Source organism: Lutra lutra, chromosome 9 (genome assembly GCF_902655055.1).
Source record: "Lutra lutra chromosome 9, mLutLut1.2, whole genome shotgun sequence".
Classification (NCBI taxonomy): Eukaryota; Metazoa; Chordata; class Mammalia; order Carnivora; family Mustelidae; genus Lutra; species Lutra lutra.
In genome coordinates, this window is record NC_062286.1 from 16,220,877 (window position 1) to 16,292,965 (window position 72,089).

The following is a 72,089-nucleotide window of genomic DNA, read 5'->3' on the forward strand; positions in this document are numbered from 1 at the left end:
TGGCAAGGATTAGTTGGCTATACAGTTGAGGGTCCATTTCTGGGTTCTGTATTCTGTTCCATTGATCTCTGTGTCTGTTTTTGGGCCAGTACCATACTATCTTGATGATTACAGCTTTGTAACACAGCTTGCAGTCTGGAATTGTGATACCTCCAGCTTTGGTTTTCTTTTTCAACATTCCTTTGGATATTTGGCAGCTTTTTTGGTTCCATATAAATTTTAGGATTGTTTTTTCCAGCTCTGTGGAAAATGCTGGTGGTGTTTTGATAGGGATTGCATTTAATGTGTAGATTGCTTAACCTATTCTGTAGCTTTAAGGTAGTCTAGTTTTCTTTCTCGATGCAATTTCTACAACTGCAAAATGAGTTTTGGCTCATGGTTGAAAAGGATTGTTAAGTTATATTAGCTATAAGGTTCATTCTATCTACCTCTGTTGTATAAACACAGGACTTCAGTAAGATACACTTTAAACATGCAAAAATGCATGTTTGAGTATAATAAACACACATTGGCTAACATTAAAAATTGTCATTTTTGCCTCTGATTTCAAATAAAACATTTTCCATGAAGTTGAAGGTTATCGGGTACCAAAACTAATCCCATTCTGCATTTTCTTTTCCTACTTTTCCTATAGTAATTACTATTGAATTTTGTGTTTAATATGACTGCACTTGGTTTCAGAGTTTTCAACATAAGTATATGTCCATAAAAATATATAGGATTGTTTTTAATATTATAAAACTTTATACAAATGACACAATATTGACATGCCAGACTGCAACTTGTTTTTTTGTTCCTTACTGTGTTTTTACATGTACTTTGATATTTTGTGAATTTCATTCATGTACTTTAAGTGTTGTATTACTCCATTATATAAATATACCATAATGTATATAATCATTGTCTTACTAATGCACATTTGCATTATTTTTAACTTTTTTACCACTCTACAAGCAACATTACAATAAACATTCTTCTGTAAACTTGTGTCCTAGTGAATATAAGTATTTCTCAAGTAGATAAACTTAGAAATGGAAATTGCATCATAGGTCATGTATATCATCAACTTTACCAGATACTGCCTAGCACTCAAAGTAGATAGTCACTGAAATTCCGACGAATAGTAATGAGAGTTCTAATGGCTTCATTTCATTGCCAACATTGACTCATTTTAGAAGTTTTGTCAATCTGATGTCTTTGAAGTGGTTTCTCTATATTTCTCACATTACTATTACTAAGGTTGAACAGATTTTCCAATTTTTATTGGTATTGGTTTCCTGTTCTGAAGGAATTCTATTTGTATTTTTTACTATTTTTTACTACATTGCATTTGAATTTTAACATTTATATGGGCTCTTTGTATGTTGTGGATATATACTTTACAGTATCATGTGTTGAAATCTTTACCAATCATCCATGCCCGATTAAAACGCTTCAGAGTATAGGGATAGAGGGAACGCTCCTCAACTTCATAAAGTCTATCTATGAAAAGCCCATAGCAAATATCATTCTTTTTTTTTTAATTTTTTTATTTTTTTTTTCAGCATAACAGTATTCATTATTTTTGCACCACACCCAGTGCTCCATGCAATCCGTGCCCTCTACAATACCCACCACCTGGTGCCCCCAACCTCCCACCCCCCACCCCTTCAAAATTCTCAGATCGTTTTTCAGAGTCCATAGTCTCTCATGGTTCACCTCCCCTTCCAATTTCCCTCAACTCCCTTCTCCTCTCCATCTCCCCTTGTCCTCCATGCTATTTGTTATGCTCCACAAATAAGTGAAACCATATGATAATTGACTCTCTCTGCTTGACTTATTTCACTCAGCATAATCTCTTCCAGTCCCGTCCATGTTGCTACAAAACTTGGGTATTCATCCTTTCTTTTTTCTTTTTCTTTTTTTTTTTTTTTACAGCTTTATAAACATATATTTTTATCCCCAGGGGTACAGGTCTGCGATTCACCAGGTTTACACACTTCACAGCACTCACCATACCACATACCCTCCCCAATATCCATAACCCCACCCCCCTCTCCCAACCCCCTCCCCCCATCAACCCTCAGTTTGTTTTGTGAGATTAAGAGTCACTTATGGTTTGTCTCCCTCCCAATCCCATCTTGTTTCATTTATTCTTCTCCTACCCCCTCAACCCCCCATGTTGCATCTCCTCTCCCTCATATCAGGGAGATCATATGATAGTTGTCTTTCTCCGATTGACTTATTTCGCTAAGCATGATACCCTCTAGTTCCATCCACATCGTCGCAAATGGCAAGAGTTCATTTCTTTTGATGGCTGCATAGTATTCCATTGTGTATATATACCACATCTTCTTTAACCATTCGTCTATTGATGGACATCTAGGTTCTTTCCATAGTTTGGCTATTGTAGACATTGCTGCTATAAACATTCGGGTGCACGTGTCCCTACGGATCACTACGTTTGTATCTTTAGGGTAAATACCCAGCAGTGCAATTGCTGGGTCATAGGGTAGTTCTATTTTCAACATTTTGAGGAACCTCCATGCTGTTTTGCAGAGTAGTTGCACGAGCTTGCATTCCCACCAACAGTGTAGGAGGGTTCCCCTTTCTCCGCATCCTCGCCAGCATCTGTCATTTCCTGACTTGTTAATTTTAGCCATTCTGACTGGTGTGAGGTGATATCTCATGGTGGTTTTGATTTGTATTTCCCTGATGCCGAGTGATATGGAGCACTTTTTCATGTGTCTGTTGGCGATCTGGATGTCTTCTTTGCAGAAATGTCTGTTCATGTCCTCTGCCCATTTCTTGATTGGATTATTTGTTCTTTGGGTGTTGAGTTTGCTAAGTTCTTTATAGATTTTGGACACTAGCCCTTTATCTGATATGTCATTTGCAAATATCTTCTCCCATTCTGTCAGTTGTCTTTTGGTTTTGTTAACTGTTTCCTTTGCCGTGCAAAAGCTTTTGATCTTGATAAAATCCCAAAAGTTCATTTTTGCCCTTGCTTCCCTTGCCTTTGGTGATGTTCCTAGGAAGATGTTGCTGCGGCTGAGGTCGAAGAGGTTGCTGCCTGTGTTCTCCTCGAGGATTTTGATGGATTCCTTTCTCACGTTGAGATCCTTCATCCATTTTGAGTCTATTTTCGTGTGTGGTGTAAGGAAATGATCCAATTTCATTTTTCTGCATGTGGCTGTCCAATTTTCCCAACACCATTTATTGAAGAGGCTGTCTTTTTTCCATTGGACATTCTTTCCTGCTTTGTCGAAGATGAGTTGACCATAGAGTTGAGGGTCCATTTCTGGGCTCTCTATTCTGTTCCATTGATCTATGTGTCTGTTTTTGTGCCAGTACCATGCTGTCTTGATGATGACAGCTTTTTAATAGAGCTTGAAGTCCGGAATTGTGATGCCACCAACTTTGGCTTTCTTTTTCAATATTCCTTTGGCTATTCGAGGTCTTTTCTGGTTCCATATAAATTTTAGGATTATTTGTTCCATTTCTTTGAAAAAAAAATGGATGGTACTTTAGCAAATATCATTGTTAATGGCAAAAAGCTCACAGCCTTCCCTTTGAGATCAGGAACACAACAAGGATGCCCACTCTCACCTCTTGTTCAATATAGTATTAGAAGTCCTAGCAATAGCAATCAGACAACAAAGAGAAATAAAAGGTATTCAAATTGGCAATGAAGAAGTCAAGCTCTCTCTCTTTGCAGATGATGTGATAATTTATATGGAAAACCCAAAATACTCCACCCCCAAACTACTAGAACTCATACAGCAATTCAGTAATGTGGAAGGATACAAAGTCAATATTCATATTCATATTCATTCAGTAATGTGGCAGGATACAAGTCCAGAAATCAGTTGCTTTCTTATACACTAACAGTGAAAATACAGAAAGGGAAATTACAGAATCGATTCCATTTACTATAGCACCAAGAACCATAAGATACTTGGGAATGAGCCTAACCAAGAGGTAAAGGATCTGTACTCAAGGAACTACAAAACACTCATAAAAGAAATTGAAGACACAAAAAGATGGAAGACCATTCCATGCTCATGGATTGGAAAAATAAACATTGTTAAAATGTCTATACTGCCTAGAGCAATCTATACTTTCAATGCCATTCCGATCAAAATTCCACCGACATTTTTCGAAGAGCTGGAGCAAACAATCCTAAAATTAGTATGGAATCAGAAGAGACCCCGAATTGCTAAGGAAATGTTAAAAAAGAAAAACAAAACTGGGGACATCACCTTGCCTTATTTCAAGCTTTACTGTAAGCTTGATCACCAAGACAGTAAGTGGTACTGGCACAAAAAGAGAAGCATAGACCAGTGGAACAGAGTAGAGAGCCCAGATATGGACTCTCAACTCTATGGTCAAATAATCTTCGACAAAGCAGGAAAAAATATACAGTGGGAAAAAGTCTCTTCAATAAATGGTGCTGGGAAAACTGGACAGCTATATGTAGAAGAATGAAACTCGACCATTCTCTTACACCGTACACAAAGATAAACTCGAAATTGTTAAAAGACCTCAATGTGAGGCAGGAATCCATCAGAATCATAGAGGAGAACATAGGCAGTAACCTCTTTGATATCAGCAACTTCTTTCAAGACATGTGTCCAAAGGCAAAGGAAACGAAAGTGAAAATGAATTTTTGGGACTTCATCAAGATCAAAAGCTTCTGCACAGCAAAGGAAACAGTTGACAAAACAAAGAGGCAACCTACAGAATGCGAGAAGATATTTGCAAATGACAGTACAGATGAAAGGCTGATATCCAGGATCTATAAAGAACTTCTCAAACTCAACACACAAAAAACAGATAATCATGTCAAAAAATGGGTAGAAGACATGAACAGACACTTCTCCAATGAAGACATACAAATGGCTATCAGACACTTGAAAAAATGTTCATCATCACTAGCCATCAGGGAGATTAAAATCAAAACCACATTGAGATACCACCTTACACCAGTTAGAATGGCCAAAATTAACAAGACATTAAACAATGTGTGTTGGAGAGGATGTGGAGAAAGGGGAACCCTCTTACACTGTTGGTGGGAATGTAAGTTGGTGCAGCCACTTTGGGAAACAGTGTGGAGATTCCTCAAGAAATTACAAATAGAGCTTTCCTATGATCCTGCAATTGTACTACTGGGTAATCTGTAACTTTTTAAAAAATTCTGTGCTTTTTTTTTAAAGTTTTTATTTAAATTCCAGTTCACATGCAGTGAATATTAGTTTCAGGCATATAATATAGTGATTCAGCACTTGTATTTTCCAAAGAAACAGCCACAATGTATGTCTTGTTTAACATGCTCTTCTAGAACTTTGTTACTCCCTCAATTGAGGGACGGAATCAATGTCACTTGCACTTAAAACTGGGAGGGACTTCATGACTGCCTTGACATGAGATTTGGCAGAACTGATATTATTTGACTTAAAAGACAAGTTTCAAAAATGTAATTCATTTCTGCTAGGTTATCTTGGGATGCTTTCTCTTGGAGTCCAGCCATCATATTGTAAAGAAATACAAGCAGACCTTAGAGAGGCTCACAAGGTGAAGAACCAAGATCCCTGGCCCCCAGTCCTGATTAACCTCCCAGTTGACAACTCCCAGCCATGTGGGTAACCCATCTTGAAAGTGGGTCCTTTACATTTTGTGCAGCTTTATTCAGGCATAATTGACAGCAAAAATTGTGTATATTTAAGGTATACAGTGTGATGTTCAAAGTGTGTATACATTGTGAAGTGATTACCACAACCAAGCTAATTAACTTCTCTATCACTGTCAGGGATGTTTGCATTCCCATGTTCATTGTAGCATTATTCACAATAGTCAAGTTATATGAAAAACCCAAGTGCCCTTTGGTGGATGAATGGATAAAGAAAATACAATATATGTGATGTATGTGTAATATACACAAATGGAAAATATATGTACACACACATGCATACATACAAAGTGGAATATTCAGTTTTAAGGAAGGAAATCTTGCCATTTCTGACAACATGGGTGGACCTAGAAGACATTATGTTAAATGAAATAAGCCAGACACAGAAAGACAAATACTGCATTATCTCACTCATTTGTGATCTAAAAAAGTCAGATTCAGTATGCCTGGGTGCCTCAGTCAGTTAAGTGTTGGACTTTTGATTTTGGCTCAGGTCATGACTATGAGCCCTGTGTTGGGGTCTGCACTGGGTGTGGAGATTGCTGAAGATTCTCTCTCTCCCTCTTCCTCTGCCCATCCCCACCCCACTCCTTTTCTCTCTCTCTCTCTCTCTCTCTCTCTCTGACCCTACCCCTGAATAAAACAAAAATAAAGTCAAACTCATAAAACCAGAGAGTAGAATAGTGGCTTTCAAGAACTGGCAGCTAGGGATAAGGGAGATATTGATCAAAATGGTACAGAATTTTAGTTTTGCAGAGTGAATAAATTCTACAGATCTAATGTACAGCATGGTGACTATAGGTAATAATACTGGATTATAAACTTAAAATTTGCTAAGAGGGTTAATTAAGTTCTCACCATACACACAGGCAAAATCAAAAGTGGGTCCTTTACTTTTGGTCATGGAACACCAGATGTAGAAAAGAGAGAAGACATCCCCACCAAGGCTTACATAAATTATGGGTTTGTGAGTGTAATGAACCATTAAGTTTTGGGGATAGTTTGTTAAGCAGTAAAAAATACACGACATAATCAAGTGTATCATTCTTTTCCTTCACTGTGCATGTGCATTCTTAAGTTATTTCCTACATCAAAACCATAAAGGTATGGATCTATTTTTTAATCTATAAGCTTTAAAGTTCTGCTGTTATCTTTGGTTTATCTATCTATGATAGTATAAATTGGACCCCCACTTGATATAATAATATATATAGTCAAGTGGGGCTCTAATTTTGTTTAATTATATGAAGAGTATTTCTAACACAGTTTATTGGCCTCTATCCTATATATATTCCCATATACTTGTGATTCTATTTCTGAGTTCCTTATATTTTTCTCTGGTTGGTTTGCTTATTTCTATGCCACTGTCACATTGTCTTATTCAATGTAGCCTTAGAGTCCGTATTCACATCTGTCAGAACATATTTTCCTATTTGGTTTTTTTATTTATAATTGTCATGACAATTTTTGGCCCTCGTTCTTTAGTATAAATTTTAATATTAGCTTGTCAAGTCCTATAAAATACTTTTTTGATATTATTTGTAGGTTATTTTATAAATTAAATTGTTATAAATTACATAATTAAGAAATTAAAATGGCAAATGGATAGACATATAGGTTTATAGAATACAGAATTCAGATTTATTCACAAATATGTAAAATTACATGTTTTAATTGTTGGTATAAAGGAGCACATGTGTCATTTTTGGAATGATTCATGTACAATAAAATATACCAATTTTAAGGGTGCAGTAACACACACATTAATTAGGACATTACCTTCATCTCAGAAAGTATCCTCATGCCTCCTTCTAAACAATTCTTTCCCACCCAAAGGGTGGAAAACTGTTCTTGTATCTGTCACCATAGAGTAGATAATTTTCTCCTAATCTTCATGTAAAGGAAATAATTAAATATGTATTTATTTGAATCCAGTTTTTTTGGTTATTATAGCATCTGTGAGACTCATCCATGTTGCTGCAGATGACAGTGCATTTTTTCATTTAATTACTGAGAAATAATGCATGCCATAAATATACCATAGTTCACCCATTCTCTTGTTGATGGGCATTTGGATTTTTTCCAATTTTTGACTATTATAAGTTACTAAGAATATTCTTGTACAATTTTTTTTTTAAGAGAGAGTGAGGGGGAGAGGGAGAGAAAGAATCTTTTTTTTTTTTTTTAAAGATTTTATTTATTTATTTGACAGAGAGAGATCACAAGCAGGCAGAGAGGCAGGCAGAGAGACAGGAGGAAGCAGGCTCCCCGCTGAGCAGAGAGCCCAATGCGGGACTCGATCCCAGGACTCCGGGATCATGACCTGAGCCGAAGGCAGCGGCTTAACCCACTGAGCCACCCAGGCGCCCGAGAGAAAGAATCTTAAGCAGGCTTTACACTCAGCATGGAGTCCAGCACAGGACTTGATCTTATGATCCTGAGATCATGTCCTGAGCCAAAATCAAGAATTGGATGCTTAACCAACTGAGCCATCCACCTGCCTCTCTTGTACAATTCTTTATGTGGACATGTTTTCATTTATCTTGAGTAAATACTTGGAGTGAAATTGCTGGATCACAGGGTAGGTGTTAATTTCAATTTTTAAGAAACTGCTAAACTGGTTTCCAGGATGGTTTTAGTGTTTAAATTCCCAACAGCAATGCATTAGAGTTTTAGTTGCTCCATATCCTCACTAACACTTGTGTTATTAATCTTAATTTTTACTACTCTAGTGATATGTGGTGGTATCTAATTATGGTTTTAATTTTTATTTTTTTTTTACTAGTTATGTCAATGTCTTTTCATGTGATTTTTCACTATTCAGAGATCTTGTTATATTAAGTGTCTCTTCCACTGTTTATCCATTTTTAAGCTTTGGGTTGTTTGTCTTCTTCCCAAATTGTAGGATCCTTAAAAATATATTCTGGACATCATTTATGACAATGATTTTACATTTTTTGATGGTGTCTTTCAAAGAACAAATACTATACAGTTGATGAAACCAATTTATCATTTTTTCCTTTATGAACTTTGGCATGCTATGTAGGGAAGTTTTTTTTTTAAATAGATTTTATTTTTTAGAGCAATTTTAAGTTCACAGCAAAAATGAAAGTCAGGTACAGAGAGTTCCTATGTAACCTATGCCCCCATACATGTGTAGGCTCCCCTATTATTAATATCCCCCACCAGAGAGGTACAGTTGTTAAAATTGTTGAACCTACATGGACACATCATAATTTTACAAAGTCCATGGTTTACATTAGGGTTCACACATTGTGTTGTACATTCTTTGGGTTTGGACAAATGTATCATGACATGTATCCATCATTGTCATGTCATACAGAGTAGTCTCCCTGCATCTAAGGAACCATTGCCTCCCCCAAAATTTTGAATATTTTTCCATCTATTCAGTTAAAGTACCTGATTTCAAGCTTTACTACAAAGCTGTGATCACCAAGACAGCATGGTACTGGCATAAAAAGACACATAGACCAGTGGAACAGAGTAGAGAGTCCAGATATGGACTCTCAACTCTATGGTCAGTTAATCTTGGACAAAACAGGAAAAAATATACTGTGGAAAAAAGACAGTCTCTTCAATAAATGGTGCTGGGAAAACTGGACAGCTATATGTAGAAGAATGAAACTCAACCATTCTCTTACACCATACACAAAGATAAACTCAAAATGGATAAAAGACCTCAATGTGAGACAGAAATCCATCAGAATCCTAGAAGAGAACATAGGCAGTAATCTCTTTGATATCAGCCACAGGAACTTCTTTCAAGATATGTCTCCAAAGGCAAAGGAAACAAAAGCCAAAATAAACTTTTGGGACTTCATCAAAATCAAAAGCTTCTGCACAGCAAAGGAAACAGTCAAGAAAACAAAGAGGCAACCCACGGAATGGGAGAAGGTATTTGCAAATGACAGTACAGACAAAAGGTTGATATCCAGGATCTATAAAGAACTCCTCAAACTCAACACACACAAAACAGATAATCATATCAAAAAATGGGCAGAAAGGGGCACCTGGGTGGCTCAGTGGGTTGGGGCCTCTGCCTCCGGCTCAGGGCATGATCCCAGGATCCTGGGATTGAGCCCCACATCGGGCTCTCTGCTCAGCAGGGAGCCTGCTTCCTCCTCTCTCTCTGCCTCTCTTTCTGCCTGCCTCTCTGCCTACTTGCGATCTCTGTCAAATAAATAAATCTTAAAAAAAATGGGCAGAAGATATGAAGAGACACTTCTCCAATGAAGACATACAAATGGCTATCAGACACATGAAAAAATGTTCATCATCACTAGCCATCAGGGAGATTCAAATTAAAACCACATTGAGATATCACCTTACACCAGTTAGAATGACCAAAATTAGCAAGACAGGAAACAACATGTGTTGGAGGGGATGTGGAGAAAGGGGAACCCTCTTACACTGTTGGTGGGAATGCAAGTTGGTGCAGCCTCTTTGGAGAACAGTGTGGAGATTCCTCAAGAAATTAAAAATAGAACTTCCCTATGACCTTGCAATTGCACTACTGGGTATTTACCCCAAAGATACAGATGTAGTGAAAAGAAGGGCCATCTGTACCCCAATGTTTATAGCAGCAATGGCCACGGTCGCCAAACTGTGGAAAGAACCAAGATGCCCTTCAACGGACGAATGGATAAGGAAGATGTGGTCCCTATACACTATGGAGTATTATGCCTCCATCAGAAAGGATGAATACCCAACTTTTGTAGCAACATGGATGGGACTGGAAGAGATGATGCTGAGTGAAATAAGTCAAGCAGAGAGAGTCAATTATCATATGGTTTCACTTATTTGTGGAGCATAACAAATAGCATGGAGGACATGGGGAGTTAGGAGAAGGGAGTTGGGGGAAATTGGAAAGGGAGGTGAATGAGAGACTATGGACTCTGAAAAACAATCTGAAGGGTTTGAAGAGGTGGTGGGGGTGGGAGGTTGGGGAAACCAGGTGGTGGGTATTAGAGAGGGCACGGATTGCATGAAGCACTGGTGTGGTACAAAAACAATGAATACTGTTATGCTGTAAATAAATAAAAAAATGTTTATTAAAAAAAAGTACTAGTCTTTATATTTAGGTTTGTGATCCATTTCAACTTTATTGGTTATGTACTGAAGCAAGAGTCAAGGTTCATATTTGTTCCAAGTGAATATGCAGGTTTTCCAGCACAATTGAAAAGATTCTCCTTTCAGATTGGATTACCTTGACACCTTTGGCAAAAAAACCCAATTGAGTATATGTGTGAATATATGGCTGGACTCTGTGTGCTAGTCTGAAGATCCTTATGTCACTATCACACTTTCTTGATTCTTGTAATTTTATGATGAGTCTTGATGAAAGATAGTGTCAGTCTTCCAGCTTTGTTCTTCTTAAAAATTATTTTGGCGAGTCTAGGTCCTTTGTATTTTCATGTAGATTTAAAATCAGCTTGGCAGGGGCGCCTGGGTGGCTCAGGGGGTTAAAGCCTCTGCCTTTGGCTCAGGTCATGATCTCAGGGTCCTGGGATCTAGCCCCACATTGGGCTCTCTGCTGAGCGGGGAGCCTGTTTCCTCCTCCTCTCTCTCTCTGCCTGCCTCTCTGCCTGCTTGTGATTTCTCTCTCTGTGTGTCAAATAAATAAAATCTTAAAAAAAAAATAAAATCAGCTTGGCAATATCTTCTCTGACCTAAAATCTGAAACCAAATATTTCATACGTTTGTCTAGTTTTTTTTTTTTTTGTCATTTGTTTGTTTGATTATAGTGAGAGTAAAACCTCTGTGCCATTTCCAAAATGAAGTTTTTAAGGGTTAAATTTATTTGTCAACTCGGATAGGCTGTTGTGCCCAGCTGTTTGGTGTCACATTCATTTAGATATTGCTCTGAAGGTATTTTGAAGATGTGACTAACACCTAGAGTCTGTTGACTTTAGTAAAGGAGATTGCCCTCAATAACATAGGTGGGCCTTATTCAGTTAGTTGAATGCTTTAAAAGCAAAAACTACAATTTCCTGAAGGAGAAATTCTGCCTCAGGATTAAATTGTATACTTGAAACTAGCATTACACTGTATGTTAGCTAACTGAGATTGAAATAAAAACTTAAAAAAAAAAAAAGGAAAAGGGTTTTCATGTAGAAATAATGTCTGAATTCTACTCTACCAGTTTGTCTTACAGATTTCAGACTGTAGAACCTTAACTGATACAGAAGGGCAAAAGATGTCATTTTTTATATATTTATATATTTATTTTTTTAGTCAATCACATCTCATAGTGAATTTTTACATTGAATTACTATTATGTGTGGCATCAATCTGAGAGGAAATGAAATGATAATCTTTTATAAAGGAGAAAAGTAAGAAAATTTCATGGAAACTCCCCAGAAAGGACAGTTCCTTAGGGTAGGAAGCTGAGTTTGGAATGACTGGGAACATGCATCCTGTCAGCAGTGTCCCTTCTTCTAAGCATTTCACACAACTAATTGTGCCTCATTTTTATGCACCAATACCACCTCTGAGAGAGTCCCTGGTGCTTTGCATACAGATGTCCTCAACTTACAGTTTAGTGAGACAGTCACATAAACAGCACAAATGGAATGCTATGGCAGGTTACTGTGAGGACACGTTTGGAGGCATGGACTGTCCTTTAATCAAGCATACGAAGTGTATTACCAGTGATGGGAGATATGCAAGACAGCAGGGAGCTAAGAAAATAGCAGGAAGCCTCAACTTATACCCTGCCCATGACTGACAGGACCAGGCCTTGTACATGCCACAGAGCTCTCTGGAGGGCAAGCCATGTGTCGGGGAACCTTCTACATCCTTGCTTCCCAGTGTAGAGTTTCCTTGGCTGTGAAGTGTTGCACAGGGAAAATGTCCCATGGGATTTATTTCCTTGGAGAAATACCCCTTGCTTATGTATAGATACACACAAAAGCCCGTACTTACAGACATATGCAGAACTGATCTGCCACAGCCAGGAAATTCTACTGAGAAAAATCTCATGATTAGGATCTCTCCATCTGCATCTTACCCTGGAAGCCATTCCCCATAGGTGAATAACTGGGCTTTGGAGTATATATCCCTGTGTTTCAGGGATGCAGTGTATGCTCTGAAAGCTGTGCTGGTGCATGAATTATTATTCACAGGAAGTGGAAACTCAAGACAGGTGTTGTGTTCCTAAGATCTTTGAATCAATTTCAAATTTATCATCCTTGATGTTAAGATGATACCTATCCTTAACAAGAATTTTACAAGAAGAAGTAGGTTTTCACTGGTCCTCTTGTGACACAGTTTCTGAATTTCTCATTTTTTGAATTAGTGAGAAGTGGCAATGAGGAGCCTAAAGGATATCTATTACTTCCATGTCCAGATTTGTGAAGGGTGTGAGAAAGTAAATAGCCATCATGTAAGTGGACTGTAGGGGAATGACGTGCCTTTCTGAGGCAAAATAGAGCAAGAAGACATAGCATTTGAAGATACATGTATGCCTGTGAAACTATTACCATTACTTAGGTATACAGGCAAACTCACAACATTGTAAGCATTAAATACCTACAGCTTTTTGCATCAGTCCTCTCTCAACAAAGGGGTTTAAAAACAAAAACAAAGAAAAATCAAGACATAGGTAACAGTTACTGAAAGGATTGAGGATATCAGGGATTTTGTTGATGATGGACCATGATTTCCAGAGGTCTTGGTGAAAGGAAGTTGAGGATGAGTGAAAGATGGGGTCAGATGAGGGGACTTGAAGAGCCATAGAGAGGGGATGACATGAAAGATTTTGCCATTTACCCAGATTCTCAGGCCAAGTCTTGTTAACATCCTCTCTAGCAGCGAAGAGGGAAATCCTACCTCTTTTCACTTCCACTGCTACTAACTACTCTAAGCCTTGCCTCCCCCCACCTCCCTTGGCTAGACTTATAACTGGCCTCTCTCCTTCTGCTTTTGCTTCCCTCTTTTGTTTTTCTCCACACAACAACCAAAGTCGTGTGTTAGGAAGCATATTCAGATGGTATCATTCTCTTGCTCAGAAGCCTCTGGGGTATTCCCATCATGTTTGGAACAAATGCAAACCCTTACCAAGACTTATACAGACTTCTATACTCTAGCTCATAGCACTTACCCTTCCTAGCCTTATTTCTTACTGTCTATTCATGTCATACTACAGGTAACCACACCAGACACTGTGCATGTTCTTGTCTTAGGGGCTTTGCTTTTCCTATTCCCTTTGCTTGGAATGCTTTTCTCTAGATATTCACGTGGCTCATTCCCTCATTTCTTTAAATTTGTTCAAATGCCATCTTACCTGGGTGGCCATCCATGACCACCTTGCCTAAAAAACACCTTGTTAGCATTCTCTGTCTCTTTGTCCTGCTTTTCCTTCATAGTACTTAACATAATACTATGTTTATGTTTGCCTACTACCCTGATTCTCCCCCTACTGCATGAATGTTCTATGCAGAGATTGACCACTGCTAAATGAATTCTCTTGCAATAAATATTTCTTGAATAAAAGAATGAATGATTGAATGAAATGAATTTACATTTTGTAATGTTTCTTAAAATTTATATTTTAATTCCATTTGCTGCTTCTCTCATGTCAGGGAGCTCTCTGTGGAGTCACTTCTTTGCTTGAGAGACTATTTTTTCTTTTCTTTCTTTTTTTTTTTTTAACTGTGATTCAAGTCCATCTATGATTTGACATCACCCTATACATATATCCTCCAACCAGAAGCTACTGCTCCCACATTTGTCTTTTATTTTTTGTCACTAGATATTTGCGTATCTGTGTCCCTACTTGTCCCTTCTGAGAGCTGTGTAGAGCTTGAAACCTATCCCATAAAACTTGCCACTTGGTCATGTACTTTCCCTTATATTTTACAGATAAAACCTAGGTAATAAGGAGATTACTGGATACTTCAGGAAAATCTTAAGGTGAAGAATGTCACATGCCTCTCAACTCTAGTGCCCAAGATTTGTCTCTCCAGTAGGATTTGTAACTAAATGGGGAATAGATTTTTTCATATGATAGGTTTTTCTAGAGTCAAAATCATCTGCTTTCTATCTATATTTTAGAGACTTTCTCCATTTTGCTCAATATTCGGGTACCTATTATTCAGGGGAGGAATAAAAGGACTGCATGGTGTGTTTAACTTTGGGCCTTAGAGAACTGCCAAGAACCCTAATGTTTTTTCCCTTAGTTATTAGAAAAACTTACCATAAGCCTCATTTTTCTAGAAAAACTGAATTAGCTAATCAGATCTTACTCTAATTTTTCTCTCCTTTAAATCTGCAAGAATTCTGTATTCTTAGCTATCATTCCTTACTATGATAATCAGTATCTGAAAGTATAAATCCCACCATGACCCCATTCTGGTGGGGAAGATTCTATCCATTATGGGGGTAACAAATATTTTAATTAACAGAAGACCTATTTTCAGTCAGGTGTCATATTTTAACAAAGCTGTCATCCAGTAACATGGAACAAATGTCAATGCAGAATTAATTTGTTTTATAATTAATGTTAAATCTTTGGTGTCAAATGGGCATAATAATTTAATGGTAATAATTAGATTTTATTGTAATTAGCTTAAAATGAAGAATACATTCAGAGGCATGCAGAGTAATGCTGGAGTTGATTTTTTATGTATGTATTCTCTATAGCAGAAGACTACCATAAAGATGTCAGTCAGTTCTGACCAAAATAGTCTATAAATTTAATGCTGATTTGAAACAAATTGGAAGCTTAAAAATATTGACAAATTGATTCTTGCTTTCATCTGGAAGAAAAAATGACTAATTAATGGCCAGGAAATTTGGGAGGAAACACTGGGGGGATATTCTCTATTAGATATCAAAGTATGCTATGATGTGCATGTAATGGGATTAATGTATGGCAAAAGAATAGGTAGATAAATCAAACAGAAGAGAAAATTCATAAACAGAGTCAAGTTTATGTTAGTGTTTTATGTATGAAGGAATCAGCACTTTTAATCAGTGAGAAAATCTTGATTATTTAGTCAATGATCTTGAAATAATTTAATTGAATTAGCAATAAATTTAAGGAAGTCCAGCAGAATTAAAGATAAGAATGGGCTTTTAGAAAAATCTCATGTATTATTAGAAGAAAATTTTCTTCGAATCTTTTAATGGAAAGATTGGCAGCATGGCAAGAAACTACAAAGGAAAACAACACAAATTTGACTTCATAGAGTCTAGAATTTCTGTATGACAAATTATGACATTCATCCATTATTTCAGTTAACAAAATTTATTGTGTAGCTACTACATGCAAGGCACAAATGTGAACAATATATCTATAGTTAATACAAATACAACAAGGTAACATTTTGAATATATAAAGAATTTTATATATCAGTCGAAAAAAGATGAACAACCTGAGAGAAAATGGGAGAAATACATGTAATTTATCAAAATTCCCAAAACCAATAAACAAATGAAAGAAGAAGCTCTATAATCAAAGATATAATTTAAAATAGCAATGAGATACAACTTTTCATTTACTGTATTAATAAAGATTTAAAAGCTTGATAGTAAGTAAGGGTATAAACAAATAGGCGTCTTGACTTCTCTTGTGGAAATATAAATCATACAATTTTTGGAGGGCAATCTGGCAATATTTAATAATGCTTAAACTGTGCATAACTTTTCATCAGCAATTCTGTTTCTAGAAATGAATGCTAAAGAAATAACTGCACAAGTGTGCAGGGACTCTTATGCAAAAATTTTTCATTTGTAGCAATGCTTATATTAAAAGTGAAAAAGTCACCTAAACATCAATCCATAGGGTTTAATAAATTGGTTAAATAAATTGCGTTATATCCATACAAGGAAATTCTGTAAAACTGTCCAAAAATAAGGTAATTATTTATATAACTACATGGAAACATGCCCACCATATGTTATACTGAGAATCAGTTTTACAGTATTTAAAGAATGCCTCTACTTTTAAAGTGTATATGCATAGGTATAAAAACCTACATGTACAATATAATAGGTAGAAGTAGCATGAAAAATGTTAATGATAATTATCTAGGAGATACGGGATTTCAGATACTAAGATTCAGAAAGATGACTAGGACAATCCTATGCATCTTGAGATCTTAAAACATGGTAAGTTTGATATAGGAAGAAGAACTTTTAGCTGGAGAAGACTGATGAGTTCACCAACAATAGCACTTATATGGTACTTAAGAAATGTGTTTGACATGAAAAAATGTTCATCATCATTAGCCATCAGGGAGATTCAAATCAAAACCACATTGAGATACCACCTTACACCAGTTAGAATGGCCAAAATAAACAAGACAGTAAACAAGTGTTGGAGAGGATGTGGGGTAAGGGGAACCTTCTTACACTGTCGGTGGGAATGCAAGTTGGTGCAGCCACTTTGGAAAACAGTGTGGAGATTCCTTAAGAAATTAAAAATAGAGCTACCCTATGACCCTGCAATTGCACTATTGGGTATTTACCCCAAAGATACTGATGTAGTGAAAAGAAGGGCCGTCTGTACCCCAGTGTTAATAGTGACAATGGCCACAGTCACAAAACTGTGGAAAGAGCCAAGATGCCCTTCAACCGATGAATGGATATATATATATATATATATATATATATATATATATGCACAATGGAATATTAAGCCTCCATCAGAAAGGATGAATATCTAACTTTTGTATCAACATGGATGGGACTGGAGAGGAGATTATGCTGAGTAAAATAAGTCAAGCAGAAAGAATTATCATATGGTTTCACTTACTTGTGGAGCATAAGGAATAATGCAGAGGACATTGGGAGAGGGAGAGGAGAGGAGAAGTGATTTGGGGGAAATTGGAGGGGGAGACAAACCATGAGAGACTGTGGACTCTGAAAAACAAACTGAGGGTTTTGGAGGGGAGGGGAGTGGGGGATCGGGTGAGCCTGGTGATGGGTATTAAGGAGGGCACGTATTGCATGGAGCACTGGGTGTGATGCATAAACAATGAATCTTGGAACACTGAAAAAATAAAGTTAAAAAAAAGAAACAAATGTGTTTGAGGGCATCCCAAAAATTCATAATAAAAAGTTTACAACATTGGCTTCTGAGTTTAGCTCATTGCCTATTTTTGGCCATTCTGCCCCCAAAGTACTTTCTTCTTTCACAGAATGGACCAGAGTTAGGTGACATTTCCCTAAATGAACTGATAGCCTAGTGACTCTATTAGATACGTTTGTTCAGGTCAGTCCTGAAATCCCCACTGCTGGTATCACTTCATTTTTTGGCTCCCCAATTATTTATTTATTTAATTTTTTATTGCGTTATGTTAGTCACCATACAGTACATCATAATTTTTGGGGTAGTGTTCCATGATTCATTGTTTGCATATAATATCCAGTCCCCCATTCTTTAAGAAATGAAGAGTTGCCTTAAAAACACTGGACAGTGGCAAGCCAGTACTTTTGGCCTGTAGCAAAGAGGACAACATGTCTAAACATAATTTTCCTAAGGGTTGGGTTAGTTTCACTCCTGAGTAGAGTTGACAGAGTTTTGGTTCTTGAACCGATGCTACCAACCCCACTTATTATAATTCCTCTGGGCTCAGAAACTCTCTTGTCTTTCTTCCTTTATTGGATTACATAAAGTTCACCTGACTTCCTGTGACAAGCAGATCCTATCATGCTAGTTTGTTATCGTCTAAGATACAGGCCTGGCATTATTTTTTAACTCACAGAGGTAAGAGTACAAATGTGTCAACCCAGAGATATGATTATACATGGGCTCTGTTATTTTGGTGTTCTCCCCATATCCTGTGGAAATGAGAGGTTAAGCCATTCCACAGATAACTCAGTGTGCTATACAGAATGTGAAGAGCAAACGGGACTATACAGGCTCAGAGAAAGGAGAGTTACCTCCCATTAGAGGGCATAGGATGCTTAAAGGAACAGGAAGCATAGGGAATGTGTAAGATTTCAATGAACAGAAGTGATAAGCAAAATGTAAAAAAAATGTCCTGGATCTCTTCTTCTTATAGAGGTCAGGTGACCTCGAGGATGCAAGGTCTGCATGCTTGGGGTACTTGAAGGTACCTGAAAATGTATGATTATTCTGTAAATTCTTATTTTAGCAGAGAAACATGAAAGGGGGATAAACAGAACCAGAGAAGTATATATCACTAGGGTCTGAAAGATAAGTAGGTATAATAATGCCAAGAATAATAAGAAAAGAGAATGCTGTAGGACTTTCAAGGACCTTCAACAGAAATCAGAAACAACAGGTTCCCTGCTTGAGAAGTCTGAGATTCTGACTGAATCTTGTCACACACGCATAAAATATTTTTTCTCAAACCATGACCTCTTTCTAGAATATCTTTCACTGTCTCTGTTTGTATCCTGTCCATTCTTCAGGGTTCAAAGTGTGTCTTTCATGGTGTCTTAATTAATAACCCACAGTAGTGGTGTGTTCATTCTATGAGCTTCTGTGGCTTATAATACCTCTTTTATGTACAGCATCAATTGTGTACTTCCTTGTTGCTTCTTTATGATTATATATGCTCCATGTACCCTAAAGAATGTAAGATCTGTGTTCCTATCACTTAGCTAGCACCATGCTGGAAACATATTAACTGCAATTTGTTGAGTAGATGATGAATTTCAGATAGATTTTTGTTTAGATTAGTGGATGTATTACTACCTCCTAAGGGGTGTTTTGGAAATTTGTGGGGAACATTTTTGGTTATAATGCTTAGGGGGAATCACTGACATTTGGTGGACATGAGCTAGGTATGCTGGATATCCTGTAATATATGGTATACTCCCATATAATGAATGATCCCATGTCACATATGATTTTTGAATGACCCACCAAATATTCAGGTAGGTGAAAAACATTTTCATAATTATTTGAGTCTAGAAGCAAACAACAAGAAAGTGTGTGTGTGTGTGTGTGTGTATACACAAAGTTTATACTTGTACCATTTTATTGTACACCGAATTTTGCAGGAATGCAAGCACTATGTAAATTGAGAGATAATTATATATTTTTGTTTTGTTTTTTGCTTAGAATTTTACCAAGTGTTGGTTCACTATTTTGGAAAATCCTATCATTGAAAGCATCGCAGCTTATAGTAACCGAATCACCAGTACAATACCCTTGTGTAGATTTGTATTTGTAGGGGTTTCATTCATGGGGTAACCATCAGACTGTTTTATGTGTTCTTCAGTAGGCATGCCCAAGAATTCATTTATTAAAATACATGCTATTTTATTATAAATTCATTTTTATTTCTCTTTTAGATTACTGATGTTGTATTTTAAAATTGTGCACAGGAAGGTATGTTGTCTTTGAATTTTATCTCAGGATACTAAATGGGGTGTTAGGTCTGATAAGGTTGAAAACTGTTCTTATAGATTATAAGGTTTTCTATTTATTAACCATGGAAAGTTCAGGTGCCTTGCTGTAGTTCCAGAAGAGTTGTCTAAGGTCTTCTCAATGAAAATAAACCCTATTCACACAATGGCTTCAGTTATAAGCTGATATTTCAAAATAGCCTGATGGATATCTAGGGGGTTGTTTACAGTATAATCACTGGAAGTCACATGATAAGTTAAAAATTTTCTAAGTGTTAAGATGATCAAATCTTCTAATCTGAGCACAATCCACACTTTAAGCCTTACCCACTCTCATTTTCAGGGCATCCCTCATGATTATAACAGAACTGGAAAGTTTATCATCTATTAAGACCGTGGTTCTTAGATTTTGTTATTAACTGGTTTATATAATTAGCTGCTCCCAAGTTAGGGGCATAGATATTTAAAATTGTTAGATCTTCTTGTTGGAGAATCCCTTTAAGTATGATATAGTGTCCTTCCTCATTTCTATATAAGACAATATTATAGTCTTTGGCTTAAAATCTAATTTGTCTGATATAAGGATTGCCACCCCAGCTTTCCTTTGATGTCCGTTAGCATGGTAAATTGTTTTTTCCACCCCCTCACTTTAAATCTGAAGGTGTCTTTGGATCTAAAATGAGTTTCTTCAGGGCACCATATCAATGGGTCTTTTTTTTTTTTTTTTAATCATTCTGATACCCTGTGTCTTTTGATTGGGGCATTTAGCCCATTTATATTCAGGGTAACTATTGACAGATATGAATTTAGTGCCATTGTATTGCCTGTAAGGTGACTGTTACTGTATATTGTCTTTATTCCTTTCTGGTCTATGTTACTTTTAGGCTCTCTCTTTGCTTAGAAGACCCTTTTCAGTATTTCCTGTAGGGCTGGTTTGGTGTTTGCAAATTCTTTTAGTTTTTGTTTGTCCTGGAAGCTTTTTATCTTTCCTTCTATTTTCAGTGACAGCCTAGCTGGATATAGTATTCTTGGCTGCACATTTTCTAATTTAGTGCTTGAATATATCATGCCAATACTTTCTGGCCTGCCAGGTCTCTGTGGCTAAGTTTGCTGCCAATCTACTATTTCTACCATTTCATGTTACAGACCTCTTGTCCTGAGCTGCTTTCAGGATTTTCTCTTTGTCACTAAGACTTGTAAGTTTTACTATTAAATGATGGGGTGTGGACCTATTTTATTGATTATGAGGGGGATTCTCTGAGCCTCCTGGATTTTGATGCTTGTTCCCTTTGCCATATTAGGGAAATTCTCTACTATAATTTGCTCCAATATACCTTCTGTCCCTCTCTCTCTTTCTTCTTCTTTTGGGATCCCAGTTATTCTAATATTGTTTCATCTTATGGTATCACTTATATCTCGAATTTTCCCCTCATGGTCCAGTAGTTGTTTGTCTCTCTTTTGGTCAGCTTCTTTGTTCTATGTCATTTGGTCTTCTATATCTCTAATTTTCTCTTCTGCTTCATTTATCCTAGCAGTAAGGGCCTCCATTTTTGATTGACCCTCATTAATAGCTTTTTTAATTTCAACTTGATTAGATTTTAGTTCTTTTATTTTTCCAGAAAGGAATTTTATTTCTCCAGACAGTGTTTCTCTAATATCTTCCATGCCTTTCTCAAGCCCAGATAGTACCTTGAGATTTGTCATTCTGAAATCTAGTTCTGACATGTTACCAATGTCCATATTGATTAGGTCCCTAGCAGTCAGTATTGCCTCTTGTTCTTCTTTTTCTGGTGAGTTTTTCCACCTTGTCATTTTAACCAGACAAGAATAGATGAATGAGGGAATGAAATACTAAAAGGGTAGTGGCGACCCCAGAAAAATATACATTAACCAAATCAGAAAAGACCTGAAACCAGGGGTAGAAGAATAAAGGGGAGGGGGAAGAAAAAAATGTATATATTAGACTGATGAATAGAACAGAGCCCCACATTTGATTTTGGGTATATTTTGGTCTGTTAGAAGAAACTACCTCCCAAGATTTTAAAGAAAGAAAGACATATATATACAAAAATAAGGGTAAACACGATGAAGGGATGGACTATGACTGTAAAGATGAAAATTAAAAAAGACTCCAAAAAAGGAATTGTTAAGATAAGAAGTTGGTAGAAAAAAAAAGGAGGAAAGAATATGATCAGCCTGGAGACTAGAGCAAAGCTGTGTGCTAGATTTAGGGTATATTTGGATCTATTAGAAGAAATTGTATCCCAAAATTTTAAAGAAAAAAAAAACTATATGTATACAAAAAATAAGATTAAATACAATGAGGGGATAAAATATGACTATAACAATGAAAATTAGAAAAGATTTTTAAAAAGGTATTGATAGGATAAAATAGTCAAGAAAAGTTAAAATAGGAAAGAAGAAAAATTAAAAAAAATAGAATAAGAAAAAAATAAAATAAAAAAAAGTTAACTTTGAAAAACTAAAGGATCATGGGAAAAAAGCCATGAATTCTATGTGTTGCTTTCCCCTTGCTCTGGAGTTCTGCACTTCTCGTTGATCAGTGAACTTGGTCTTGGCTGGATGTACTCGCTGGTCTTCTGGGGAGGGCGGGGGGCTGTTGTAGTGATTATCAAATGTTTTTGCCTGAGGCAGAATTGCACTGCCCTTGTGGGGGGCCAGGCTAAGTAATATAGTTGGGTTAGCTTTCAGTAGCTTTTGTTCCCTGAATGCTTTCCATACAGCTTTGGAGGACAGGAATGAGGATGGCAGCCTCCCAATCTCTGGCTGGTAGGAGCCAAGAGCTTGGGGTTCCACTCCTCAGTGCACCCTCAGAGAAAAGCAGTCAATCCCTCCCATCTCCCTGGTCTCTGGCCGCACTCCCTGCTCACCCAGTCTGTGACTGAGCATTTCTGTCTCTGGCGCACAGTCCCATTTCGTCTCCAATCCTGGCAGATTCCTGCTGCGAGCTCCTGTGCAGCTCCTCCCAAAGGAGGAAGGAGGGGGTCTTTCCAGATCTGCCACATGTGGGGACCCTTCTCAAAGAGCAGTGGTTCAACTATGCCTTGGATCATGGTTTAAAATAATCCCAAGCAGAGAACCTACTTCTCGGCTCTGTCTCTGTAACCAGCTTCCCTGTTCCAATACCTGGGAGCTCTGCCATCCTCAGACACCCCTGGTCATTTTGTGTCCCTGTGGGTCCTGAGACCACACTCTCCCCATGAGGGCTCCACCCCCCCCCCCACTCTCCCCATCACCCCTCTGGAATGACATCCCTCTGTGGAGCAGACTTCTAAAAGTTCCAATTTTGGACCCACTGCTCTATCACTTGCCAGGAGCCGGCACCTTCCCCCGCAGTCTATCTTCCTGTATGTTGCTTCAGATTCACTTCTTTGCATGTCCTACCTTCCAGAAAGTGTTTGGTTTTCTGTTCTTAGAATTGCTGCTCTTCTTCTCTTCTATCTCCTGTTGAGTTTGTAGCTGTTCAGAATGGTTTGATAACTATTTAGCTGAACTTCTGGGACCTGATGATATATCGGTCTCCTACTCCTCCGCCATCTTGGTCCTCCCTTTCTGATTGATTCTTTTTTTATGTTTCTGTCTCTTTGTTGAGGGTCTAATTGGGATCCTTGACTCTTTCCTTGAGTCCAGTGAGTATCATCACTACTATTACTTTAAATTCTCTATCAGGCATAGTGCTTCCATTTTGTTTAGTTCTCTTATTGTGAATTTGTTCTGTTCTTCATTTGGGACATAGTCATCTGTTTCCTCATTTTGTCTAACTCTCTGTGTCTGTTTTTATGTGTTAGGAAAGTCAGCTCTGTCTCCTATTCTTGAAGATAGTGGCCTTATGAAGAAGAGTCTGTAATGCCCTACAGAGCGATGCCCCCTGTTCACCAGAACCGGGCCCTTTAGGGGTTTATCCTATATGTGTTGTATGTGCCCTGCCATTGTCCTGAGCCACCTTTGTCTTCAATCCAGTCATCTACCAATAACTCTTGCCTATTATGGGGAGGATTTGGTCCCTGTCCTTTTACTGAGACTGCTTTGGGCTTGATTTGGGTCAGACCTGGAATTTGCCAGAGCTGTGGTGCACTCAACTGCACGGAACTTTCCCTTTGTTTTCCTTTGAGAAGCTTTTGTTGGTGAGTAGGTCCTGCAGTCAGATCAGATGTCTGATCACCAGCCCACTGCTGGTGCCAAGGTAGAACTTGTTTGTGTGGTTATCTTCCCTTCTCCCTGGGGCAGGAGTCATTTTGGAGTGGTGCTGACCCATATCCAGGCTGCTTGTATACTTCCATGCTTGTGATGCTACTTTGGATGGATTCCTGTCGAGGTCAGGTTCGAGAGGTAGGTTTACAGGAGGACATAGGGGCAGGGTACCAGTGTTTGCAAAATATGATCAGTTCTGCTGTGGGAGGGGACCTATAGTCATTGTTTGCAGCTGAGCTGGTTCTTGCAGCTATCAGTATATATAGGCTGGAGGGAAATGGCACTCACCAGCTCTTTTATTCTTGGAGAAATTGTTCAAAGATTCCTGCCCCTTCAGCATATTCTCTGGGGTTAGTAAACATGTTCCTCCTGTATAGTGTAGGAGTTTTTCGAATTGGTGCCATGGTGTGTCTCAGCAGGGCTGTTTGTTATGCTGTCTTTTTAAAGGTGGGGACTCAGTTTCCTGTTGCCCTCTGCCTCTCCCAGAACTGTGCTTGACAGTTTATAAATTTCCATGTGTTAAACCACATTGATTGTAAGAATTTAAGAAGTTAAACCTTTCTGTTTTTGAAAACCAAATGTTATGGGGAATTCATCTTCCCAGCAATGGTTCTGTGTGTCTGGGGTGCCTAGTGTGGGGTTTGATTCTCTTCCCTCTCCATGCCCACAGAATCCATCCCGCTTGGGGATAGGACCCTCAGGCTATTCCTGACCCAATCTCCACATTTCCTTCCCTCTTTGATATGGCCTCTTCTCAACATTTAGCTGTGGAGAGAATATTCTGCCAGTCTTCCCATAATTATCTAGGTTATTTACACTGATGTGGGTGTTATCTAGATTTATGTGTGGGATGAGGTAAATCTAGGATCTTGTCCCATCACAGCTTCTCTAATTCAGTATTTTTGAGGTGGAGCTTGAGATCTTACAATTTTAACAGGTTCTCAGGTGATGCTGCTGCTGCTGTCCAGGAGCCCACATGCTGAGAACTGCTTAAGAGATGCTAGAAATTAATATATATTTGTCCCTGCCTTGGTCCAGTGTGGGCTTAAAGTAGATAATATGTATATTCTTCAAGGAAGAGAAGAAAGAAGAAAATCATGGAACTGGCAATGAGTCAAATACAAAAGTTCAAATTCAAGGATCTGATATATTTTCTGGGGTGGGGGATGGTATAGTGGCAGGTGTTTCAAATTTCTCTACTGCCAGAAATGTTGCATATTTTAAAAATAGAATCACCTATGGCATCTTGAAAAGAACCACTAACTATTCAGAACTTTTGTTTGGGACAGAATTTTCATGGTTAGCCTGAGGAGTGGGCAGTCTGATGCATTATTATAAATATATTTTAAAAAAGATAAATACATAAGCATGTGCTATACACACATGTGCACACACATGGGATGGATTGAGTAACAGATCCACCATGTGCTTCATTTTAGACAGTTGTGTCATAGCCATTTAATTTTAGGTAAATTACTCTAATTAAATAAAAGCCTTACTCAAGCTTTGCTTGTTCTATCAAGGTATTTTTCACCTGCAGATACTAAACTGGAAAACAAACTGGATGGTAAGTGGACGAAATTGCCATCTTAAACTTTCTTCCCAAAGGAACAGGGCAAAATTCAATTTTATTTATTGTCCTTTATATAAATCAGGTCTAATAGTCACAATGAATCCTTCACACATGACCAAGTTATTTTTTGTTTCTGATTGTCTCCTACAGCGTTTATCTTAATGTTCTTCCATGTGTATAATTTCCCAGAAAATTTAGTACTTAATATTCTGATGGTTTTCAGTACATATTTGTCTCCCCACTGAGATTCAAGGGCAAAGTCTATGCCTTACACCATTTCTTTATCTTCCAGTGCTGAGCCCACATGAGGTGCTTAGTAGCTATAGCAGTAGTTCTTTATGTGGGGTAGAGGTGAGAGAACGCATCAGAATCACATGGGGAACTTTAAAAAAATACATGTATCAGAAAGACCCATATAATTCTTAAGGTGCAAGATTTTAATTTTTTATTCATATTGTTGGTATTTCTAGTGATAATTTCAACCTGCTTTTTTCAAAATCTAGTACCTTCAATGTGGGAACTTGGCTTATGATTAAGTCAGCATCACAAAACCAATAGGTAAGTGATGGGTCATTTTGTAGCAAATAATAGGAATACTAGTTCACTTATTTGGAGGGGAAAAAAAGCTGAATCCTTTCTTTGAATCACATAAAAATTTATTCTTTCATTTACTTAGCTGAATATCCTACATATGCCAACCACTTTTCTAGATTTTGAGGAAACAGGAACAAGCAAAACATACAGTGGGCTGCTGGTCTAGAGAAACTTTCATTGTAGTGGTCCATGGAAACTTTCATTTTATGGACCATTAACATACATGTTTACAAATATATATACATACACATTTATATACAGGCACACATTGGATTTTAGTTTTTCCTAGTCAAAGTGCTATAAACAAAACAAGGCAAGATAAAGAAATGGGGGGGGGGGAGCAGGGGATATAAGGAATAGGGAAAGCCTTTTTGATAAGGTGATAACTGGTCAGAAATTTTAACAAGGGGAGAATAGGGCATTCTGAGTGGAGGGAACAAGTGACTGCAAAAGTCTTCAGGAAGAAAGGAGCTTGTTTGGGTCTTTGATGTACAACATAGAGGCCAGTGAAATGGAGCTGAATGGGTGGGTAAGTTGGAAGGTATTAGGAAGGTGGTGGGGGGAGTCTGTGTCTTTGTCCTTAATGGTTGAGAGTAGGAATTGAAGAGTGAGCTGGAGAAAGCTGAAGGGCTAAAAAAAATCCAGCAGTAGAGACATAGGCTTTTCCAAATATGTGAGTGACACATCCATCACTCCTTCTATAGGAAGTACTACTGGACTCTACTCAGAAGATGTTAATTCCCATGCCTCAGATGTTAAGCTGAGTGACATATATAACATTATTGAGCAGGATGTGATAAATGCCACCAAACACAAGGAGATCTTGGTGTCTGTCTTTGGGGCTGTGACAAAATAACACAGACTGGGTAATTTATAAACAACAGAAATTTATTTCTCATGGTTCTAGAGGCTAACAATCTTATAACAGGGTGCCAGTATGGTCTGGTGAGAGCTCTCTTTCGGGTTGTTCTTTTTTAGGTGTCTCATTGAATCCTCATGTGGGGAAAGGGATGGGGAGCTCTGTAGGATTTTCTAAGTGCACTAATCCCATTCATGAGGGCTCCACTCTCCTAACCTAATCACCCGCCAAAGGCCCCATGACTAATACCACTATCTTTGGGAGTTCAGGTTTCAGCATATGAATTTTGGGGGGAAACATTCAGATCATAGCTGTGTCCAAAATAGAGAAGCAAGGAACACGTTTTTACATTGGGCACTATGTGAGCTAGAAGGGCCTTAGGGAAACCCCTCTGGATGTGGTAGAAATGGCCTCATTTGTGGATCAGAGTGCTGCCCAGGACTTTCTCTCTGCACAGAAGTATGGATCATACACTTGGGGCAAGTTCCACTCAGAGGAGTGTGGAAGGATAGGTTTCATTCCCCTCAATACCTTTTGTTCTTTCCTCTATTCTATCTGGGATGGATTCCTTTCATTATTATAAAAAATGAGAATTATTCTTGGATTGGCATCATATATAAACAAGATTTTAGACACCTGGAAGATGTAAGTCTACTTAGATGCTATAGATCTGCTCCTACCCTTCTAGGAATTGGCTCATTTGATTGTATGGGCTGGCAAGTAAGAAATCTGTAGAGCAGTTTGGCAGGCTAGAAATTCAGGTAAGAGTTAATGTTGCAAGTCTTGAGTTGGAGTTCCATAGCGCAGCAGGCTGGAAACTCAGGCAGGGTACTATGTTCCATTCTTTTATTTATTTTAAAAATTCTCTATCTACATATCTTTAGCATTTATGGTTATTTTTCCCCAGGTTTAATGAGGTATATTTGATGAATAAATTGTATATATTTAAAGTACAGAATTTGATGGTGTGTGTGTGTGTATATGTGTGTGTGTATATATATATATTTATCTACCTTTAAACTCAGTGGTTACCAATCCCCCCATCCCAGTGATAAGAATGCTTAAGATCTATTCTCCCAGTGAATTTCAGGTATACAGTGCAGTCTGTGTTAAGGAGAATTCCTTCTTCTTTGAGGAATCTCAGTCTGCTCTTAAGGCCTTTGCTGTCTAAAGATTTATTTATTTATTTAACAGAGAAATAGCACAAGTAGACAGAGCGGCAGGCAGAGGGAGAGGGAGAAACAGGCTCTCCCCTGAGCAGGGAGCCCAATGAGGGATCCTGGGATCATGATCTGAGCCGAAGGCAGCTGCTTAACTGACTGAGTCACCCAGGTGCCCCAGTCTTTGCTGCTTAGAGGAGGCCCACCAACATTATGAAGGTTAATCTGATAATTTACTCACTCCAAGTCTACTGACTACTTATTTACCAATTTATTTACTTGTTATTTATTTACTTTTTATTTATTCACTGATTTACTGATTTTCTTACTCAAAGTCTATGTCTAAAAAATACTTTTACACCAACAACTAGACTAGTGTTTCACCAACAACTGGGGCACTATAGGCTAGGCTAAGTTGACACATTAAGTTAACCATCACAGGGCACTAAACTGTCTTATATATTAAATGACCAGTGTTCCTTGGATGGAGAGACTGTTCTTTGGATATGCAGTATAAGAAAGTAGTTCAAACTATGATCTCTGGAATCAGACTCTTGAATATGAATTGTAATCTGCACCACGTATCAGTTCTCTAAACCCTGGATAATTTACTTAATCTATTTTTGCTTTAACTTCCTCATCTGTAAAATATGAATACAATATTATTCATTGTTTAGGATATTACAATGATTAAATTACTTAATATAGAGAAGAACAGTGTTATATGGAAGTGTTCAGTAAATACTAGTTTTAGTTATAGACATGAGTATCTTTGTTAAATGGTTTTGGAGACAGGGACTGGGGTCCCAGGAAATAGGCAAAGATAAGTCAGTAGGAGGAACTCTGGTGTGAGCAAGGGCAGACCTCAGCAAGAGGGTGAGGGTTAAGGAGGGAAAGGGTTAGTAAAGATGTGGAATGGGTTACAGCTAGTAGATTTTAGGAGTTCTTAAGTTTTATTTTTCAGTACCATAATTTCTCATGACCTCCTCAAGTGTTAAAAAGTTGGCTAAGTCCTACATTCTGTGTCAGTCATGGTTTGTGGTTGGGGACTAGAAACAACCATGTGTTTACATTCCCAAAGAAGTGGTATGATAGGGAAATGAAATATGGATCTGATGATTTTATTTTAATATTAAAGGAAAAAATGACTCAAGAATTGCAATGCTCAAGGACATTTCAATAATACACACATGTGTCATTACTTTTCCTCTGACATCTTAGTCATCAACCATGCTTATTGCTTACTGTCTTCCATGTTGGCCTATCCTTTTCTATTTCTTGGTTTTTGTGTATATAACAATATTGCCTTTAGATATTTTGGGGGGGGATGTTTTTTACTTTCCTTAGAATATAGACAGGAATAATTAAAGAGGGAGAGTTGCTAAAAATAAAATACTTGGGATACTGTCTTATAGCTCTGGTCAGGCTGAAGTTGGTACAGAGAGATGGTTATGAAAAATGGCTAAATGACCTCGGGCATGTAGTGATGAGGGCCTGGAGCAAAGCAGGTAAAACTTTGATTGCTTCCCTTAATTGCCCACCCTATCCTGAACCATGGATTCCAGGCTTAGCCTTACGACTCGAAAAGGCCAATTTGAGATTGGTCAGACTTGAGCACCTCGTGAACAGTATCACAAGCCAAGTCACTGGTGCCCTGCAAAGAAATTAGCATTTATCACATTTCAGTAAAAATGATGTGGCCCAGTTAAATTAGATTTCCTTTCATTTACAATAGACTTAAAATCCTATTTAGCTATAATCCAGCTATCGTAAAATTGGTTACAAGGATCCTAATTTTCTGAGATATTGAAGCCTCCACATTCTATCAGAGCATCTTGATTTTATCCATTTTCATCCATCGTTAAATTTCTTATGGCTGAGAATGCCAGAGGCAGCCTACCTTTCCAATCCGCTGCTGCATTCAGCAGTAACTGGATTGAGATCAGAAACATTTATTTTATTCAATGCCTTATCTGCTCTTTTCCACTATTTTAAGCACTACTGAGGGTCAGACTGAAAATCCGTCTCTGATTCTAACTGTAATCAAGTAGGAAACGGTTTTATTTTATTTTAAACTAACACCAAGCCTAAGAAGACAATATCATTTCATACAATGGGATTGAATGGCCCACTCTGCCATTGCTGAAAATTTAGTTTGCATATCTTACCACAAAACCCATGCTTGCATTGGTGTTTCACACTTAACATTCTTTCAGTCTTCTACTTGCATTGATGTGTCTCTTATTTGGGAACCGGTTCAGGTTTGCCATCTTTAGGGACTTAAAGTTGCAGTTGATCATACTCCTTCATGTGAATTCATGCTGTCTGAAGTTCTGTGCTACCTACACAGTCTGTTCATCCGTAGTATGATGTCCTTACATCCATGTGAATCTTGACTTCCCACCCAAATAGGGCACTTTGGGAATACCGAGACTATGGCTCAAACAGCTTCACTTAGTTGGAAGAGAATACATGCTGATGGATTAATTTCAACAAAAGGAAGCCTTATGTGTGCAAGGGTCTGTATTTTCTGGGTTCCTGACATTAGGGTCCTTAAAATGTTGGTTAGATAGTCCTTTGAGGACTCTAGTTTTCTCTAGGCCTTAATGCTTTCCATGTCAGTGGGCTCAACAGCTCAAGGTATGAGGTACACTGTGGTCTGAGAGGTAGGGATGGGATGGAGTGGGAGAGTTGTGTCTCATTGTCCATGCTGAGCTCATTGATTTCCCAGGCACTGCAGTTTCTATTCCTGAAGAGAAGGGATTGACTCTGTCATGAATTGTCATCATTCTTTCTCCCTGCCCTGCCTGCATAGTGGATACCTATGGCTTTCCCTTGGAGCCATCTACAAAGAGATGAGAAAGATAGGATTGGAACATAGTAGGAAATTTGGGTTGCTTTGGTTTAGAGCAGAAGACAGGACAGGAGTAGCATTTGTGATCCTGATCTTGTGCTCAGTATTCTCAGGTGAGCCAGAGAGCTGGCGCACACCAAAGCATATCACCACCAGTGCATATCACTGAGACAAAGGGTGACTGAGCACAGTCTTTGAGTCCTGCTCTGTTGGAGATGCTAGGGTTTGGGTTGCAGAGACTTGGTATGATAGGGTACCTGCATTTGAGTTGCTGAACCCTCTATCTGGGAGCCTAGTACTAGGCTACATGTCTTCTGAGTTCTAAAACTCAAAGCAGAGGAAATCTCAGAGGCAGGTAGTGGGGTTGGAATAGAGACACATAGGAGGAGAATAGAGACAAGGATAGGAGGATAAGAGAAAATGAAACTTTGTTATTCAAAAACCTGATGAGCTTTCCATAAGCCAGATGTATAAAACTGAAAATGGTTTCTGGGAGGGAGAAGAAGCAAGGAGCAATAACACTATGGTGTGACTTGAGCTGTGTTTTGGAGAGCATGGAAGGTGTGTGAGCCCCAGCCAGAAGCACTTGACCAGTCAAGGCTTCTTGCAACTGAAGAAGCAGAAGGCATGGAAAAGACAGACAAAATGCCTTTCTTTTTCAAACTTATTAAGAAGAATCAACAGGGTACCAGCAGAAAGAAGTGTTCATTGTTCCAGAAAGTTTAGGTCAAATGTTTTTATCTCCTTTATTTTATTAATTTTTTTTTAAATAGCCCATTATGACAACATGAAGAAGGGATCTTCTGGGGCTTTCTCTGGCCTCAGTTATGCTTTATCTCAGAAAATACACTAGAGGAGGGGTTAGATGGGAGCCTAGGTTGCCCCCAGTACCTTCCTCAATTACATGGGGGCTGGGAATCTCTGATTACAGCCCTTTGCCAAAGAGACTTCCCTCATGCTGGACCAATTATGGTTCCCTTCCTTCCTTTCACACATTTTTGTCCTACTAGATGGCATGTAGGATATGGAATGCGCCAGGAAGAGGGGACCATCCTCTAGAGATAGCCCTGACCTAGCTTGGGATCTGGCTCACCTTTTTTTTTTTTTTTTTTTTTAAAGATTTTGTTTATTTGACAGAGAGAGACAGTGAGAGAGGGAACACAAACTTTAGCAGTGGGAGAGGGAGAAGGAGGCTCCACACTGAGCACGGAGCCTGACATGGAACTCAATCTCAGGACCCTGGGATCATGGCCTGACCTGAAGGCAGATGCTTAACAACTGAGCCACCCAGGTGCTCCCTGGCTCACCTTTTTGTTCTCCTTGCCTACTTAGGAGCTCGTGGGTCTTTCTCAGGAAGACTTGTCATCTCACCTTCCATCAACAACCAGCCCCATTCTCCAACATTGGTTAAAAATGTGATGTTGGCAGGGTTAACATCGGAGGGCAGAGTCAGTGGCCTCAGGACAGTTGTATTTCTCCAACTGTCTTGGAGGTTTTCTTTTAGAGAACACTGGGATTCTAAATATAATGGATATGGGGCTTCTTTCTGAGTAAGGCAACAGAATTTAAAGGAAGGCCCTGAGGGAGGGTCAGGGCCATTCAAACCCTCTCTCTTTTAAGCCCCTTATTCTTACAGTTGGCTCCTCAAGCTCTGAGAGGCAGGGGTAGTATAACTGAGGCAATTCTCACAGTAAATGTCATGTGGGCCAGGGGCTCTATCACTAATCATTCAACAGAGGGTGAGCAGCCAGGTTCCTCCCAGCCTGCCATAGAATAGCCTGCTGGTAAGTTGTCTGGGGTGGAGTCATACTGAAGAGCTAAGGATAAGGGAGCCCATAGTTAGATCCAAGGGAGAATTTTCCCCCTTTTTGTCCAGGCTTCTCACTTTTGACTTCTTGCCACTCAGCTTTGCTGTAGCTCAGAGATGCTGTTCTGAAGTTAGGCCATCAGAGATAAGGTAAGATTTGAAGTCATAGGCCAAGAACTCCTGTGTCTGTTCTTTCAGGGACACTGAAAGCTCAGTTCTGTACAAAGCTCTTCCCTAATTTTCATTGCAGCCCTCTTACAGTGGTAACTTTTCATGGTGGCAACTTAAAAATGGTTGAACTGAGACCGTAGAATTAGAAATAACCACCTGAATGTTGTTTAACATAAGAGCTGAGGTCCAGCCTCATGACCTCTGTCTCATTCATCTTTATACTTCTGCCACCTGTCAGGCCTTGTGCTATGTAGCCTTGAGAAAATTATCTTACCTCTTTGAACCTGATTTATAAAGTGGGTGATCATCACCAATCTCACAAGGTCTTCAAAAGAGTATATCAAAATAGAATATTTCACATGGTGTTGGACACATAGTAAGCCCCTCTGAAAATGACAGTTACTAATGTAAGTTTTTGATCATGAAGCCTGGGTGACCACAGTTGCTCTTGAGGGCCAGGACACCATAGCCTCTAAGGATAGTAGCAGAGATGGATAGGGAGATCTGACCCCTTGATACTTGACCTACCCTCTCTGGTTGCAGACTTGCTACAGAGATGATTCTGCTTAGTCCAGTACCAAGTCTGTCTGGGATTCTGGTTTATATTCTACTGGGGCCTGGAATAAAGCCAGGGAGGCACAGTGAGGGATGTTTCCCTTTGTGTCTGCAGCTGCTTTCTGGTTACAGTGGGCCCTTGTTGTGCTAGGTCACAGTGGAAGGGAAATATAACTGATTGTCCAATTGATTCCATCTCATGTTTTAGGTCTCAGAGGCCCTGCTCTGTCAGAGTCATCTGAGGTTTTGGGAAGTTGTCTCAAACAGTAAATTAGTTATTTCTGATTGGTAGGTGGATTATTGATCTTAACTCTTTTCTCCTTCTCTGCAATAGGATACCTTCATGAGCTTTGCCATGTGACTTTAGTGTATGTCTGATTAGAGTATGAGTATATGCCGCATTGTTGTTGAGCATCTATTTATTCAATGGGATATTGGGATTTATGTTGTGAACCGAGGCTTTGAAAGTGTTTGGGTTATTTGGCTTGACCTCTTGTATTTCTGCTATCTGCCATGGAATAACATGATCTGGATAGCTCCTGGTCCACAGAGAATGATGAGACACATGGAACAACTCAGTGCTTAGTCCTTAGTCCAGATCCCAGCCTAGCAGAGCCTAGTTGAGACCAGCTGAATCCCAGCCTACTGATTTACCAATAAGGAAGAAAAATGACTGTTGTTGTTATAAGCCAGTAGAGGTTTGGGGATTGTTCATTATGCATTGTTTTGAAGTAATAGCTGGCTAATGCACTGACACATGCCTAGTAAGGAAAGGACCAGCAGGAGAATCTGATGGCTACACACTTGGTGATATAAGCCCCGTGGAGAGGGACCCAGATTTTTCTGAACTAGGATGTGCAATTATCTTTGCCCTGGACGAAACTGTAGAGAGTACAGATTGGGCATGATTTGTCCCCTTTCTGCTCCTAATACCAAGACTGGTGCCCTGTTCAGAATGGAGAGTTGATAAATATGTGTTAGATGTGTTAGATCGCACTGTAATGATTTGAAACATAGGGAGGGTTTATTTTTGAAAACTTTCTGTAAGAGCACCCAAGACGCAAATCAGAGAAGAGAACCTGAGAAGGATAGACCTAACCTACCCAGGACAAGGCCAACTCCAAGAGAAATTTTAGAAATTCCCTGAGCTTTTGAACAATGTTGGTAAATTTTGTTCTCTGAGGGTTATTGGAGAATACACTTGTAAATGTATCATTTTCTGTACCAGTTGTGATAGCACAATATCATAAAGAAGGTACTTTAAACAACAGGAATTTATTTCTTACTTCTGGAGGCTGGAAAGTCTGATATTTGGGTGTCCGCATGGTCAGGCCCTGGTGACAGCTTTCTTCTTGGTTTGCAGATGGCTCTCTTCTTGGTGTTCTCTTGTGCATAAGAACAGGGAGAGAGAGAGAGAAGAAGCAAGCTCTTGTCTTTTCATCTAAGGGCACTAATCCCATCATGAGGGTTCTAGCCTCATGGCCTTATTATCTCCCAAGGACCTCACCTCCAGATGCTATCACATTGAAGATTAGGGTTTTAACGTTTGAATTCTGGGGGGGACACATTCAGTCTACAGCATTTTCCTTTTTAGAAACAACCCTTAACATGTAGTTAAATGCCCTTCTTTCTCCTTTTTCTATGTTGCCTTGTCATTCCCCTCTCTCTACCCCCACAAAAAAAAATCAGGAATCATGATGATGTTACATCCCAGCAAAGCTTGGCTGTCAACTGATCCCCACTAAACTGATTCCATAGAGACATGAGAAATAATTTTTCTCAGAGATATCTGTATTTCTAGTGGAGATTCTGGGAATTGCAAGAGACTTCTCTAGGCAAAGAAACCAATGATAGAATATAAAAACTCATGTTAGTTCTGTCAGTCTTTTTGAGAGGAAACTTCTGTGTATTCCCCTTTCCCTTGCATCCTAATCTCTTTCTCTAGATTCCTTAAATCCTCCTATATTAGGGTGAAACCTGCTTATGTGCTTCTGTGCTCCCTTTCCTCTGTCTTTGGAGTGAAAAGAGGTGGACAATGTATTATACAAGCTGGTTCTATTTAAAATTACTGGGTGAGGGAAGCTCAGGGCACATATGTTTTTCAAAGCACCTGGTTGTGCTGACACCTGCTGTTGGAAGCTCAGAAGATGCCTTGGGACTTCTTTAGGAAGTGGAACCCTGGAGACTGCTTTCTGCCACTTCGTTAAGCCAGTCCCAATGCTTAGACAGCCATCCCTCCATGCATGTCTTCTGGCTAGCCCCTTGGAGAGGATTGGACTGTTTAAGCTACTGTTTCCTGGCAAAGCCTGACTGGAATTAATGGAGGATCAGCATTTTTAAAAAATTGTGTTACTTCCTGACCATACAGGAAAGCAGCAGAAGAGTGGAAATGTAAGGTAGTAGGAGTCCAAGATTTGGGGTCTGAGGGCTGGGAACTCTGTGCGCTCATCTGGGACTTGTAGGAAGTAAAAACTTGTCTCGCATGGCGATTCTGAGGATCAATTTGATACGGTATGTGAAAGCCTTCTGAGGGACAGAATTTGTATAAATACTAGTTGTAGTAGAGTAATTATAGAGATTAATGCCATATATTAAGGCTGATGAAGTTTACTTTACCTTCTTCCTGCCAGATGTCAAGAGGCAAAGCAGTAGTCAAGCAGGAATGCCTTGATACCAGACTACCTGGCTTCTCATCCCAAATTTACCTCCTACCTTCTCTCTCTGGTTTCTGTCAGATTTAGGTGAGTTGACACCTAAAATAAATACCTGAGTTTTAATTCAAAAAGGTATTTCAACAATTTTTTAAGATTTTATTTATTTGACACAGAGAGTGCGTGAGTGAGCAAGTGCATAAGCAGGGGGAGCAGGAGAAGGAGAAGCAGGCTCCCCGCTGAGCAGGGAGCTGATGCAGGGCTTCCTGGGATCATGACCTGAGCCAAAGGCAGACACTTAACTGACTGAGCCACCCAGGCACCCCCACAAAAAAAGTATTTAAATAGTACATGCCAGACAGTAATCTTTCAAGAGATGCCAGCTATTATTTTAACTTCTTATTTTGAAATAACCATAGATTTGTAGGAAGTTGTGAAGACAAATGTATTAGGGAGGTCTTGTGGGCTCTTCACTTAGCCTCCCCCAAAGCTGACACATTGTGTAACTATGGTGCAGTATCAATACCAGGAAACTTGTATTGGTACAATTTACAGAGCTCTTTCAGATTTCATCAGGTTTACATGCCCCAGTGTGTGTGTGTGTGTGTGTGTGTGTGTGTGTGTGTGTATGCATGTGTGTGCACATGCATGCCTGTATGTGTAAGTTCGCACACAGCTTCATGTAATCACCATCATAATCAAGGTCTAGAACTGTACCATCACCATAAGCATCCTTCTTGCTACCCTTTTATAGCCACACCAGACAATTATTTATAATTTGTTGAAGTAGTGAGGAAACAAAATTCTCGGTAGAAATATATTTTTATAGCAAGAAATGCCTGACACTGAACTTGTGAAATTGTAAGCTTCTTGTCCTTGGAAGCATTCAAATAGCAGCTATATCCTCTTTATCAGGGATTTTTTAAAGTGGTAGTAAATGGAGAGGGGATAGAGGTAAATTGAACTCTGAGATCCCAGCTCTAAGCTTTTAGTATTATACAGGAAGGTACCCTAGAGGAGGTGGGGTTTCACATGAGCCTTGAGGAACAGGAAGGCAATGGGGAGAAAGAAGAACATACCAGGTGAACCAAAGGAGAGCTAGCTCCTCTATGTTCCCTGACCCTCGGTGATAAAGGTATGCCTCTGGAGCAGACAGATTAGATTTCTCTGAAAAAAAGTTCTGTGGGCCATATAGAGCCTCAGGATTGGGCTTTTTTATCTTAATTCTAGGCGAAGGAGTTAACAATTGGGTTGTGCAGTAGTGAATGTATCCACCAAGTGGCCAGCTCTTAAAGAGAGGGTGCCAGGTAAAGACAGGTTTCTTACTCTTTTGGGCTGCTTTCCACAGGCCATGTCTCCTGATTAATCTGCATGGCGTGATCCCATAATTGCTTCTTTATAACCCAGCCCAGTTTTTGAACATGAACTATGAGCTGGCCCAATGGATCTGCTGTTCCTCTGTCTTTCCTTAGAATGCATGCATTCCTTCCCTTTTTCTTTTCTTTTCTCTTTCTTTCTTTCTTGCTTTTTTTTTTTTTCCAGAGAACCTCAGCAGGTAATTTGAAAGACTAACAAACTTTGGCATAGATCACTTTAAGAGCCAAAGAGCTGGCTGGAATATTAATGAAGCCATCCAGTGATAGACTTGCTTCCTGATGCAGAAACATATCAAAGAGGTTAGGTCCATGAGTGTTGCTCTGCAGAGCCCCATCTCTATTATCTATCTCTTAATTACTTCATTAAAATTCAGCACAGAAGCTGCCCAAATCCAGTAGCATGCCCACAGCTTGCTGGGTGATTTCCCTGCCTCTGGCCATACTAGATTTTTAGTTCTTTAGGTCTCCAGAGATGGGAGGCCAGATCTTAGGCAGACAGATCTGCTGCAGGCTGCATTAGCTCCTGGCACTGATACTGCCGCCTTCCTTCTGCACAGCTGGATTTCTACTCCCTTTCCCACAGGTGCCATGACCTCTGCTTTCCCTGTGTCCTTGGGGAGGGAGCTGCCCTACAAAAGTGTTCTCCAAAACACAGAAGTTTCCTGTGTTAGAGGCACTACATTCTAAAGCTCTTTGGAAGAGACTGACTGTCCCCTGTCCTTCCTCCCTTTCAAAGAGCAGTTGGGATACCATTTCAGGTTGGCTGCCTCATCAGGAAAGAAGTGGACAGAACAGGCTTTGAATAACACTTTGGTTCTTCCCTGAGCCTCAGTTGTTTTATCTGGTTTGGTCCTTCCTTAGATCTAAATTCTCCTGGTCTTTAGGAATCTCCATTTTTTCCCCCAGGGCTGTAATATAGCGACACCTTCTGGCGTGAAACTGTACCAGTCAGCTTCTATCCTAAACTGTCCCTGCTGGCTCTTCTAATGCAGTTCCCTTTAGTGGTATCCCTCATTACTGTCCTCCTTCACCAATCCCATGACCAGAAAAACTGCCCAATTAAAAATTATTATTTTTAATTATGATTTTTAGTACATAGGGAATAAATAACAAGAAGGTCATTAGAGTCCAGTGGGTCTATGGGCATTTTGAAGGTTGTTTTTAGATCCAGAGGCCTTTCTAATGTCTCTGGATTTCTGTATGTGCTTCAAGTGGAGTGCATTTTTTTAAAAGAATCATACAGGGTCAGCAAAAGACAATGTTTATAAACACATCTGCTACTTAGTGGCTGCAACATATGTTTGTCAGTAAAAGTCATAGATATTTCATCTGCCCTTCCTGAGTTTATTTTGATTTTATTCGAATCACTCTGTCTGTCAGACGTCCTTCAGGGAAGAACAGGAGCAGTTCAGGATCTCCTGGGTTGTGGCCACTGGAGTCTCCAAGGGGCCCATCATGGAGATCCTGATGTGACAGAAAGGTTGGCCAAGGGCTCAGGCCCAGATGTGCTCAGGCAGAGAGTGCAAAGCTGAGCCCCTAGACAGAAGGTCAGGGAGGAGCACAGGATTTTGAAGAGGGAAGATTAAGGAGAAGAGTTTACGCTGAAGTTGGAACCAGTCATGCAAGTAAGCCACACTGAGGTTTCTGACAATCGGTTGAGCGGGGGAAAAAAAAAGGAAGGAAAAAAAAAGGCAAGTGTGCATCTTCTTCCGAGTATTTCTAAGTTAATGGGAGCCTTTGACGGGTCCTAGTCTTTCTTCCCTCTAATCTTCCCAGGAAGAGGAGAGTCTGGAACCTTTCCTAGCCCAGCCCTTGGCTTTTGGGGGCATTTCTAAATTCAGGAGGTATAGGTGATATTTGAGGACTTGTTATTTGGCAAGTAATTGGCTCCAGAGCCAAATATTGTTCCTCGCTTCAGGGAAATGCTGGAGAGAAAAAAGAATTGCTGGCACTGGGTAGCATGGCATTACTCAGAGAACTTCTTTATGTTCCTTTTTCTTTGTTTGGTGGTTAAAACTTTGGAGGAAAGGATGAGCTCTTCGTAATGATTCTCTTGAGTACATTCATCCCTTAAAGTGCTCATAATTCCCAGAGTTTTATTTAACTCCTCATATTTCTTTTTAAAAAGTAATTTTGCTTTGTTTCTGTCGGTCTCCATGTCTTCCATCTCTTTGGTAGTGGGGCACATATGCCGTTTAGTGAAGGATGATGTCTCTATAATATCTGACTGATGTTAAGGACATGTCAGCGTTGAATTGCTGTCTGGGGCCCACACTGGCTTAGCCATAATGGTGCCACAGTAAAGGCCCTGGACTTGGTATGAGCTCGTGCAAGTCATGTTGCCTATATGAGCCTTAGGGTCCCTGTGGGCTAAATGGCCATTCAGTGGAAATGCCGTATACTTTGTCTGCTTTGGAGACTTGCTACAAGTATCAGATAAACTACGGTCTGCTTAAGAGTCTTGAAAATTGTACAATGGTAAATTTTGTGTGTCAATTTGGGCTCCCAGGATGCCCAGATTAAAGATCATCTCGGTGTGTCCGTGAGGGTGTTTTTGGCTGAAGTTAGCACTTCAGTTTGTGGACTCATGAAGTAGATTGTCCCCCACAGTGTGGACAGGTGTCATCCAGTCCACTGAGGGCCTGAATAGAACAAAAACAGAGGAAGGCAGGATTCATCCCCTTTCCTCTCTTACCGCATGGTCACTCCTTTCTTGCCCTCAGACTGGGATAGGCTTCCCTGGTTTTCAGGCCTTCAGACTTATTTGCAGCACCAGCTTTCCTGGCTCTGCAGCTCGCAGGTGGCACACAGAGGGACTTCTCAGCCTCCACATGCTGTGAGGCAGCTCTTCAGAATCAAACACTCAATCAATCACTCCCGCTTTCTCTCCACACACACCCTTGGTTCTACTTCTCTGGATAACCCTGACTAATGCAGGCAAGGATATGTTATCTGACCCTTTTAGGGCTTCCTGAAAGTTGTTATTACAAGAGGCAGTATTGGCAGAAGCTCAGAGGCTCATAACTCTAAGTAGAAAGCACTTTTGGGTTTATTTGGCTTACTCCTGGTGCTAATATACTCAATTCAGTGAATATATTTTTGCTCCTTCTGGAATACCTACTATGCACCAGGCCCTATGCTAAGCGAAGATGGGATGATGTGGCAAAGAGACAAGATACATAGAAGTTTGTCCCCAAGTCTGGCTCTGATAGGGCCTAGTACACATACCCAACCTTCCTCCTTGGCAAAACCACAGATGATTTAGCCAGGTCCTTGTGAAGGCAGAGCCTATGGCAAGAATTAAAGTAGGAACACTTTAATATTTTTGGGAGGTGGAAGCTCAAGGTAATGAGAGTGAAGGCAAAAAAGGGGAAGGGAGACAAAGAAAGATGCAAAGCAGCGGCAATGCTATGTGTTACTGCGCTGGCTGGAGAGAGGGTTATGATAATGATAAGGTCTCTTTAGATCCTCAGCAGGAATGTTTACTTGGCATCCGGGACTGTCCAGTTTCCTTCCATTTCTGAGCCTCTTTGGTCAAGGTTAAAGAGACATTTGGCCCAGTTGCACTTTGAGGTTGAGTTGTCTAGCCTGTCAAGGACAGAAAGCCAGCTCCCACGATGATGTACTTCATAAAAGCATAGAAGCTGGGGGGACAGCTTGGCCCAGGTGGAATCTGACTAAGAGAATGAGCAAGACATTTCAGGCTATGTGAGAAGGCATGCAACCTTGAACACTGACTTCTCAAGGTGAGGAGAACTCGCAGTCAAACAGAGCAAGGGGGTGGTATGGGTCAACTTCTAAATTCCTTCCTTCAACCCCATCTACTGGAAATGATTGCATCCTGCTGACAGACTCCTAAGCTCAGAATCCTCATCCAGGGGCTTAACAGTAACAAAATGGCTTCTGTTGCCCCACCTTAGCCTCCCCTGGGGACTCAATCTAGCCTTATCCTCTTCACAATCCCTTATGAGAGGCCCAGATCCTTATTAAGAAACACTATGGATTTTTAGAGTAAAAAAATCTATAGAGAGACTTCAGAAACAGTCTGGGGAGATTATGAAGAAATGTGGGCCAGTTTTCCAAGGAGATTTTATAGAATATTCAATAGCACTCATGTCATAAAAGGCCTATGGAGGTTTCCAGAGCTGAGACTCGCCCTGAATTATGATTCCCTGATGCAGAGCCCAGCGAAAGGTCACAGCATAACAGATTAGGGCTTGATTCTGCGGCGCTTGTAAAAATAGAGCCACCTCACTAAAATGCAGTGGGGATATTAATTTCCAGGGCTGAAGTTCAATTTAACAGAAAGACAGAGTAGAAAATAGAGCTGTCTTTTCAATCCCAGTGGTCATAATAGAGCCCAGCCCTGCACCTCTCTGGAAACCCTCTCCCAGCCCGCTCCCGGACAGTCTAAAATGTGCCTTGTGCTTTTCTTTCGATGAAAGCTGGAGTTGGGTAGCTGGAGGGACAGCAATTACTGCTCCCAGATGAGGAACCAGAGGCATTTGGAGGTTAATCTACTCTCTCACAGGCACAGAACAAGTCAAAGGAGGAACCCGTCTGCATTTAGTGAAATCCTTCTCCTAACGGTCTCACCCTGGAACAGACGACCACATTGACATTTAACTTTTATATAAGAAGGAAGGGTATTAATGTGTATCCTTACTGTGTACTAGACCCTTTGTGAAGGGCTTGGCATCCTCTAACTCAGTATTACGGTAAATTTGATCAATATTCTCTTCATTTACTAGGGAACTGAGGCTCAGGAAGGTAAGGACATTCTTCTTAGTAGATGATGCAGCTCTTCGGGGGCTTGCTGCAAAGAAGAACTGGCTCAGCCAACCAAAGGATGGTCTGGCTGGTGTAGAGACACTCTCCTCTTGACCCTACAGCATCTGTTCTGTCTTCTCAGCAAGACTGGGACCTACGCTAGATCAGGAACCGTGTACCCCTCCCTGTCAGTACCCAGCTCAGGGCAGGGGGCTCTCAAGGCTGCTGAGAGCAGGCGAGTTGGTGGAAACGCATGCGATTTCAGGGGTGATGGGAGGATCTGGCCTATTATTCTTTGAAATAATGTGAGACTTTATTATAAGTGTGGAGTTTTAACTTTCTCTTCTTAAGACTCAGTGAAATTTCAGTCTAGGTAGATGGGAAGAACCTGAGGGTGAATATGTCCAGTTAAATGAGAATGGGAGCTTGGGGTCAGAGCCATTTGAAGGTCAAACGAGAGACCTCAGTGGATGGGTCACAGAATGACAAGTGGAGAGGTCCTGAGATTTTGCCATTTTTAAGCTGGACTCAGAGTAGGCATTTAATTAACATACCCTGGGCATATAACAGTTTCTTCCTTGGACTCTCACCATAGATCAACAATGGCCACTAGCCTAGGTTGGAACCCAGCACGGTGCCCAACTTGCATGCCCAGGAGTAGTGGGAGGATCTCCGTTGTGTGAGGGTCCAACTCCAGCAGTTGGTGCCCAGCAGGTATTCTATGTAGGGCATGGTGCCAGCGCTCTTCCTGGAGGCAGAGGGGAACTGATGTAGAGGCTGACCTGGGGCCATGAGTCATGTATGGGTTTTGAGCTCAGCCCCACCTATGACTGAATCGGGAGCACTGATGACATGATGCATGTGAGAGCACCACATGAATTGAGTGTGGTCCTATTCTCTGCCTCATCTGCTGCCCTGATTTGCTGGCCACCCTCCTGGTCCCTTTCAGGGCCAATAGCGGGATGAAGGCATTATACTGTAGTCACAGCAGTGATGACTATGGTGAACTAATGAGGACATTATCTGAGGCAGTGATAGCTATATGACCATGACCCTGGCCTGGGCTTACAAACAGGAGCTCTGATGGGGCTGTGGTCTGCGGTGCTTATTGCTACACATATATCACACCCACAGAAGATCTCATTAGCCGCCTGGGGAAACCTTCCTCCCTGGCCCTTTTCTTTTCTAACACTGAGCAGTTTTAATTGCATTCAGTCACCTTTTTCTATGACCTCAATGTCATCTAACCATTTTCTTATCGTCCAGCTTCTCTGAGAGTGTATTCGTGCACATAGCCTGCACGTAGTGGGTGTGAAATGGTTATACACAAGACTGTCAGTGGGGGGGGGGTAGATTGCTGTCCTCATCCCAGGACTGTCATGGCCTCCATATTTGTGTGCAATGGAGACTCTGTTTTCAGCTTACACCCCACCTGCAAGTTACTCTTCTAGGCCAACAACCACAATAACAACAACAAAAGCAGAATTTACCCACTTATTTCCTATTACTGCAGTGTGACCAGAACACAGAGGTCCCTAGGGAGAAAAAAAGATTTGGATCAGAGTAATCGGCTCTCAAATTTCAGTGTGTGTTATACCTTCAGTACCCTGGAGGTCTTAAAATGCAGGTGCATGAGACACATCTTTAGACATTCTGATTTAGTAGATCTGAAGTAGGGACAAGGAACCTGCATTTTTCACAGCCCATTTAGGCCATTTCCATTCCCAGACCACACTTTTAGAACCACTGGATTAGAAAAATGAATTAAAGGCAGATAGCTGCAGGATCCTCCCCACGCCCCTCTACACACACACACACACACACACACACAGAAACCTTTCCCAGGTAATAGTTAATTAGCAGCTGGTGGATATAAACCTCTTCAGTGAGTCAGTTGATAAAGTCTTAAAGTTCAGGTGGCCATATGCCCTGTTTTTTCTAGGGTCATGGTTGTTGTAGCTCAATTAATACCTGTTAATTATTTTTAGTGTCTCCTTTCACCCTTGAAAAGTGTCTTGGTTTGGATGATAAATTATATAGTCACCCTACTTTAAAGTGAACTTGGAGCAAGCTTTGTAGAGCAAAGAGACATTGCTTCCTGCAAACATAAGCTCCAGAGATGAGTAATCGCCACCCTGACCAGTGTTCTGGAATCTGAGGGTGGGAGGATGAAGTGTATCATATTTGCTGAGTGATCCCTCCTAATGTCCCCAGCTAGGGATCACTCCAGGAAGGTTAAAAAACCCCTGATATCATTGAGGTTTCTGAGGCATAAATGGTGAAAAAAAAAAAGCCACGGCATGTTTCCAGAAGCATAACAACATTTTTTAAAATCATTGCTTACCCTCGGTAAATTCAAATCTGTTTACATCTACCTTCTTATGTATAGTGGCAACAGAAAACTTTCATTTGCTCTAATCTCAACAAACTTCTCTCTTGTTCAACATTCAGATTTTATTTTCACAGAACGGCATTCTACATTTGAGGATGTCATTTAAGGCCAAGAAATTCCAATAAAAAAGCATTTATCAGCAGTTAAGTTTGTTTGAGGATTACCCACTGCAAATAAAGCCGAGCTCCCCTTTTAAACCGAAGCATGCTATTTCAGGAATGTGACCCTTTTCATGAATAAATGACATGGTGACATTTACAGATAAAGCAAGATTTAACTGCTATGAAAGGAGGTGACAAATGTCAGGATGTCAATAATGATCCGTGAACATAATGGTTTCTTGCCTGAGTGCTGAGCAGATACATAATGTGACTGCAGCCTGCCAGTGTTCTACAGGGAATGAGCCCCGCAATCTGGGAATAGCCTGGAAGGCTCCCAGAAGCAGGAGACCATGCGTCTCAGATGGTGGGTACGTGAGGTGGGGTCTGAGTGCAGTCTGGCTAATAAGTGAAGCTATTAATTCTTTCTTACTGCTCTCACATCTGCACTCCAGGAAACATGAAGTTTTTCTATCATCAATAGCTAAATGTTGTCAGAGGAGGATTTGGATGTTGTGAAAATAGCTTTCTGATTATGCCTTCATTATCCTAAAGAGCCAAGGGTTTAGAGAAAATGTCGGGAAAAAGTGTGCACTGTCAGTGGCATGAAGAAGCCATGGGCGGGGCCTTACAAGGAGGACCAGGCAGAGGACCCCACACCCAGGGCCCAGCCCTTGCGGCATGGGGCCAGCCAGCTGTCTCAGCAGCACACAGCCAGTCCCAGGACATGCGAGCCACAGTGCAGGTGGTGTGTCTGGACTGGCTCATGCCTACAGCCATCCTTTCCTCCCCTTCCTCTGGGCCATTTCTCTTGCCTTGGTTTCAGGGCACTGTTCCCTCCTGGTGCTGCTCCCACCCTCTGAAGCTGTTTTTCTGCTTTCTTTTACTGGCCTTTATCTCTTCCCTCAAAAGGAGACTCTCTTGGGAAGTGGTAAGTGTTCTGCAACCAGCTCCTGGAAAACAAGTCCTGGTTAGGTTAGTTTGAAGTTTTCTGTGGCAAAAGTACTCTTTGCTTTTCTACACTCATTCCTCACATCAGTGACGGTTCTCCTCACCAGGATGGAGCTGTCATTTTCATGCAAAGAACCCCAACGTGTCCCACCTCAGAGAATCCAGAAGGTACCTTCCTCCACTGCCACCTTTGCAGCTGTCCTTCCTGATCCCCTCCTCCATCTCTCACCTCCAAGGCAAGGTGAGTCCTGACCCCTCCTCCTCTATGATGTTCTTTGACCTGCTTCTGGTCTCCAGATCCACGATGGCACCCAACCCCCAGGTCTAGGCATTGTTCCCTTTTCTTATAATATATTGAAGCTCATGAGTGTCCAGTTACTACCTCATTTAACAAGAACAATGAGAAACAGAGGCCCTGAGATGTTCATTGCCCTGCCAGAAGTCCTATGGTGTGTATTGCATTTACGTTGTGCCTAGAACCCAGGTTTCTTGATTCCCACCCAGTAATGGTGCCTCTTCTCCCGTAGAACCCTATTTTTCATGACTCCTAAAGGCCAAGGTGCAGCTAAATTCTCTATCTCCTCAGCCCCTCCACCTCCACAGTGACCTCCTGGTCCTCTCCGAGACCCTGTGACAGGCCCACGTCAGTGGTGGGCGGAACAGAGTTTGTTGACAGTTGTTAGTCTGGAGCCTCTCGTACCACATGGTGACATATTTTGCTTAGCCTTCCTTCAGCCCCTTGTACAGATGTGGTTTTCTTGACAAATACCACAGCCCTGTCCCCTGTGGCTGCCAGAAAAGCCGTGAACTTTAAGAACAAGAGCAAGTCAGGAAGGGGGGCTTGTCATAGCTAGTGCTGGCAGGCCACCAGCCTACAGCCACAGTACTGAGCGAGACCTTGGTTTTCTGCCTCTGCAGGGGAAAGCTGTTTTTGTTTTCCCACATGGGGAGGCCTTTCTAAGACAAAGGGTCCGCATTGTGCTCCTTGCCATGTGTGGGAGAGAAGCCCCAGGCTCCATTATACCGTGAGGTGAAGCCCTTCTGGGCCCAGAACCTGGGAGGCTGGACTGAGTGACAGGATTCAGTTCAGGGAAGGGGGAAGTTTTCCTTGGCTGGAAGAGTTAAGGATGATTTTCTGGGTGAGGAAGGGTATAAGCTGAGCTTTGAAAACTGTCACGATTTGGTGTGACAGTGGAGTCAGACAGGACTTCTGCAGGGGAGAGGAGGCTGCCGTGCTGGGGAGGCTCAGAGGAGGGAAAGAGTAGCTCCCCTCCTCAGATATGTCACCCATTTTGTGAGTCTGCCCAGTGAGCATGCAGGCTGAGAGAGCAGGTCCCCTGGGGAGAGGACACAGAAGTATAAATGACTTTAGAAATTTTTCTAGAAGGGGGAGTAAGTGGGGGTCCCCTACAGAATACTCCTGGCCCTGGAGGGGCCGTAGGGTGGGGTGGGCCTAGGTCATAGGCCAGGGCAGCCACCTACCTGCTCACTTTCCCGTGTGTAGTCTGTGACCTCTGGCCACAGTGAGACCCTGGCTTTGGCCATTCCAAGAGGTCAATGGGACCATAGTGGGCAGCATGAGTGTGGGCTGGGGGTCCTGTACCTCTTTAGCAGGTTCCGAGGCATGTCTCAGAGCCTGACTGACATTTTTCTTTCTCAACACTAACTCCCTTCCATCCTGCTTTGCTCCTACAAGCTGACAAGATTTCAACCCAAAGCAGGAGACTCTCAGCACTGTCATAAAGTACATGTGGAGAAGAGCTAAGAGGTAAATGCATTTCACTGGACGTCAGTTTTGTCTGGAAGTTTCCCTGTGGTTGGAAGTTTCTTTGAAAACTTGGTGATTGTTAAGATGCGAGTGGTAGGAAGAGTTTGTTGCTGCCTACCTGCTGCCCAGCCCTGTCTGTTCTGATGGTCCTCCTCCTTGGTCCTCTCCACAGAGCAGGGAAGAGAAAGGAAAAGGGACACTGCAGGGTACTGGGTGGGAAAGGATACTTACTGAGGCCAGAGCCCTGCAGTGCTTGGTGGGATGTGTCCACCTATGTTGGAGGCCCTTGAAAATTTTTTTCTCTCCCTTCATGTGGCAAATCCCTGGCTAAATTCCCTGGCTATAAAGTACACATAAGCATGTTATTCTTTAGTCTAGGAGTGGCCTCAAAGTCTTTGAAGGAGCTGTGTTCTGTGGCCTGAGACACTTTGTAGTGTGCTCTTTGGTTATACAAAAGCAAGGCCCAGAGCTTACCATGGGAGGAAGAGTGTGACAAAATATAACCTAAATCTCATCTATGTCTGATGATATAGGGGCTGTTCCCTTGCTGTGGTCACAGAAGGCGCTCTGGCAGTGTTATTCTGAGAAGGTCTGTTGTGTTTGGGCTGGTGGACTTGTGCAAAATGGGACATGGGCCTCCTGATTTGGGGAACAAGGTGAAAGCTCCAGTGAGTGCCATCTGGGAGTGTCTCCAGCTTCATGGGGGAGTGTGTGAGTATGAGTGTATGAGGGTCTGTGTTGCCTCAAGTGAGCTCTGCCTCCCATGTGGAATTTCACTGTTGATGGGTATGAGAAGCTGTGGATTCTGATATTCAACTCTGAGGTTTTCCTTTTTAGCACTCAACTTCTGAACTTCTGTAGCTGAGTGTCAACCTCAGTGTGGGGCATGACAGCAAAGAGAATGCCCACATGTGGGAAGAAGCAAAGCAGGAGGGGAGGGGCCTCAAAGACCAGAGGTCAGCAGGAAGGAGCACAGCAGATCTTCTAAAAGTAGCAGTGAGGAGCAGCCCCTCAGGGTTCTAGCTCTTCACCTCTCCTGGGGTTCATAGCCAGGGTGAAGAGAGGGCACCTGCTAAGAGACATAAGGTCTTTTTCAGTCACAGAGGGGCAATAGAATTATTATTTTTTATTTAGATAGAAAAGGCCCTGCTGACCTTGGAAGACAGGAAAATAGGAATCCTCGGCATTTAACTATGTATTTCTTCATGTAGCATTTTATGCCTTTAGACACCTATTGAAAATTATTTTGGGTTTGGGCTCTGTCAAGGATAAAGAAGAGAAAAAGACCCAGCGTCTTTCAGAAATCTCTCCCTATTTCATGCTAGCATTACCACTGCCACCACCACTGCAACTATTACAACAGAGTCTTATTGATTTAGGAAATGTACCAACTCTAAGTGGAAAGTTGGGTCTGCCCAGAACTGGCAGTGGCTGCTGGGTGGTACTCTAGTCTTGTCTTCTGGTTCTGGAGGCAGTGGTAGGCTGTGGCATGTTGCTGGGAAAGGGCAGAGTGCTCAGGGGTAGGGGGAAATCGGTCTGACTCTTACCCTGTGAGAGCACTTTTCTTCCGAGAACTCCAGAGAGTTAAGAGTAATGTTCGTGGACTAGAGCTGGCGTTTTGAAGATAGTCTCAAGTTTCTGTATTTGAGAACTTGAACATCTCTCTTCATGTTCTTCTTTGATCTTATAGTCAGGGTATCTGGACCAGTGGACTTCAGGCTTCTGGAATTCAGAAATGGTTTCCAGAGAGCAGAGCATGAGTCTGAGCCCCCAGTAGGTCCCATCCTGCATGGGCTGAATTCAACAAAGGGCACGACATCTGCTTCAGAGAGCTTTCCTGTCTGTCCACAAGGTAGCTTGAAATGAGCAGCCACTCACTGGTGTTGAGAAGGATTTTTGGGTTGGCAGCCTTGGCCTTCCCTCTCTTAGGCCTGTCATAGCAAAATACCATAGACTGTGTGACTTAAACAACAGAAATTTATTTCTCACCATTCTAGAGACTGGATATCCAAAATTATGATGACTGCCAGTTTAGTTCCTGGTTAGAGCCCTCTTCCTGCTTTGCAGACTGCATTCTTCTTGCAGTGTCCTCATGTGGTAGAAAGAGAGTGTTAGATCTCTTCTTTATGTCTCTTTTTATAAGGGCACTGAGCCCATCATGTGGTCTCCACCATCATGACCTAATTACCTCTTAAAGGTCCCATTTTGAAATATGAATACATTGGGGAACAGGGCTTCAACTTTTGGGTTTTGGAAGGAACCAAACCTGTATTCTAGAACACGTTTTGGGTCCTCCTATTCTTGCCTCTGGGCCTCCTTGATTCCCTCACCCAGAGATAAATAGGAACCACACTTTCCCTCTTCTAATTCTCTGTTCCCAAAGGGCTCTAGTACTATTCAGGAGAATGGCCTTCCTACTCCAGGAGCTCTGTTCTCAGCCAGATTGCTCCAGAGAGGGAAATGATATTTCCTGGAAATGAAGTTCTCAGCTTCAGCCTGTGCCTCTGGAATTCTTATTGTTTGGTCGGTTTGGTCCAAATTCAGACTCTGCTGGTGTCCTTCTAACTCAGCTCCCTGGGGTCTATGCCCAGAGGGAATCCCATGGCCACTGCTGCTGGAACAGTGGGCATCAAGGTCTTAACCTGATAAAACCATGGCCCTGGGAATGCTGCAGGAAATGAGGCTTTTCACTCTCAGTGCTTTATCCTGTTGAAGCATCAGGGTCATAATGATCCAGACAGCATGGGGGAAGTTCGGATGAAACCAAAGCATTATTTCAGAGCATCTATTAAAATAACTGTGGCATGTGTCAGTGTTTCTGGAAGAAAGGTGCACGTGTGTGCGCATGTGTGTGCCTGTATGTGTGTGGATGCCTGTAAGGGTATGTATGGTCTACCTTAAAGCAATGTAGTTAGCATAAAATAGAGAAGAAAATACTGAGCTACAGTCTGTGCACCTACGATTAAATCAAAGATGGTTTCTTTTTCTTTTTTTTTTTTTTAATTTATTGGACAGAGAGAGTGATCACAAGTAGGCAGAGAGGCAGGCAGAGAGAGAGGGGGAAGCAGGCTCCCTGCCAAGCAGAGAGCCCGATGCGGGGCTCGATCCCAGGACCCTGAGATCATGACCTGAGCTGAAGGCAGAGGCTTTAACCCACTGAGCCACCCAGGCGCCCCTCAAAGATGGTTTCTGAACTACTGTAATGAGGGAATAATTTCAACAGGACAATACATTGCAAAGCCCAGTTTCCCCCTGGCTAGTCCTTTGACTCACCCCAGGGTCTGCTTCATGCCTGGTCTGTCTCCCCATCCTGGGCACTGACGTTCAGATGTGTGGAGCCACAGACACAGCGAGGTGAACCTCGCCTGCTCTGGGGTCTTTGCTTCCCTGGGCTCTCTGTGACTTTTAAACTTCTAGGATGAAGGGCATGGTGCCAGTTTTCGGGTGTGGCATTTCTGTATATGAGCCAAAAGCATCTGGGGAATGATAAACGTGTATATTACAAAGCAATGTGTAGCAGCCAGGCCTCAAAGGCTGGTATTTCCTCATATCCCACAGTTTTATGACTCCATACCTTTAAATATTCATTTCCCTGGCTCTACATGGGGACATAAAGTCAGACTGTGCTTCCACAAGTCGTGGTGGGTGCCATTCCCAATAGTCCTAATAGCCGCTTTCTTGGGAGAGGAGAACTGCCTTCTCCCCCAACACAACCCACCTGTGAGTGACTGCTCCACGTCAGAGGAGCTGGCCTGATGGTCAGTGTTCACAGTGTCCCCTGCCAAGGGTCGCCTCAAGACACTCTTCTCTCTCTTTTTTCCTCTGGTGTCAGACCTGCTTCCTGCATTATGTGTCTATGTGTGGCTAACACACTGGGAGGATTTATACTCCTGTAACCTGGGGCCTGCCCCACCGCTCCTGAAACAGGCCAGGTGGTCAATATCCATTTGCTGAACTAATGAAGGATTCTCCCAGAAAAGCTGCGGCTTTCACCAATGAATAAAACTGGCTATAAGTGAAATATGCCGTGGGAAACCTGAGTAAATGAGGCCATGCTGTCAGGTGAACTGGCGGAGTTATCCATTCACTATTTCGCCACCTTGCCGTCCCCCGGGGCGGGCTCACTTGCTAGAGGTGAGGACTGTGATTCTGGGGCCATGATGCCTCTGGCCTGGGCAGGCGTGGGTGACTGAGCTTCCACGGCAGTTAGAGACCTCCCTCTGGCATGTGGTCCTCAGCCTGCAGTGCCTCTCTGGGCTGAAGGGAACCACTGGGCTGTCGAAACTCTTGTGGTTTATAAAAGTGACCTAAGCTGAGTGTACGGTTCATTTTTTCTGTGGAGGACCCCTAACTTCTTCAGTTTCTTAATAACCGGGGACGTAGACTGGCTGGTCAGGCTGAATCGTTTGAGGTATGTACACAATCACCATTACTGGGTAGTGATTAGGAAATCTGGATCCGGGACAAGACCCACAACACCCCACGGCAAACACCGAACGTTTAATGTCTCTCTGTTACAACATTCTTAGTTCATCTGAGCTCAGATCCATGAAAGGTAGTCATCGGATGAGAAAGGAGGCTCAGATTTGGAGCCCGTAGAAGGTTGAAATGTAGTCTCATGACGTCATGTTAAATGTGATTTGAGAACACCTGTCCATTGCAGCATTTCCAAGAGCAAGACGGGGCACACAGTACAAACTGTCCCCACCCCGGGCATGACTGCAGGTTTAATGGTAACAAAATCACATTGAGGCAGTGACAGGGATGTGGTCAGCAGACCCCACAGCCAGGCATTTCCCATGACATGGGGAGAGCCACACTACAGTCATCAAAGCCAGACCTGGCTCTGGGTCTCCACTTTGTATCTCTATCTATAATCTAGAGGGCTACTCCTCCATTATCCTTCTGTGCCATCTTCTCTATTAGTGTTGGTGCCAGCCGCATGACGGCAGCTCCCACACTGCGGGTTAGAAAGCCCTTGCCCATTCAACAGTGACCTTGGTTCTTGCCCTGCCCCTGTGAGGTAGGTCAGACTAATGGTGCCCTCCATCCAGACAGAACCAGAAACTATGACTGAGAGAGGTCAAGTGGCTGATTCAGAACTATTCAGCTGAGTGGAGAGAGGGCTGGCACCAGAAATCTACACTTCTGGGTCCATCTACTCCCAGCTCACTGCCACCCTCGTCCAAGAACTATCTGACAAGGAACAGCAAGTTTTCCCCGATGATGCTTCACCCTCAGAGGACATTAGTCTTTACCCTGAAATGTCTGAAGTAAATGGTGGTTTTTATCACCGAACACCCTGTTTTCTAGCCTCTTAGCTCCTATTTTGGGTGCCATTCCGGTGGAATGATGCCATTCCAGTGCTATGGGTGAGCCCTTCTGCTGTCTGCCCTCCATGTGTGCTGAGAGAGGAGCCTTGAAATAGCCAGACCTGGGCAGTGAGAGCATTGGGTTGTCCTAGCTGGCTTCTCCTTGGAGAATGCGTGTGAACATAGCTGTGCAAGGCTTGGCACATAGCGAGGACCTGACAAACCCTAGTTCAATGGAAACTTTAGAATCAAAACAGTGATATAAGGTGAGGAATGGTCTGAATGGTGAGCTGAAGGCATTTGCCTTTGGGGGTCCCCTGTCTTTCTGGAATTTCCCCCAATGCTCCTGACATCAACTGTCAGAGGATTTGTGCTTTTCATTTTCCAAACATGTTCTCAGAAAAGGGCAGAGATTCATAGATTCTTACAAATGACTGATGTTGGTTTTCAGGTAGATGGGGTTAGAAGTAAAACCCAAGTAAAGAGAGGAAGATTTGGTGACAGAATTCTTGACATTGGCTAGTATGTGGGGCCAAGAGTGGGACCAGGAAAAAGAATCTTTTGGATTTCTTTCTCCTGAATAAAGATCTTCTGCCATGGCTGGGATCTGGCAGTTAGAAAAGATTTTAGATGCCGCAGCTTTGCACTAGTAGGCTGTGCTTTCTGCCCGGCCTGGGCATATCACAATCCCTTTCCTTCCTGAGCCAACTGAATTAATTGGGAAAGGGAGAGACCCCCAGTGACTTGTGCTCTGACAAGCCCTTGGTCTCTTTGAGCTCAGTGACAGGCAGCCAGACTTCAAAGGCCCTCTGTGCCCTCCTCCTTTTACCCTGCCTGTCAAGAGAGGCTGAAGAGGAGGGAGTACTGGGGCTGGGGGGAGGGTGGCCAGGGAGTCCATCTCCCTGACATTTGTCCTTCCCTTGCTACCGACAGCCAACTTCCAGACCAGCTCTGTAGCCTGCTGCCATGGCCCTCCAACCTCTCACACCAGGGAGACAGCTCGGCCTCTAAATTTAGCAGGAGGGAAGGAAAGGGAGGTCAGCGTGTGCAAGGCGAGGGCTGAAGGTGGAAGCGGAATGAAAGCGCCAGTGGACCGGTGGGGGCAGTGAGAAAGAGAGGAGGTAGCTGAGCAGCAGCTGAGTAGCTGTTAGGGACAGACAGGAGAGTCTTTTAAAGAGTTAGTAAAAATGTAGCATGTGAATTTTCACTATTAGCAGCAAGTACTTACTGTGAGCCAGGACTGGAATTTGCACATTTCACTACTTGTCTCATTTAACCTCCCACTAGGTGGGTACAATAACTTTCAGGATAGTTTACTTTTCCGAATTATGGATTAACGGGGCTCAACTTGCAGATTTTACGTGATAGTCCAGAGTTCTATTAGATCTGTCGGATCATGAACCATTGCTTTTTGCACTGCTGTCATAAATGAACGTGTTTGCACCGAAACCACTCTCACCGGATGTTCGTCTATAGTTGCTCTGACTACTTTCAAGAAAGTCATATTTCTTATTTTCTCTTTAATGGACGTGGCAATGATTTGTCCTTTTAATTCTCTCACGATTTTGTTTACACCATTGCTTAACTTAGCAGGTCATGTGTATCTTGAAGGAGGCTCGGGTGAGTTTCAGACAGCTTTCTTCATCAGATCAGAGCTGAAACTCTGAATCAAAATACCTATGTGGCTGGTTGGGACTATGAAAGCTTAATGTCTTCAAGTTACCAGTGCATGCCTACGTGAAATAATTTTGGTATGCATCCTGGCAATATCAAAGGGAAACTTTTGGACAAGAGAAACAATGGGATGGAAACATGTCCTTAACCAGACAGGATGCCACATTCAGCAAGGAAACAGCCTTCGCATGGGAACATTTCTTTATTTTAATGGCTAAATGACTAGATTGAGATTATCTTGATGTTTATCACTGCACTATTACTACCTGTTGCTTGGCAACCAAGAATTTGAATAGTCGTCAGGGAAAGGACCAACAGTTCCAAGTTCTGCGTCTTGTTCTGGCTGGCATTGATGTGGGGCTTGGCGCTGGACAAGAGTTGCTCAGCTGGCTTCTGCCTCATCCTGGAAAGTTGCTTAGCAAATAATGGGCACTTATCCATAAGCCTTTGTGACCACAGGGTCAGATGAATGAAGGACTTATCCTGTAAGGATCTTGCTTTTTTTTTTTTTAAGCTAACCTTGCAATGAATCCAATGAATCTTCAAAAAGGGAAAGAGTGAAGCAGACTCTGAAAGGACTGTGTGTGTGTGTGTGTGTGTGTGTGTGTGTGTGTTTGAAGGAGGAAAGAGAGGGGAAAGATGGGGTCCTGGAAAGCGGTGCAAGACAAGGGTTTGAGGGCTCTCAGGTTCTGTTGGCAGCGGCCATCCTGTTGGCTACCTATGCTGATATGCAGGTCACTCTACAGGTCAGGAACCTGGCCACCCTCCATCCTAATATCTGGCTTTCTTTATAGTCTGCGAGACACTGCTGTTTCCTGGTGCCAGGCCTGGCTGGGAAGGTGGGTTGTTTGCTCTCTTACAGGCCAGGCTCTGCCTCTCCCACCTCACCTGGTAGATGAGATGCTGACCTCCAGAGCATCAGGAGCATAGGATTCTCTGCTCTGAGCGTGAATGCTTCCACATGAGCAGAGCCGGCCTATTTGTTGTACAAGAAATGACTGCCGCGTTATGAAACATGGCTCATTTCTAGCTAACGCGCCTTGTTTCCCCTGCAGCTCTTATTATGTTAAAGCCTGTCTCTCCCAGTGTTATCTGATGGTTTCCTAGGAGATGCCCTCACCGGCCAAGCTCTCTGCTGATGCTCGAGTTGGATATTATCTATAGGCACTAAATATCTGCTTTGTTCACTCAGCACTGTTCTGCCCTTTCTCCCTGGGCTGGTGGCTAGTTTCTTGCAAGGGTCCCTAATGGCTGTGCAGAGAGGGAAAGGCTAAATGTATCTGCCTTCCCACATCTTTCACAGCCGTGAGTTGGGCTCTCTCTCTCTGCTCTGACAGATTTACTCACTAGTACCTTTTCATTTCCGACTAACGTAAAGAATTTGTTAGTTGCTGGTGGGTTTTCCAAATTAAAAATAAAATAAAGTTGGTGCCCAGACACATTCCAAGACTTTGTGAGAGAGCACAGAGACCCCTTCCTCAGACAGTAGGTGAAGTTATTCTTATTATACCTCAGCTTCTAGCTCTGAAAAATGGAACCTCTGTGGTGATATCTAGAAGCATCAGCAATAGCTGCTGGAAACTTAAAGTAGGGAGCTCTACTTCCTGTTTGTTAGTCTTTTCTGACAGAGAGGTCCAAATATAGCTCCAGGCTAGCTTTCCATAATGTGATGAGAAGACAGGGCGTCCCTGAAGTTTGAGGGAGCCTGCTGTCACTGTGGGAGGTGGGGGGCTTGACAACTTGGGCAGTATCCACACAAAGATACAGTTTCTAATCTGTCAAAATTGCTTTTTCTTAGAAGCCCTGATTATATTAACACATTCTCTATCTGATCTCATTGTGCCTCTCAGAATTTTCTTCTTACAACTACGCAAAGCCAATCAAATTACATTGAGAAGAGGAAATAAATATGCATATAAAGTATGCATATATATTATTTTTGGAACTGAACATAAAGGTAGATCACATATATCACGGTTCAGCACTAGATTTCTGAAGTGAGAAGTCATAGAAGATGACAAATAGGACCCTAAAAAGAAATAAGAAATGTGAGAAGAAAATGTGATATAAATGAATGTCTGAGACTAAAACGCAGTTCAACCCATTTCCTATAACGGCATGAGAATAGGTAATGAAAGAAAGGTAGAAGACCGCGATGTAGTTCAGTGAAGCAGATAATCCCGAGAGGCCAAATAAAGCAGTATTTGCTTCAAAAAGAAAACCCTCTCCTCACCTCCTCTCATCCCCTGCCCTGCCTAGGGTTCCACAGAAGAATATGTACTTGGTTGAGTTCATTGAAAGTCCCCCAAAGTAGAATGAGCTGAAGTGTTTGAGCAGGTGACAAAGTCTGTGCCTACACTGCAGCTGTTTGCAAATAGGATTAGATCATCTACACCCTGACAGCTTCATTTTTCCATTCTTTAACTATGTAGATCTTTGTCTCTGGGTGGGCCAGCTGTGTGGTCAGAGTTAAAGGTGACATCATGACATAATAGAAAACAAGCTGAACCTAATTCTTGTGCCCAAACAAGGCTGCCTACAAGTGCCACTAGGAGGCTCCACGTAGGCCAGCCTCAAACCTCTGGAAACTTAAAGTTGTCAAGAAAGGCTTGACTCCTGGAGCCTCTAAAATACCATCCAAAGTAGTGGCATTCAGACTCTTGGGGACCCACAGTAAAAAATAATTTGATGCCAACTAGTACACAGATACCTATATAAAGATCTATGCATATAGATAAAAATGAAACAAACATATTGTAAAACAGTACTTTATCTCACTATGTTGGATGGACTGATATTTTTCATTCCAGTCCATTCCATTTCATTCCGTTGTGGATAATTGGTTATAATTGTCTGAAATTCACTACTCTGGCACTGATCTAGAACAAGGTGTAGGGATAGAAAAGGTACATCTTGGGACCATGTCTTTAAGGCCGTCATTCTTCTTCTTTCCGGTCTGGCTGAGGGCAGCTTCAGGTAGCAGCCCCTATCACATCAGAATGATATCTGACAAAATATTATGAAAACACTGCTTTTAAAAACTTTGATGGATCACCATCCTCTTTCATCATAATTGATTAAATCAAATATAAGTTATTTGAAGTGAACTTTGATATTACAAGTATTATGCTGATTTGGTAAAAAAAATCATTTTTTAAAAATTTATTTTGGAAGGGGAACAGTGGAAAAGGGTATTAATATTTATTGAGACCTTACATGTGCCCATGTTATCTTAATCCTCAGGGTCACCCTGAAAGGAAGGTGTTACTGTCCTTTAACAGATAAGGAAACTGAGGTGCAAAGGAATTTAAATGATATGTCTGACTCCATTCAACTCATCAGGGAGGGAGCCAAGATTCATATGTGGGTCTGTGTCATGGGAAAGCAGGCGCCCTTTCACCCACATTCCTCTACATTCCATATAAACCTTCAGGTGAGCTCCAACTTCATTAGGTTGGCAAGCACAGATGACCGACATTTCCCTAGGATGTCGTGCAGTTGCTCCTGGGTTCAGAGATCCTCTAAAGGTAACTGAAACTAGGGGTTTTGATTCCATCATTAACATTTCCTGGGCAGGAGAGCCTGTTCTGGCCCTTACTTAGAACACAGGTTGAACTTGCAATCAGACTACTGATGTCAGAATTTTTCAAACACAAAAACATACGAATGGTCATGTACACTTGAGATAGAAAATACTCTGCTCTTCTGAAGAGCAGTCTCTACTGGCCTGCCAAGAGACTGAGCCATTGCTGGGGGCTCTTTGGCTGGAGGATTTGATTACTGGCCCTGGTATAGGACATCAAATAAGAGACCAGTTAGTGTTGTGGGTGGGAGGGCTGGCTTTGGACATCACAGCTAATGGGTTCCAACACAGAATGAGCTACTGTGCTAAAACTACTTAATCCTTATGAACATGTTTCCTCATCTGGAAAATGAGGTAAATTATAATACCTATTGATAGAACTATCATATGGGAATTATGTAAGTAAATCTCATGGTGACATTAGATTTTATCACTACTGTTATTATTTATTATCACTCAGAGCATTCAGCTTTGCTGTCCTCCATACCCAGCACTTGCATTCATGTCAGTTTTCAGGTGCTAGGTAGAAGGAAAGCCTTTGTATCTGCCACCAGAGAGGGCCACTAACTCAGTAATGAAGAGGCACTCTGTCACTGGTCAGGATACAGCAGTGGTTCCTGGTTGTTGGTCATATCCTAATGCTGGTGGAAAGCCAACAACAAAATGAATCATCGTATGTTTTCATGCTGTGCCTTTTGCTTTAGGCTCTGCCTCTGTCATGGGGCATGTGTAGCAGCAGTTGGCTACTAATGTGACATGCTGAGCTCAGGAAACCAATTTTCCATTACTCTGTGTTACAGAATACACAGAGACTCAAGAAAGATGCTTATTCCCATGTCTGTTCTATCCAGGGTCATGACCTTCAAATATATCCTGTCTGCTCAGTCCTTTCTCCCTTCCTAACATAATGTGGTGAAAGATGTGCACTCAGGTTTTCTTTAGCATACCTCCTCACTCCACCCTCCCTTTCTACCTCAGACTTCAGAGCCCACTCCCAGCCCCTATTTATAGATTCTCTACTCAATCCTGTTATAAAAAATCAATAAGAAAGACTTCCTTATGAAGGTAAGTGACAGACATCATTTAAAAATATGACCTTAAAGATATTTGCAATTGAACAGGGTGACAGTGTCCCTAACAAACAATATTTCCTCACTCTTTCCTCTATTTCCTAATTCATGCTTTCTGTTTACCCCATTATTTCTAAAACCATACTTCCATCCTCTGCTGCCTCCAAAATGGATTTCTACCTTCTTCAACTATTAATCAATCACCTGAATCAATTTTTGTCCTTGGTCTTCATCACCTCTTTGGTTTCAACAATCAGACGATAGTTACACAACTATCACAGTGTTAGAACTGTTTCTTTTACCCCCAGTTTCTAAAATATACCCATTGACATTACACTATCCAGGTCTTCACTATCACTAAACAAACCTAAAAATTGTGAACCTGAGTTAGGATTTTCCATCCACAGTCTATATACATTTCCCTTTTTCCTCTGCATTAACTGGGCTTATCAATAGCTCTACTTTTCAAATCAAATTGAATCCACCTGAGTCCTTGAATTTCCATCACCATTCATGTCAAAGAGTCTCCAATCAATATCCAAGACTTCTGCATGCCTTATCTTCCTCTGAGTCTGCCATGCCATCTTCATCCTTAAAGAGTACCATCCTTGTGACGCCAACACAAAAAGGTCCATGTACCAAGCAAATCCACATCTCAAGGAAAACCTGGATTTGGAGAAGCTATGGGTCTTTTTTGAACAATTGGGCAGCATTATCCTACCTGTCTGAATGTTTTGTCTTTTAATCTATCCAATCCAAGATAACTTGTCACTTGTGAAAACTCTAAGCAGAGATTTACTGTGACTGCCACCTAGAAAGGTTGAGAGATTTAAGTGCCTCCAACTCACAAAGAGGAAGTTCAAGTGAAATAAACACTGTGACATATAAGAAGCAGAAAGAACATTTATTTTGGACCAGATGTGTCACTGCATATCACTGTAATGGACTGCTCTGTGGCCACTGTGAAGTCTCAGGTGAAGGACTGTGGTCAGTCAGCGGAGCTGGCTTTGAGTCTGCAGACTCTTTCCTTTGGAGACTGGTACCTGAATTTCTCACACCTTATATGTAATTCCTTCTTCCTGTGTTGTATGTAACACATTCTTCACAGTGTGGCCAACAAGACAGTGGTCTGTTAGAGAGGTGTTCTCAGCTCTTTTAGGAACCACAATGAATTCCCAGGCTGTAAGGCATAATTTTCCCTGTGGATTCTCATACCATAGTCTTCTGGGAAATTCAGAACAACCCCCACCCTCATTCCAAGATGGTCAGTGTTCACTTAGCTTTAATTTTTAACCTACATTTATGAAGTGTGTCCAAAATTTATTTAAAAAAATATTTTTAAGATTTTTATTTATTTATTTGACAGAGATCACAAGTAGGCAGAGAGGCAGGCAAAGAGAGAGAGAGGGGGAAGCAGGCTCCCTGTTGAGCAAACAGCTCGATGAGGGGCTCGATCCCAAGACCCTGAGACCATGACCTGGGCCAAAGGCAGAGGCTTAACCCGCTGAGCCACCCAGGTGCCCCAGAAGTGTGTCCTAACTTTAAAGTATTGTGCTTAGTCATGTATATATAGAAAGAAACATGGATATCGAACTCAAGAAATAATTTAACCTAGTGAGCTAGAGAGTAATATACACACACCTATAGAGTGGAAAGAATATCACACAAAACTCATGAGAGCACAGATGAAGAAATAAGGAATTCTGATCAAGGAAAAAGACAGTCAAAGATTGAGGAATGCTTCATAGAGGAGCTGGCATTTGATCTGTGACTTGAAGAACAGATTCGGCTCAATGGGCTGAGATGAGTAAAAAGCAGAGAAAGGGGGGAGGGATTAGAAGAGGAGGGAACCCGAGTGGAAAAAGGGATGTGGGGAGGAACATGGAGGTGTATCGGAATGTGGAATACATATATATGGGGATAGGAGGGAAGAGTGAGGCAAGGCATCAAAGGCAAGATGAACAGGCCTCAAGTTTAATGTTCATTCAGTAAATACCAACGGTTGTGCAAAGCATTAGGTTAGCCTCTGAGAAAGGAAGAAGGATTAATAAAGGGTATCCCTGCAAGGCCAGGAAGTAGAAGCCACACAAATTCAAGGGCTGCTTTTGGAGCTGGGAGTAGACCCAGAGCTGTCCCTAGCCATAGAGTTTTCATTGCTTGAGTTCTCTCTGATCACCTTCCCTTCTCTTGGCATTCTGAATGCTTATCCTCAGTCTTTTCTTCATTTGTTAAACCCTGATGATGTGAACCATCTGACCCTTCCTAGTCCCCAGGTTCTTGTCTAAGTTGATGACTCATCAATTTTCTAGCATCTAATTCTCTGCCATATAATTGGCAATCGAATCCTTCTATGTTTTGGCCAGCTGAGTATAGTTTGTCTTCATATAAATACAGACATATTTTGCCTTGGTAATTCTGCTGCTGCATGTTTTCCCCTGCAGGCACTTACTTTGCTGTTTTGTAGGCACATAGTTTCGATGCCTGGGATGGCTTTCAGTGTAATGGATGCGCTAGGGAAACACACACACACACACACACACACACACACGCGCGCAACACAGAAACTGTCACAATCAAAGGAGTTCCAACTTCAATGGGTAATGAAGTTGCGTGAATTTCAAGTTGTGGTTCCAAAAGATTTCCATAAGCCTCTTGATTTCCAAATGAGAAAATCATGATAAGTAGTTAATTAGCTTTTCAAGCAAAGGCAAGCCACCGCAGACACCGCCGTGCACTCCACATTCTCCGGAGAGAGAGGCCAGCACCACATCCTGAAGAACATGCAGTGCAAGCATGAAAACGGAGTTCATATAAATTCAAGTAATGTCCTTTGACTTTTCATTAAGCTGGGCATGTCCCAGTTACCCCTTTGGGACTTTCTTAATGTTATCATGGCAACATACAATTAAGTAAGATTACATTTTTTTATATGCAGGGAGAGGTGCTAAGACACCATTCTAAATTATTCATCAGTTCACTTTTCACAAAACAACCCCAGATATGACTCTAAGATGTGCAATATTAAAAAATAGCAGATAATTTGATATTGCAATATCATGTAAAGAAGCTTTTCTTCCTTTCCCCAGGGAGAACAAAAGACTTAATCGAACTCCACATGTGTCGCTGTACTTATCACAGCTTACCGTATTATTCTGATTTATGTGGCAGATTGTGAACTCCTCAAGAATTAACAGAAGTTTCTTCCTCAGGGCTGGAATATTCTGATTTCAGTATTATAAAGCTGGGCACAGCTTCGAAAAGGAGCTAAATCCTTTCTCTCTTTTTCTCCTTCTTCCCTGCTTTGTGTGTGTGTGTGTGTGTGTGTGTGTGTGTGTAGGATTGACCCTCACTTATCATATCATGGTTTCTAAGGAGTTGTTAAGGACACTGATTAGGTGAAGGTACCTTAGAAGGTCATCATCCTAGTGAGCATTAAGGGGTCCCTTCGTCTTTGCAAGATGATCTCTAATTCAGAGGAGAAAAAAATGCATTGGGATGCAGAGTTATACAGCTAAAGTCCAGGTCCTGTGTGATAGGACTTAGTGTGGGAAGACACTCTTTTATAGGTCTCTTGTACTCCTATATATCATGCCAGGTATGCCAAGATTGCAAGGCCCTGACCACTCTTTCTGGGCCATTTTTCAAGGTTTGTTTGTAACAAGTAACCTTGAGGGATGAGATGGTATCCTCCCCAAGACAGAGAGCAGGTTCTCTTACATATTCCTATAAAGCAATGGGTTCTCTAGGTTCAGGATTCCTCTCTTGTAATGCAGTCTACTTCCTGTGCATTTATCTGGGGGAATTGAGACCCAGTGATCTTGCTGACCCCCTGCCTACTTTTTGTTACAACAGTTTTTTTTTTTTCTCTGACCCAAGAAAGCATCCATGAAATTGTGACAAGTTAACTTGTTAGCTTACAAGTAGAATAACCTCTCCGACCCTTTGCAGACCTTGAAAGTTAATGTGAAATGCTTGTGGTTGCTTTCTCCTTCCCCTGTCTATTCCAAAGATATAGTTTCTCCTGTTGGAATATCCAGTTCTACTGTGTATAGTCCTCAGGGATAGGCTAAAGTCTGAGAAGATCTCAAGAAGCCTACTCTGTCATTCATGTCTAAGAAATAAAATGCCATACACACATCCCTTTTGTGTCAGACCTGCTCTTTCATGGATGTACTTGATAAATCTTGACTCATTAACCCATTGTGGACAGGGTAGACAGAATCTCATGTGTGGGAAATTGTTGCTGCCTGGGTCTTGCCTGTTCAATTTTATGAATCTGAGAGGAAGTGTTCAGGTCTCTTGCTTAAATGCCCACTTCTGGGCCCTGTCCCCAAATTCAGATTCAGGTTACTTGACAGGCTGTGACTTAAGAAGTTACCTGATGGTGGAGCCCTAGGCACTAATTTGTAGGCCACTGCCAGTGTTCCATGGAACAACGGTGCCTATGCAAGCACCTAGGTGTGAGCTCCTGAACAATTGCAGCTCCTGGAAAAAGAACCTCCTGGTTCTGAGACTTCTTTCCTGTCTCACAGGAAATAGTCATGTGGTGTTTGTTCTGAGAAAAAAAATGTGGCTCCTTTCCAGGTGGGTATGCTCTTCCTCAGCCGAAATGGTTGCTATTATTATTATGCCCTGCTTCTGACAGGTTAGCCTGGCCAAGGAGGAGGTGGCAACAGAACTACACCTACTCCAACCATCACCCACTCCAAAGGCAGTTTTTAATTTGATAATTGTCTCCGGTGTCCCAGGAACCTTAGATCTGTGATCTATAAGTTTGTAGCAACCATGAAAAGTGGGTGTCACACTGCCCACTTTATACCCAAGGATGTAGGAGCTAATTCAACAAGATCACATATCTTCTGAGTACCAAAGCTAGGATTATAACCTAGAGATATCTGTGTTCAAAACCTTGCCTTATTGTGCGAGTGCCTTGCCAATCCCACTTTCTTCATAAAGACTCAGCAAGATGAGATGCGTTCTGTGAAATGCACAAAGACTGTCATTCCCTAGTTGAAACATCTCTGAAGAATCCACATCACTCATAGAATAACGTTTGGTCTTCCTGCCTTTCAGTTTCTCTTTCCAGCTATAGTTTACTCCTAGACAGACCTTAAACCTTAGCCAGATGTAAATATTCATAATTCCTTGTAGTTCATCAGTTTTTCTCTCTGCTTTTTGTCAGGCACCCTACCACCCCACCCCAGCTTTAAACAGGTCACCTTTTCTCTAACAACCAACTAAAATCCTACCCACCTTTAAAGGTCTTACATATCACTTCTGTAAAGCCATCCCTGATTCCCACGACTGAATATGAATGCTTCCTCTGTTTGACATGACAGTTCTATTTCTAAACTTGAAGGCCCTGACTGCACATTGCCTTAATGCACCTATATCCTTAAGGCTATGTGCTTCTGAAAAGCAAGTTGTCCCAGAGGCCCAGACCATTCTTGTGCTTTGAACTCACATATCCTGCTGCCTGCTAATTATCTCCCCCTGGGAATTCCGCAGGTGTGTCAACCTCAATTCAGCCAGACCTGAACTCTTAACTCCCTTACAGTTTGTGGTCCCCCCCAGTGCCCCTCATCTCAGTGGGTAGCTCTCCTGTATCATTTGCTATAGCTAGAAAGATGGGTATCATTGCTGATTTCTTTTTCCCCATCAACTGTCACACCGATATGTGACAATAATCACTTAATCCTATTGCACCTGCTGCCTAAATATTTTCAGATCTAATACTTTATCTCCACTTCCACTGTAATTTCTCAAGTCTGGGTGGCCATCATTTGCCACCCAGATTATCGTAGCAGCCTGCTGTCTCACTGACCTCCAGACTTGCAGGTTTGCCTCATCCAATCTGATTCTCACTACTAGAGTCAGTGGTAGCCTTCAAAAATGCAAATCTGACATGTCATTCTCCTGCTCAAGGAATTCTCCTGCTCAGAAATTGCCCTTAGGATAAAATCTAAACAAATAGTTTACATGACACTTCTTTGGGTGACTTTTTCTGTTTTCCATTTTCTTTCTTTTCAGTGTTCCAGAATTCATTGTTTATGCACCAAACCCAGTGCTCCATGCAATGTGTGCCCTCCTTAATACCCACCACCAGGCTCACCCAAACCCCCACCCGCCCCCCCTCCAAAACCCTCAGTTTATTTCTCAGAGTCCCCAGTCTCTCATGGTTTGTCTCCCCCTCCAATTTCTCCCAACTCCCTTCTCCTGTCCATCTCCCAATGTCCTCCGTGGGTGACTCTTTTTATACCTCTGCAGCCATGCCTTTCACAATACCTCCATCTTGCCCTTTAAGTTTTGGCTATATTAAACCCCATTTGTTCTTCAAGGAAGCAGTGCTCATCCCTGCATATTTATTTTCTTTACCTCCAAAGACACATTGCTCCTGCCCCTTCCCCAAAGCATACATTCTGGCCTGGCTACTCCTCTGCTCTATCTCTGGTTAGATACAGCTTTCGAGAAGCTTTTGCTGACTTCATGAAGACTGCATTTGGTGCCCTTCTTTGTCTTCAACTCTCTCTAGGGTCTCCCCATCACAGTGTAGTATTTAAATTGCTGCTTTAATGGCCTATTTCTCTCACTATCTGGCTGGAACATATCCATTGGAACCTAGACATTCATAGAATTCTTTCTTGTGTGGTATTTGGGCTCCATACAGTTGTGAACTTCTGTGGAGTCTAGTGCATGGAAGGGACGCTGAAAACTTGTTCTTATTTTATTTGAGAAGAAAACAGATGTTCCACATGTCAAATGTTTATAATGAGTTGCATAGATTATAAGCAGTAGTCTTGAGTCTTTTAATTGTCAAGGCTTTCTTGTTGTTCTTAAATTAATACAGTCTTGGTGGCAAGCAAGGGTTAATAGCTATTTAAAAAGGACTTGGGGAATGGAGGAAAGAACTTGTCTGTGTTCATGGTGACATTAATTTATGAGGAAGGGTTGGAGGAAAAAGCCAATCAAATACTGGATGCCAAATTACTATATATCACACAATTTACGAGGCAGTCAAAAGTGTTATTAAATTGGAGACCAGGACAACCTTCTTAATTCATCCTTATGACAGTGATTGTAATGACTCTAAGAACCTGGTTTAACCTGAGTTCATTTTATGAAGGTCTTTCATTTTTAAACATTACATTTATTGAATTTTAAAGAAAGCTTGACTTAAAATGTATACTGTTAATGCATAATAAAAATGCCTCCATAATCAATCCACATTCAATACTTGGGTTGACATCAGCATCTGGGAGAAGCCTGCAATGGATTCTGGTTTTTAAAAATCAGGTATGGATACAGTGTTCTATTGTTTTTTTTCTGGAAAAAATAATTTTCAGATTTCACGATAGTAACAACGCTCTTTTTAAATTTTTTTTTTTTTCTGTTTTATGCTTCCATGGACCTTGACTCTCTCTCCAAATCCTAATTTTTCTCTTCTGGTAACTGTAGGATTCAATCATCCTGGCCAGTAGTGGGCTGCTCTTTGACCATTCTGCTTTGTTGGTGAAGCCAAGCATCCATAAACCCAAGAAGAGCCCTGGTCAGGGATGAGGGCTTGTTGTTATCAAGTGCTTTGAGTCTCATTGACCCCTGGCCTTGTGGACTCTAGTGAAAACCATGACTATAGCATTACCTTTATCATTGCTGTTGGCTCCTAAGGTGGTGGAACAGTGCTGGGAATAGTAAGCTTGCATGGCTTCCTAGCCTGGCCTTAGCCCCAGCTCTAAGTGCAAAATGGATGCTCAATAACTGTTCTGGAATAAGTAAAATACTTTCAGTTATTCTATCTTTTTATGTCTTGACTTTTATAACCTTTTAGTTTATAATGTCAGTTCAAAACTGATGCTGATAAGCACCAACTTATGGTGCTTTTTTTCACTGGGGCTGTCCTGTCCAGGACAGTGACATACTTTATCAGAGTCCTTGGGGGAGATGAAGCTCTGCCAAAGCTTGTGTGTGGTCTGGCCTCTGTTCTCAGAGCAGCCTGTTCCCTTGGCTTTAGCCAGTTAATATATGGTGGCAGAAACTCTGGGGTGGCTTTGTTTTCTGCAAAAGTTGGGCACCCTGGAGAACAAGACATCATATGATTCTCTTTCCTAAAGAACATGTTTCCAGTGGCCCTCCAGTAAGGACATGGGTCCTGAGAGAGCCTGATACCAACTGGCTTAGGTTACAGACATACATTCTGAACATAGAAGGCCCAGCATGTGTCCAGTGCATTAAAAAACCCTAATATTTGTCACTACCTCTTCTTATCATTATTTCAGCCTCCTCCTGAATCCATGCCATCTGTTCTCTTGGTGATGCTATTTGACTTGTTCCCTTGGTGATGCCATCTGACTTTTGATTGGGGGATGGGGAGAAGTAGGGAACCAAGAAAGATGCCAAAATTTTGATATCTGAGTTGACTCTTGAAGGATGTTTAAGAATTATTCATACAAACAAGATTAAAATGATGTTTTAGGTGGAAGCAACAACTTAAACCAAGACAAGGAGATGAGAAATAACAAGGAGTGATGTTTTCCATGGAAACCAGTATGAGGCAGAAGTGGCTGGAATTGAGGGTAGAGAGTTATGGCTGAGTTATTTAGGTTGTGCTAAAGATCATAGACTTTGTTTTGAAGTCAGTAAGGAGATACTGGAGAATTTTAAGTGGTGGTAGGTTACATGGCCAGATGTTCATTTTAGAAAGATCATTCTCGCTAAAATGTGGGAGGTGGGTTCAAAAACTCAAGGCTGAGGGATTAGTTTGAGAATCTGATGCAGAAATGTTTTTAAGAGACAATGAGGCCCGAGTTTACAGAGCGGGATGGAGAGGAAGAGATGTTGCTCCCGCTCTGTCACAACCCCTTTGCTCTGTAATTCTTCCATTTCTACTGAAGTGTCTGATTCCATTCCAGAATCTCTGTGTTTCTGTTTATTCTCTCTTTCAACAACAGTCAAAACTTTGTAATAAAAAGTGAATCTCAAAAAAAAAAAAAAAGTAAACCTTAAAGGTGGAATTTCACGAATCCATATTGAGTAGAGCAGCAATTTCAGGAACTAACAGGCCTTTATGGTCTCTAATACCTTACCATATTGGTGATTGCCCTGGTTATCCCTTCATAAGACCTTTCATGGCCCTGATCCAAGGTGACTTTCAGGGGCAGATCTATAGGTGTGCTGCTCTCTGCCTTTACCCCAAGCTGCTCACCTAGCATGTCTGACATCTCCAGTTAGACTTAAAACACAGAGAACCACAGAAAGCATCTAGAATTTAGTCTAATATGCTCCTTATGAGGAATGGATGCCCATTGTTGTTCTGTACTTTCATAGGATGGGTGAGGACATTAATAATATTTGTTTGCCGTGCAGCCCTATGTTTAGAGCATTACTTTGATTCTTTCTAAAATCTGAGACTCTTGGGGCACCTGGGTGGTTCAGTCATTAAGCATCTGCCTTCGGCTCAGGTCGTGATCCCAGGGTCCTAAGATGGAGCCCCAGTTCGGGCTCCTTTTTCAGTGGGAAGCCTGCTTCTCCTTCTCCCACTCCCCCTGCTTGTGTTCCCTCTCTCACAGTCTCTCTCTCTCTGTCAAATAAATAAATAAAATCTTTTAAAAAATCTGAGAATATATGACCAGTGATTTCTTTGTATACACTAATGTGAAAATCTCTCCAAAAATATTCTAGCTAACATCCAGCATATGCTTGAATATGTTCATCAACAGGGAACTTGTTATCTTTCATGGAAAACTTTCTACATTAGGATAATCTGTCTCTACTTAAATTGTTAAAAAAAAAAAGTATGTCTCTGTTACTTTCCATGCATTGGATTTTTTTTTAAATTTTTTTTTTCAGCGTAACAGTATTCCTTGTTTTTGCACCACACCCAGTGCTCCATGCAATCCGTGCCTTCTCCAATACCCACCGCCTGGATCCCCCAACCTCCCACCCCCCGCCGCTTCAAACCCCTCAGATTGTTTTTCAGTCCATAGTCTCTCATGGTTCACCTCCCCTTCCAATTTCCCCCAACTCCCTTCTCCTCTCTAACTCCCCTTGTCCTCCATGCTATTTGTTATGCTCCACAAATAAGTGAAACCATATGATAATTGACTCTCTCTGCTTGACTTATTTCACTCAGCATCATCTCTTCCAGTCCCATCCATGTTGCTACAAAAGTTGGGTATTCATCCTTTCTGATGGAGGCATAATACTCCATAGTGTATATGGACCACATCTTCCTTATCTATTCATCCGTTGAAGGGCATCTTGGTTCTTTCCACAGTTTGGCGACCGTGGCCATTGCTGCTATAAACATTGGGGTACAGATGGCCCTTCTTTTCACTACATCTGTATCTTTGGGGTAAATACCCAGTAGTGCAATGGCAGGGTCATAGGGAAGCTCTATTTGTAATTTCTGGAGGAATCTCCACACTGTTCTCCAAAGTGGCTGCACCAACTTGCATTCCCACCAACAGTGTAAGAGGGTCCCCCTTTCTCCACATCCTCTCCAACACATGTTGTTTCCTGTCTTGCTAATTTTGGCCATTCTAACTGGTGTAAGGTGGTATCTCAATGTGGTTTTAATTTGAATCTCCCTGATGGCTAGTGATGATGAGCATTTTTTCATGTGTCTGATAGCCATTTGTATGTCTTCATTGGAGAAGTGCCTGTTCATATCTTCTGCCCATTTTTTGATATGATTGTATTGGATTTTATTCTATTTTCTAAATCTATAGAACATGACAGAACTGGATATTCACTGTCAACTTTCATGTCTTGAAGAGTCCTTTTAAAAAAAAAATTCCAGGGTAGTTAACATATAATGCTATATTAGTTTCAAGTGTAAAATATGATGACTGAACAGTTCCATACATTGCTCAGTGCTCATCAAGACTAGTGTCCTCCTAATCCCCTTCACCTATATCATACATCTGCCCCAAACCACCTCTCCCTCGGTAACCATTTGTTTATAGTTAAGTTGTAGTTAGTTTTTTTTGGTTTTGTTTTTCCCTTTGTTCATTTGTTTTGTTAAGTTCCACATATGAGTGAAATCATATGGTATTTTTATTTCTCCAGCTTATTTCATTTATCCTTATACTCTCTAGATTCATCCATGTTGTTGCAAATGGCAATATTTCATTATTTTTTATTTATTTAAATTAAATTAACCAACATATAGTAAATCATTAGTTTTCGATGTAGTGTTCAATGATTCATTAGTTGAGTATAATACCCGGTGCTCTTTCTTTTTTATGGCTGAATAATATTCCTCTGTGTGTGTGTGTGTGTGTGTGTGTACCACTTTTTTATTCACTCACCTATCAATGGACACTGGACTGTTTTTATAATTTGGCTGTTATCAATAATGTAGTGGAATTACTGGATCATAAATTATTTCTCTTTTTAATTTTTTAAGGAACCACCATTCTGTTTCCAATAGTGGCTACAACATTTGCATTCCCACCAATAGTGCAGAAGGGTTCCTTTGTTTTCCACATCTTGCCAACACTTGTTGTTTCTTGAATTTTTGATTTTAGCCATTCTGACATGTCAGGTGATACCTCATTGTAGTTTTGATTTGTATTCCTCTATTGTTAAGTGATGCTGAGCATGTTTTTATGTGTCTGTTGGCCGCTTGTATGTCTTCTTTGGAGAAGTATATATTCATATCTTCTGCCCATTTTTACTTGGATTATGTGTTTTTTGGGGGTTTTGAGTTATATAAGTTATTTATATTTTAGATACTAACCCTTTTATCAGATACGTTATTTGTAAATATCTTCTCCCATGCAGTAGTTTATCTCTTAGTTTCATTGGTTGCTTCCTTTGCTATGCAGAAGCTTTTTATTTTGGTGTAGTCCCAATAGTTTATTTTTTCCTTTGTTTCTCTTGCTTCAAGAGAGTGATCCAGAAGGATGTTACTATGGCCAGTGTCAGAGAAATTACTGCCTATGCTCTCTTCTAGGATTTTTATGGTTTTAGGTCTCACATTTAGGCCTTTAATCCATTTTTAGTTTATTTTTCTGTATGGTGTAAGAAAAGTAGTTCACTTTAATTCTTTTGCATGTAGCTGTCCAGTTTTCCCAGCACCATTTGTTGAAGAGACCATCTTTTTCTCATTGTATGTTCTTGCCACCTTTGTCCAGGATTAATTGACCATATAATTATGGGTTTATTTCTGGGCTTTCTGTTATTTTCCATTGATCTATGTGTCTATACTTATGCCGGTATCATTCTGGTTTGATTACTATAGCTTTGTAATGTAATTTGAAGTCTGGAATGTGATACATCCACTTTTGTTTTTCTTTTTCACGATTGCTTTGGCTCTTTGGGGTCTCTTAAGGTTCTATACAAATTTTTGGATTGTTATAGTTCTGGGAAAAATGCTGTTGATATTTTGATAGGGATTGTATTAAATCTTTAGATTGTTTTGAGTGATATAGACATTTTAACAATATTTGTTTTTCCAATCCCTGAGGACGGAATATCTTTCTGTTTCTTTGTGTCATCTTCAATTTCTTTCACCAGTGTTTTATAGTTTTCACTATATAAGTCTTTAATTTCTTTGGTTAAGTTTATTCCTAGGTACTTTATGATTTCTGGTGAAATTATAAATGGGATTGTTTTCTTAATTTCTTTTTCTGCTGCTTCGTTATT